Genomic DNA, 72,089 nt, shown 5'->3' with positions numbered 1-72,089 from the left:
GAGAAATTTGTTAACATCGAGTATAGATTTAAGTGTCAGGAAGTCATTTCTGAAAGTATTTGTATGGAGTGTAGCCATAGTTTTTATTTGTTCTCCATGGATTTTAATACCTACTCCAAATTTTTCTTTTGTTTCCTTTACTGCTTGCTCAATATACAGATTGAATAACATCGGGGAGAGGCTACAACCCTGTCTCACTCCTTTCCCAACCACTGCTTCCCTTTCATGCCCCTCGACTCTTATAACTGCCATCTGGTTTCTGTACAAACTGTAAATAGCCTTTCGCTCCCTGTATTTTACCCCTGCCACCTTCAGAATTTGAAAGAGAGTATTCCAGTTAACGTTGTCAAAAGCTTTCTCTAAGTCTACAAATGCTAGAAACGTAATACGTTACTTATATTCACGTAAAATGCAGGGACGTCAGTTCTGCTGACAGGAATGGCGCAGCAGCAGCGACTTGGAGGGTCACGGCGGCCGCTGCTTCGACGTTGAGAGGCCACTGAATGACTTGGCGGATTGTGTGCGTCTCGGCAGGGCAGACGCAAGTCCAGCTGTCATAACGGGTACTGCCTCAGCACTAGAAGACTACACAGGAATTCACCGAATAACTTACGAGTCAGTGTGCGGAAACCACGTCGATGACATAGACGGCAGGACTGCAGTCAGCTGGTGCGGAAAAAGCCAGTGGAGGGTTCCCTCCTAATCTTGCATTTTTATTCTTTTTTATTTCCGTGTCAGTTTAGCTGTTCGTTTATCTGACACTGACAAGTTCAAAGCTAGTGGGCTTGGGAGAAATGTAGTGACGATGACTTCGGGTCTCTGGCACGATTCTTGGACAGTGGAACCAGTGTATAGTCGACATTTGTTAAGAAACATTTGTGGGTCTCGTCACAGAATGATACTCAAGTGTGTGGAATCAAAACCAGATAGGACTCACAGGGGCTACAGAATGTATACAGAGAAGGGCAGAATGTCACGGAAGTGTTGAAGAAAATCAGTCGGCAGATGCCTGAAGAAAGACTCAAGCTGTCCCACAAAAGGCTGCTTATTGACGAACATTGGTCTAAACTGTTGCTGCATGCCAGCCTTGTACAAGGCAGAAAATAGTCAAAATATTGTAAGTGTCAGAGCGAAGCCATCTCGCTTACATTACGGCAATACGATGTGGATGCCAACAACAACACTTCACCGCCGACAATATCGGCACTTCTTGCAAGCCAGACAGCAGAGCTCAGCAGAAATGCAATGAGCAGCGCAATTAGAAAGTGTCACGTCACCTATGATATATGATGAATGCTGCTGCTAATGCAACAATGCACGCTAAGAGCTTTTACAGAGAAGCTCTGCAGTGTAACAAACTTGTGAAGCGAGCTCGGTGGAGTGAGAACCGTTGTCATCTTCGTAATAGCGAGTTCTATGCGTCCATGAGGCCAACGGCCTTGCCACAGTGGTAACGCCAGTTCCCGTCAGATCACCGAAGTTAAGAGCTGTCGGGCTGGGCTAGCACTTGGATGGGTGACCATCTGGTCTGCCGAGCGCTGTTGGCAAGGGGGGTGCACTCAGCCCTTGTGAGAAGAACTGAGGAGCTACTTGACTGAGAAGTAGTGGCTCCAGTCTCGTAAACTGACCTATGGCTGGGAGAGCAGTGCGCTGACCACATGCCCCACCATGTCCGCATCTAGTAATGCCTGTGGGATGAGGATGACATGGCGGCCGGTCGGTACCACTGGGCATTCCAAGGCCTGTTCGGACGTAGTTTAGTTTAGTATGTGGCCATGAAAAGTGACACCGCGTAAATAGCAGCCACTAGTTCACTCCATAAATACCCCAGCATTTTAGCTTGTAAGGCAAACAGTCAAATGGATTGGTGGTGTACATAAAGATCACATTCGATTCCCTCATAGCGGTAAAGTGACATACAAGTTTATTGTAGATGTCTTCCACGATACTGAGCAATGATAGCCCCCACTGGGAGAGACCGCTACCTTGCCATGACCAGTCACAGGGTTTAACGCCGCAATCTGCTGCTGTCGCAGATCGGTGGATATGGGTATCTTCCCTAACATCCTGGGTCAGGACACCAGTGGTCCTCATAGTTTGGCGCATGGGCCAGGGCCTACCTAATAGGCAGGTCAGGATCGTCGTGCTACAGGGCTACACGACAGCCGTCATTGCGGTTCAACAAATGAATAAGAACGACCGTGAGTGGGTGGGGACAGAGCACTTCCTATATCGGCATGTGTAAGTCCAGCACACGCAGTGCCTTCACTGACTGCCGCGGCGTCGCGGTACGGCGAGCGCTGAAGCCATAGCAGCAGCCGGTGAGGAACGGGTCTACGGCGTCAGTTACCTTGACCGGACTGAAGGCCGCATTCGATGCGATTCCTCGATGGATGTCGATAAGCAATGTCAACAGCGAGTCAAATTACTGCTTGTACACTATGTGATCAAATGTATCCGGACGCCTAGCTAAAAATGACTTACAAGTTCGCGTAGAACTCCATCGGTCATGCTGGAATTCTGTATGGTGTTGGCCCACTCTTAGCATTCATCACACCTTCCGCTCTCACAGGCATACGTTCAGTAAGGTGCTGGAAGGTTTCTTGGGGAATGGCAGCCCATTGTTCACGGAGTGCTGCACTGAGGAGAGGTATCGATGTCGGTCGGTGAGGCCTGGCACGAAGTCGGCGTTCCAAAACATCCCAAAGGTGTTCTATAGGATTCAGGTCAGGAATATGTGCAGGCCAGCCCATTACAGGGATGTTATTGTCGTGCAACCGCTCCGCCACGAGCCATGCATTATTAACAGGTGTTCAATCGTGTTGAAAGATGCAATCACCATCCCCGAGTTGCTCTTCAACAGTGGTAAGCAAGAACGTGCCTAAAAAATCAATGTAGGCTTGTGCTGTGATAGCGCCACACAAAACAATAGGGGGTGCAAGCCCCTTCCATGAAAACACTACCACACCATATAACCACCGCTTCCGAATTTTACTGTTGGTACTACACAAGCTGGCAGATGATGTTCATCGGGCATTCTCCATAGCCACACCCTGCCATCAGATCGCCACATTGGGTACCGTGATTCGACACTCTACACAACGTTTTTCCAGTGTTCAATCGTCCAATGTTTACGCTCCTTACACCAAGCGAGGTATCTTTCGGGTTTTACCACCGTGATGTGTGGTTTATGAGTAGGCCGTTTGACCATAAAATCCAAGTTTTGCCACCCCCCGCCTAACTGTCATAGTACTTGCAAAGGATCCTTACGCAGTTTGGAATTCTTGTGTGATGGTCTGGATAGATGTCTGATTATTACACATTACGACCCTCTTCAACTGTTGGCAGTCTCTGTCAGTCAACATATGAGGTCGGCCTGTATGCTTTTGTGCTGTACGTGTCCCTTCACATTTCCATTTCACTACCACATCGCAAACAGTGGACCTAGGGATGTTTAGGAGTGTGGAAATCACGCGTATAGACGTATGACACAAGTGACACGCAATCACCTGAGCACTTTCGAAGTCCGTGAATTCCGTGGAGCGCCCCATTCTGCTCTCTCACGATGTCTGATGACTACTGAGGTTGCTGATATGGAGTACCTGGCAGTAGATCGGTTGTACAAAAGATTCTCCTAGAATTCTAAGCACTCTCCTACAGACGAGAAAAATCACTGGAACTTTCGGGGAATTTTCGATGTCTTACAACAGCTGTTCTGGTGATGGTGTAACGCCACAATGACAGGTGGGGTACAGTGTCCCAGCTGTCCGAACCAGAGGAGGCTGCTCTGCTTGGACTTGTCTCTGAACACTCTAACAAATAAAATGTCACCTGACTCCCTGATAACACTGAACTTTACGTGGATGCCTTGTTCTGTTCCTGTCTTTGTTCGAAACGTTCTGTAGAGATACCTGTGGCTCTATGACGTCATGTAATGGCCTGTGATTGGAGTATCCTGATTAGTTCTTTTTGAATATACCCACCAAAATGGTGCTGTTTGTGTCGAAGCAATGTCCGCCATCTTGTACAGATGGAGAAATTTCGATAATTTCAGAAGACACCTATTGTTGTACAGATCGAAGAAAAACATACTGCAGTAATATTGCACAGACAGTAGAACCCTGCAAAAGTGGTCACCAGATCACGAAGTACAGGCACTATTTCCAAAGACACTTAGTCAATTACACTGTTTTGCTATTGTCGAGGATAGCTTGAAATTTTAGGAGTGAAACCGATCTCCAACCAGGCAATACCACTGCAAACGGTTGTATCACCATGCCTTATCAGTACGTCACTGTAGTAAACACATATCCTGCATCACACAAAGTAATCACTTCTACATATAGCTATCGACCGCCAGGCACTCCTACACATACCGCGAAGAGACATAGAACCCAAAATCAGAAGCACATGTGCCATATATAGACTGGAGCGTCAAAGAAACTACTATAGGCATGCGTATTCAAATACAGAGACATGTAAACAGGCAGAACGCGGCGCTGGGGTCGGCAACGCCAATAAAGACAACAGGTGTCCAGTGCAGTTGTTGGATCGGTTACTGCTGCTACAATGTCAGGTTATCAAGATTTAAACGAGTTTGAACGTGGTGTAATAGTCTACACACCAGCGATCTGCCACAACATCTCATAGACAGTGATGAAGCGGGGATTTTCCCGTACGACCATTTCACGAGCATACCACTAATATCAGGAATATCAGGAATCCGGTAAAACATCAAACCTCCGACATCGGAGGAAAATGATCCTGCATGAACGGGACCGATGACGATTGAAGAGACTCATTCAAAGTGACAGAAGTGCAACGATCCCGCTACATGCTGCAGTTTTCAGTGCTGGGCCATCAACAAGTGTCAGCGTGCGAACCGTTCAACGAAACATCATGGATAAAGACTTTCGGAGCCGAAGCCCCACTCGTGTACCCTTGATGACCACACGACACAAAGCTTTACACCTCGCCTAGGCCTGTGAGCGCCGTCATGGGACTGTTGATGATTGGAAACATGTTACCTGATCGGACGAATCTCGTTTAAAATTGAATCGAGCATATTTACGCGTATGGGTGTCGAGACACCCTCATGAATCGACAGACCCTGTATGTCAGCAGGGGACTGTTTATGTTGGTGGAGGCTCTGTAATGGTGTGCGGCAGCTGCAGTTGGAGTAATATGGGACCCCTGACCGTCTAGATATGGCTCTGGCAGGTGACACGTACTTAAGCATCCCGTCTGATCACGTGGATCCATTCATGTCCATTGTGCATTCTGACGCACTTGGGCAATTCCATCAGGACAATGCGACACCCCACACGTCCAGAATTACTACAGTGTGACTCCAGGAACACTATTCTGGGTTTAAATGCTTCCGCTGGACACAAAACTCCCCATACCTTGAACATTATTGAGCATATCTCGGATGCCTTGCAAAGCGCTGTTCAGAAGAGATCTCCATTCCTATTGTATTGTTGCGGATTTATGGACAGGCCTGATTCCTCCGGTATGAAGGCGTCTGCTAACATTATTGTTTCCGGCCAGGCCTGCTTGCTGCTATGGCTTCTGCACCGAGTTGCTACCGCCTCCAGACTCTGGGATTCCAAGAATATTTTCTTTCTGAGCGGTGTCGACGAGAATCACTTCGTCAATCGCGAATTTATTTACCTATATCAGCTGCAATATCCGATTTTATACGCCAGAAACAACAATATTTGCGACACTTTTATGCTGAAATTATCGAGTAGCGTATGAACATTTCCAGAATTTCATCTATTTTAACGTGGTTTGCCGGAATATCATACCATTTGTGCGAGTACTCACAATATCAATCGCATAGCAGTATGCTACCAATCGCCTGGTATAATTCTGAAGATAAAGAGTGGATATTATATCTTTAGAGAGGCGAAACTTCAGTTTGGACGTGGTGCAAACCCCTGAGTAACTAGAAACTTACGTCGTCTGTGAAGATTTTTACATGAAGCTTCGAAATTTAATACTAATAATCATTTATGTTTCTCACGTGTAGATAACCAGCAAATGTCTTTTCCACCGGTGTTTCACCATCTCGATGCGATCAACTCACAATCGATGGTAACCCAACCAAATAAAGGCGGGAAATGTGTAGAATGGCAGTATACCTCACTGTCGAACGAGTGGTTTCCGGAACTCTAGTACATGCCGGACAAGGAGAGAAAGAGAGAGAATTGTCCTTCGACCATAGATACTAGTAGGCTGGCCTTGCTGTGCAGAAGCTATAGGGCTCGTGTGGCTCCAACATAAACTACGTGACAGTTTGCAAAACGTGGCGGGATTTCAAATCAGCGGTCTGCTGTTCTATGTTTGTATTGTATTTTCCCCACATTTCTCAATTGACTGCCAAACGCTTCCAACAAAAATTACTTTTTATTTGTGAAAAATTATGCCAGAACTACATTTGACCTGGATTTGTTCACAGTACCATTTATAAAATCTAACAAATACATCGAACACCCCTCTGGTGGGCAGCGGGACGAAACTACTATAAACAATCGATTAAAGTAAAATGTCGTTAAAATCCTTTAAACAGTAAGAGTGGGCTCGTATCAAAACTTTAAACATTGGATTCGCCGCGTTTTGAGCTCTAGTCACTTATAAAAGAAAATGGGATATCGGAATTATATCAACTATAGGTGCCAAAATTGTCGACTTTAGGAGCAGGTCCATTTTAGAGGATCAATTTTAGGCGCACTTCAAAGGTTCAGTTCCCACTATCTTTACAAAAGTTTAAACTATCAGTTTAAAAAATGATATTTTAGATGAAAGGTGAGACTTTGAAGTTTCAGAAAATAATATTGGAGCCTACATTCATTTAATAGTATTAGAAGGTAGAAAAAATTCTCTTCATGTGTCGACTATTGGTGCTCTTACCTTATTATAATCTCAATTGTATATACAAATCCTTGGTACCTGTGGGCTTTTAAGTGCCTCAAAATGAATAATGCATATACCAAAGTCAATATTGTGCACCATAGTAAAAGATGTAATTATGACTCAAGAAACACCTATAAAATTTCAACTGAAACAGTCGTTACAGCTCTCAATTTAACCAGGGCAGGCCATAAAATAAAAGTTCCAAGAGACTATGCAATGATTTTAATTTTTTACGGGTATTTCTTCACAGTTGATGAAAACAATCTCATGGAAAACTCTTTTCAAGGTTAAAACACTGTTGTCAACTTCTGTCTCAAGATAGTCTTTCTGTGGGGAAACAAACTGCAAAACAAATCCCATAATGAACTGCGACAGTATATAATTTTTAAGAAAACTATGTAAGGAAAACTTTCCACTCCTAATATTGCAAAACTGTACCGATCCTCATCCAGATTAAGAGCTATTTTCCAGGGCACAAACAGGTTAGAGCTCATCTGCCAAAACAAAAACGGTCTGCTTACATTTGGCATTCTCTCAGTACAATAAGAATAGGGGCTCTTATTTTAGAAAAATAATTCCTGTACAGTGATCTGCTTTTGTTCTGACACTGTGGGATCATGAGGAAATTGTTCATTGCCTTTGCATAATAATAATGTGAGCATAAATCAAATAAAACTCCCCTTTCACTACATATTAATGTTTAGCATTGCAGTTTGTGAACAATCTGAATAGCTTACTACGAAAGCAGCAGAAGACAATTAGCCAACCTAGAGCTTAAAAACTCACTTTTTTAACAGAAATTTTAGGCTTACCTTAGGAGTAACCTTTAAAGATAGGAAAAGTTGTTCTTACACTGAAAAGTGAGGTCTGTTTTCTGCAGAGTTCATAAACTGCCAATGACATGCACAATGTCACATTTTCATGAAGTTTTGTACCAAATTTTGGAAACTGTTGAATATGAATGAAATATATATACCTGTACTTGCTTCACTCAAACAGCATTCTGAATTTCTTATTGCAAGATCATGCAGCAAATCCTTAGTAACTGGTGTCTGTAGTGGATGCATATTGCCAGAGGTGAACACTATCCATTGCAGCAACAACTGAGGTAATAGAAATACTTTTGTGCTTGACACTCCAATTATATTTACAAACATGCACTGCCAACACCATGCACAATCTCACATTTTCACTAAGTTCCATAGCAAATTTTGAAAGCTGTTGCATATGAATAAATATATGTACCTGTACATGCTTCACTCAGAGCCTACTGAATTTTGTATTACAATCTCATCTGACAAATCCTTACTACCTCATGGCTATTACGTATCTGTAGCAGGCACATTTTACTGAAGTGAACACAATCCATTGCACCAACTACAGTTGACTAAGAACCAAGAAACTGGTTTAAACTTTTACATGAAACACCTTTTGGGAGTTTGAGTTTACATATATAACATGAAAAGAAATACATGTTGATTCTTTCAAGTGCTTTTCTCATTTTAAATTTATTACACCTTTTTCTCAGTTGCTGCAAGTATTCATAGAAAACTAACATCTCTTGGGAAAAAATAGATATTCATAAAAAATTAACTCAATACTTTATTTCACAACATTATTTCGTACAAAATTTTATTTCACATTTTCTTTCTTATAACACAATTTTTTCCAACAGATTTATTTCTTAAGCCCATATTCTAAGGGGGCAGAACAATGTTTAACAGATAAAAAGATATAAAAGACACTGACAAGAGAATAAATCTAGTAAAAATATAAGGGCCCAAACAAATTAACAATACAACAAACAGACCTAGGAGGAGCAAAAAATAAAAAAAGACAGTACATAAATATATATTCTGTTAAGAGCAAAAGAATATCTAGGTTTACATAAAACAAATGAATCCAGTTGGTCTGAAAACAGAAGTAAAGTACAAACATATATTGAAAAAGGCTTTGTGGATGCAGTATGGGCACTTAGAAAGGCTAAGAACTCCAGATACCTCTGTCTGTACTTTGTGTAGACATCAAAGTTCAAACATTAATAATAATAAACAACATCACCTTGGCAATTATTAACTCTAATGTAATAGGGATCAGGCATAGAATATTTAATGTCCCTTAAACAACACAGTTTTTGTTTATAAACTCCTCACACAACCTTTCTGGAATGTTTCTGTCACAGTCTTTCCAAAGTGGTAATATCTAATTTTAAAATACTCAAATGAAATTGATTTAATTAGAGCATTTCTGTCATTTTCTGTGTGCTCAAAGTCCATAATATGTTCGTTGATGGATTGGAAAACACTACAATCAACATCTGCCATAGCATGTGAAACAAGAACAAGCATAATATGTTTCTTTTACAACATTCCCTTCGCCTGTTGCAACTGATAAGCTTGCTCTGCTGCTTTGCAAATTTTAATAACGTCAGCAGAAGGTGTAACTAAACCTCCCACATTCTTTCTTTTAATTAGTCCAATGTCACCGTCCACTGCCCCACATAAGGAATTTGCACATTCTACACAATGTACTGACTTAGTCATTTTACGCACAATGCAACAACATTCCATACGTAATTTGACAGCTGCTCAAATGAGACAGCAGGAATTCTGTATGAGTGATCATGAGAGACTAATGCAACATCGAGGCCTAACTTTTCTGAATTACAATTGATAACTGATGTAAATGGGTTAGATTGCGTCACATCCAGTCCACTGAGAATGGAACAATCTGCAGTATCCAAAGTAGATCCAAATTCTGCCCCTCTTACCTGCTGATGGATAAGCAATCGTTTGTAAGCTGCTTTGAATTGAGCTGCTCTGGGATTGTTGTTATCACCACCATGTCTTCTGACTGAGCTGAAAAATGTCTATGTGGTCCTGTAGCAATTTATATGTAAGCAAGAAATTTAGTTTTGGTTGAGAGCTGTCTATGAGGGAAACACATAATTTTCTTAGGCTCTGTATACATACAAGAAAGCCAAGGAAACCAGTCTTTCTGTTAGCATACAAAATAGGTGGCCCATTAGCCTCAACTCTCAGCTCCTGAATATACTTTTCCACTTCATCAAGAAATGGTAAAATATGGCCAGCTGTCTGCATTGACAGAGGTGATTTATACCCTTCGGACAGGAGATTCCTATTATTGAAAACAATCAAAAAGGTTGTTCATTGTCCTTGTAAATTTAACTGTATGTTCACAGCCTTTAAAGTCAGCTAGCTGCAAATCTTTGTCAAGGAATTCTAGAGCATTAACTAGACTACCACTAAATGCTTGCACAGCAATCCTTACACTCATTTTATGACGATACCACTCAACATGTTTTGTTCTTACTTTTGTAGCAGCCAGAAGTTTCTCCACTTTTTGCAGCTCATGTAATTTTGATACATAATCCCATTTTATTGGATTTCTGTTTCCATCAAAAATGACACTTTTACCAGCTAATGTATTGCGTATTAACTTGAACATGTGACATGGATCAAGGAATATGCAAGCATCATCCTTACATAGAGGGTGTTTAAAAAAAGATTTCATTCTGCATGCTGAAAGACAGGCCCCTAGCTTGTCTACCATTGCAGTGTTTACGTGAGCACAATCAAAAGTAACAGAAATTACTTCTACTCCAGCATCATATGTAAATTTCAATGCGTCCTTAAGTAGGTTTGATTTTTCAACAGCACCTAGGCCATTGACTAAAAAGTAGCCAATTGGAATTTTCCATGAACCATTAACAGCAGTCAACATAAAAGTTAATGCCTCATTTGCAACGGGCAGATTGTCATTGCCAAGATCTGTACCATAATCTATGTAACCAATAAACTTATTTCCACAAAATTCAACATGCTTCCTCATGGCAATCTCATCAAATGACATGGCACAAAGCAATTTCTTACCCCTGCTAATGAGTTCCTGACTCTTTATTCTAAGCGCTATTGCTGCTTCTTTACTGAAACCAGGATCCCCATCAACAACACTGTACCACTTTCTTAATGTTCGTGGATGTGGCAGTGATATTTTAAAATCTTTCCTTACATAGCTATATGCCTTGCTACTGTAAAAATTTAGTGTTGAGTAAAAGTCCGAAGAGCTGCTGGATACATATTTGCTTCTTTACCTTTACTAACACGTTGGAGCAACTCTGAAGTACCAGGTGGCAGCATCTGATAGCAAAAAGCATAAGTATTCCAACCTGCAATCAGTCATACATTTTAAAAATGACAGGCATTGTAAATATACTTGCCTTTAGTAAATTAGCCAGGGATTCATTCATAACACGATTATTTTCAAGATTATTTATCCAAGATTTCAAAGACAAGACTTTCATCTTCATCCCACGAGATGACCGCTGCAAGTTCTATAACTTTCTGGCTTTTATGCTAATCTGCCGTCTTGCCACATCTACCACTTTTTTCTGCTATGCCAGGAGTACACAAATCGCTATTCGAAAAGTCCCCAATATACCTGAAACTATTGGTTTTCGGGGTGTTCGTTTTCATATTGCATAACGTCACTGTAAACAAAACAAAAATGCATGTTTTGAGGTATAATTTGTGGGCAAAGCATGTTCAAAATGGCACTTAACATAATGTGCTACAGTTCTATTCTAATACAATATTTTACTAACTCGCAGTTATTACACACATTCTAACAACATTCAGACTTACAGGCATTGGAAGCACAGGTTTCAGAAGATGAGGCATCATCTAACGAACGCCTTCTACTGTGTGATTTACGGAGCTTAGGCCTCTTCGATTTCATATGCTCCGGAAAATAGAAAAGTGTCGGGATAGCATCACTATTTAGCCAGTTCCTTCCAGTCTTAGCCCTATAACAACATCAGGTTTAAAAATGACAGACACTGTAAATACAAATTATAAATATACATTGTAAATAATAACTAACCTATCAAAACATTTCTCCTCAAAGTGCTTCGAGAAAAGGCATGTATGTGCAGATGGCTTAAAGTTTATCCGTTTCAGGGCCTGTATCCAAAGCTGCCTTGGGTTTTCATCCTTAGGGAACCTATGAGTAGGAACGAGAAACAGTTATACTTACTTCTGTAACCGAATTATCACAGATACTTTCCAAAATGTAGTATGAGTCTGACTTTACAGGCACCACTTTCAACACTTTAACTTACGTGATACTCTATTTCAAGTGTAAACACATATAAAAGTCACTTCAGCAGATTTCAATAAACGCATCTGCACTATCATAGACACACTTACACGTGAAATGTAATGCCATTTCCCCCGACGAAACGCTGAGTACACCCATAAGGGCAACACAAAACAACCATGTCTTGCCAACATTCACATTACTTCAGCCCAGAGATGTTGGAGCCACGAAAATGACGTCAGGGCCAGTCTATTATATTTATGGTCGAAGGAACTGTCTCATTACAACCCCAGCAGTGTAACTTTGCTCATCACACCACCTCACAGTCGAACAAGGAACTTCTGTTTCTGTTCTCCAGAAATCGGTCACAGATGGACTCAGGAACATTATGCTTCCTGCAAACCATTAAACAAATTCCCCACAAAGGACCGAGTGAAGATGCGCTGTGGTTAACATTCTGGACTCGCATTCGAGAGGACGACCATTCAAAACCACGTCCAGTCTTTCTGATTTAGGTTATCTGTAATTTCCCTTAATCGCTTCAGGCAAACGCCGGGATGGTTCCTTTGAAAGGGCATCGACCATTTCCTTCCTTATCCTTCCCTTATATCTCAAATTAAAAACGCCTGATTACCTCTGCAATTCGCGAATCATATCCGTGCCCTCTGCCGTGCTCTGTCACGAAGTCCACAGTGTTACACTGTGCACTAAGAACACTCGCAGCTTGATTTAAGCAAATAACTTGCAGGGGGAGTGCTCTGTTATCCGGGACTGTAAAGTTCACGATTACAATTTGCTGCGGAAAATCTCACATTTACGTGCGTAATAGATTATTCAGTGATTTCAAAGTATTCTGACGTGAACAGAAATGTGTAAGGCTGCACTTTCTTTATGTGGGAATTTCATGTTTTTCGTTGATTTTTATCGCGAAAACTCAGTGACTTGCTGTATGAGACCATTTAGAAATTCTATGGACGGACTGAACTCAAGTATACTCCGTAAACATAGATGGAGTCTACGTTTCATGTGGCGAATTCGAAACGTATGAATGCTGTCAGGAATATTGTCTTCTTGAGTAACACAGAATCGACACTGCAATATGGTATTGGACAGCCGTCCCCATTTTTCAAGAACGGACAGTAAATCTCATAATTTTTCTGACTGGTGTACCCACAATACCGCTTTTCTGCCATGTTTCGACGTTCGACTTAGGAATCCTGTGGAAACGTCTGATGTCATTATACTTTATGCAGGGCTCATGGAACATGTCGAATATTGCGGTTGCTGTTGCCATTAACCTGGCCGCATTCCAGATGGAAGCACGTCAAACTGTCTGATTCTCACAACGGTAGTGTGGATTTATTTACAGCAGCGCAAGGCTTTCTCCGAACTGAGGGGGCATGCAGCAGGACGGCCAACTAGTCGCGCTGTTTGCAGCAGGGAGCACGGCTTCTGTCAGGCGAAAATGTTCGCTACTATTCTTGTAGATGAAAGTGGCAGTGAGACGCATCGCTGGCGCACTTTGCAGGGCACAAGTAGAATCATTTTACTGGTTCTAGCTCACTAGCTCAATATTCTGTATTTTATAAGTAATATAACAATTTTATTAAAATTCTGTATATTTAATTAACTTAATAGATTTTAAAACATTAACTAAACATATAATTTTTACATTAACTAAATTAATTATAATAACCAAATGATTTTTAACTTCATTATTTCATTAACAACACGATTGTAAAATAATAACATGTATTAGTAAACAAAAGTAAATTATTTTTAAAAAATCACATTGTAAATGTAAGTAAATTAATTAAAATATATTAGTTCACAAAGTACATTATTTTTTAAAAATATCCCATTGTGAAGGTAAGTAAATAAATAAAATGTATTAATTAACAAAGTGTATTATTTTTAAAAAATCACATAGTGAATGTAAGTAAATAATTACAATGTATTAGTGAACAAAGTACATTATTTGAAAAAATCACATTGTGAACATAAGTAAATTGATTAAAATGTATTAGTTAACAAAAGTAAGGTATATTAAAAATTTTACATTGTGAATGTAAGTAAATAAAAAAACATATTAGTTAACAAAAGTACTTTATAAAAATTTTACAATGTGATTGTAAGATAGTAAAATCTATTAGTAAAACCAAAAGTACTTAATTTTAAAAATTTTAGATTGTGAATTCTAAGTCATAATTACTTTATTTCTATTTTTAAGTTTCTTCATTCCTTTGTATTTCAATTTCATTTATCCTTTTTTAATTATTTCAAAATCATCAATTAATTTAGAAAATATATTTGGTAAAATAACTTTAAAATCATTATTGAGTTCTAGACAAAGTTTTTCTCGATATCTAGTATTTAAATATTCACAGATCGTAATATTATACAAAACATTTACCTATAGCTCATTTACTTATTTAATTTCTTTAAAAATACTTACATTGCTGGGCTTCTTGATTAAAGTAGTTTCCATTTATAGAGAAAAAATTTTTATTAGCTTTACAACAATAAATTTGTAGTTTGAATCAAACATACTTTTAAAAAACTGTAATTTTGATCTTATAGCTAAGTGATTCATTGAAAATTAATTTTTTTATTTTTTTAAAACTAATAAAAATTATTTCTTATAAATGGAGAACCTAAACGAAATGCAAACTTAACCAAAAGAAACTTATGAACTAATTGAGCATTCTGAAGATATTGATTATCCTATCCGTTTAAGTAATGAAAATAATAACCAGTTAGTCAAAACAAGCTGCAATCGTATTTTTCATAAGGAATGTATTGGTAGATGGTTAAAAGAAAAAGAAAATAGTCTATTTTGTATAACTATTATTAAAAATAAAGTACAAGAAAAAAATTGAAATAATTATTATTTATGCCAGGTAACCCCAAAGCCAATAATTGCACGGACTGAGGTCTGGAGACCTGGAGGCCAAGCACGACGAAAGTGGCGGCTGAGCACACGATCGTCACCAAACGATGCGTGAAAGAGATCTTTCATGCGTCTAGCAATATGGGGTGGAGCGCCATCCTGCATAAACATCGTACGTTCCAGCAGGTGTTCATCAGCCAGGCTGGGGATGATGCGATTCTGTAACATATCGGCGTACCTCTCACCTATCACGTTAGCAGTTACAAAACCAGAATCACGCAATTCCTCAAAGAAAAAAGGTCCGATAACGGTAGATGTGGTAAATCCAACCAATACCGTGGCTTTCTCGTCATGCAATGGAGTTTCCTCGACAGGTCTAGGATTTTCGGTTGCCCAAATTCTGCAGTTGTGGGTGCTGACAGACCCTCGCAGCGTGAAATGAGCTTCGTTGCTCCACAACACGTTACCCACCAATCGTCATCTTCCGCCATCTTCTGAAACGCCCACACCCCAAATGCCCTCCGCTACAATAAATCAACAGGTAACAGTTCACGATGCCGACAGATTTTGTACGGATAGCATCGGAGGGTACGCCTCAGTGCCAACAGGAGTGTATGGAATGCCGGTGCGACGTGTGACAGCAAGAGTACTGACTTCCCCGTGCACAGATTAGCCCGCTACAGTCTCCATTTCTTCCTGAACTGTCTCAGCAGCATTACGCCTTGTGCTCGGTCAGCCACTACACGGTCTATCATCCAAACAATCCATGGCTTCGAAATCATTGTCGCCACAGCTGCATTTGTCAACGGACCTTTACCCATTCGAATCCCCTTCCTATGGTGATAGGATCGTAACACTGAACTAGCACATTCCTCATTCTGATAATACAGCTTCACTAAGAGCCTTTTCAGGTAACGTCAACATGTTGCGACTGCTGGCACAACTGATTCTCTCTCTCATTACAGCCCCTTTTATACACGATTGTCATGCGCAGTCACTGACGTTTTGCTGTCCAGCGCCATCTGTCGGACATTTTGTGAATTTTTTTGTTGTTGTAATGAAATCCCATGTCATTCCAAACGTGTGTGTCAATTTTTACCTCTCAAGGCTACATTATTCCGTGGTTTATTAAGTTTTCAAATTTATACTGACTTGTTGATCACTCGGTACATCTCCGCCGTTTGAAATACACAGACAACCTCACTTGATGGCTCAATAAGTGAGGTCTCTGTAAAGGACTTTAGATGTAAAAGCATTTTCACAGACATACAATTTCTCTAGATTCAGTTGGGCCCTCCTCACAAAACTTTCAAAGTGCATGATGCTTCATATCTTGCCTAAAAGTGTTACTTCATAAATAGTGTAGAGACTCGTGCTCGTAATCACACACCATATTACAAAGTGGCTCATCAACTTTCTCAGCACATTTATCCTCATCTTCACTTACAGATTCCCCCACTAGTTCTGCCAGGAAACTACTGTCTTAATTTTCATTATCAGTCACAGTAGTAAAGAACTGAGGAAGAGTAATAACCCTCAGTGCTGATCTCAATTCTCGTGGTGTTGGTAGTGGATTTTTGAAGCAGACCACTGAAAACATATTTTCTAAGGCATCTCGAGTAAATCTACTTATTAGCAAAAATTTAAATTTCTTCTTGTTCAGGACTGTCTCCTGCAATTCCAAAATACCTGCAGTTGTCAAAACTACACCAGACTGAACTGGTTTCCTGGCACACTTCAGGCCAATTTCAATTCTTCAAATAGTCACAGTGCCCTCCTAATGACAGAGAACCTCACTGTATGTTTGTTCATCAGAATGACTCGGAGCCATAACTGGAGTTCTGGATGTCGTGAGGCAAGACCACTTATGAATGTGCTTTAGAAACCACGCTGTGGCTAAAACTTTTTTCTGGCATACTCAGTGGCTGCTGCAGTCTTTCAGTTAATTAGGGCAGCAGCTAAGCCAACTTTCATTTTATAACGGTTTGGCATCAAACATCCCTCACACAGTTGTAGTTCCAATTTAAAACGTAAACCGTTGCCTACTCATGCAACTGTTTTACACAATTTATATGTACCTGATTACAAGGTAGATCACGTTCCTCAACAACAGTTGGTGAAGGGGAGACTGACTGCCCATTTACTAAGTGGTTCCCCATATTTCTCAAAATGGTAGTGTATTTGCGATGAAAATTAGCACCCTCTTATCACAAGGATACTGGCAGCAATTGAATAATTCTGAAAACCAGCCACAACAATACCAAATTCTCACCATAGAACTCGATTTTGCCCTCCCATATCTGACACAACATATTGAACATTGATACCAAGTGCCTAGGACACTCTAATAATGCATATTATGATGTCTTAGGCATGAAAACTGGAAAAAGATGGCCCTGTGTAATGGTAACCTGTTGTTTGTTTCCATCTTGAGGTAATACCACCCAGCATAACAACTAATGCATGAGAAGCTATAGTTGTTGCAAGGGCAAGATTTGATGGAGGTGTTGTATCCTATAGTGCAGCCAATGCTTCAATTACATTCCAATGATGGAGTGATACTAACCTCATCCATCGTGAGAACACGTTTCTCCTCTGGTAACATGAGGTCAAGCTTGACTTTCAGGGAACTCACAAGCTCCCTAAGCACACCAGGTCTAAATTTTATGTTCTGTAGCGAACATATTGGGGTTCTGTCTGAAGGAAATGGTAATTTATTTTCCAGCAGGACTTTGTACCCCATACCACCACAAGCTAGTCTTATTTTTAGCCCTGGCTGCAGTGTTCCCACTGCATGTCCCCTTTGTTCTTACTGCAAACATATCTGCACTGAACAAACCATGCAGACTGGCAATTAGGTTGTCTTTTCCTAAATACACTCTCCTCTCCCTTTCTGAGAGGGGTTGAGATTTCTCTTTAAAGCTTCAATTCCAGTCTGAAGCTGTTGGACTAGGTTCTTCAGGGTGGTGACTTCATCTTCAGTTGTGCCCAAGTTCTCTGCAGGACTTATGTCACTGGTCACATTTGAAGGCTCTTCAACCTCTGGGAAACAAATTTGCAATATTACAATCTTCAAAAATAAAAAGCATTTAATACTGTAATATGTTTTTAAGTAGGCAGTAATTTTTTCTCAGTAGGCTGTGGTATGTGATTTAAAGTTACATAAGATGCCAAAATCTTAATTTCAAAGGACAAGCAAATCTACGACAATCTGAGTGGTAATATTCCAAGCATGCTCTTAACACTACGAAAATGGTAAAGTAATGCCATATCCTAAAGTGAAATTGTAGGTGAACAATTATATTTAATTCCCAACAAACACTACCATAGTGTTTCCAAAAATCTGTAATCTCTTTGCTAGGCACCACGGACATCTGATGGCAGTAGAATGTAAAAGAGCTTCACTTACAACACTTCAATATTTACGGAGCATGTGAGGCTTGAATACTTGAATTACAAGAGCTGTGAGGCCAGTGTTACTTCCTGATGTGGGTTGTAGTGGGATTACAGTTACGTGCAAGTAATTATTATTTACAATAAAAGATTAAATAATCAGAAACAAACGAAACCACAACATTAGACATCTTAGCACATGTTGTGTGACATATTGCCAACAAATGTAAAGCTATGTATAAAGAGTTTTAGAAACATATATGGTTTGGAAAAGCCACAGGCTTTGAAGTAAAATTTAGACAGCTGTGGTAACAAATCAAAGCATCGATTTCCTCACTTAGGTATAATGTTTAACTGTAAATTATAATACGGTATATACAGTGTCCAATGGAAAGCAGTAGAAACAATATAGCAGAAAGGCATTACTGTTTATTTCATCAAATAACAATACAAGTGGACTGTGTATGTAAGAGATGTGGTCACGTTCGCTAAATTACCTTGTGGCAAAGTATTTTGTTCCCACCAACAACAGACACAGGACACGTCAGTTTGAAAAATATACAGCTGTTATAAATGAAATGTTCGAGTCTGCTTCTGTACACAACTGAGTATTAGAATGAGAATACGAAATATAATTTCTAAAGAAGAAACACTAAGCTACATATTTACTACTACTTTTAAAAAGTATATGCTTATTTTACTCAGATGACAAACTATTTCCTGCAAGAAATACTATGATGGCAGGAAGACTACTGTACTGTCTGCAAGCACAATGCTGTGAAGGGATGTTTTGTGTGTCCTACTGATCAAAACAACAAATGTGAACTGTTAGCAGTCACACAAGATTTTCAGAATGTCATAATTAAGGACCAAGTGACAGCATAACGTATGTAAAAATACTGAAGCAGTGAACATTTATTTCCAGTTACCTGTATCCTCAGTATGTTTCTCTAGGAGGCCAACAGGTTTCCTCTCAGCATGAGCTTTGCATACCACTGGTGGCTTACAACCACCAAAAATGGTTGGCACAGCATTCGGTTTACGTTTTATTGCTCCACCAGTTTTGTTAGTTTCAAACTGGTCTGGTGTAAAGTTATTCTGGTAAACAGAAACAGTACTATCAGCCAATTTTGTTACAAACTTCGTTATTTAAGCGATATAAAAATTTCAAAACTATACATTATAACTGCATAATATAATATAAAATATATGAATCCGCAATATCAATAGAACTCAGCACATGCTACTCATAACTACATACAGTACAAGAAGCTCAGAGACCTATGAATTAGGTATAGTAGCTGTACATAAACAATGTAACACTCAGCTTCGACCTGCAAACTAACTGAAAAACAATTCATTTTACATAACTAACATCTTTTAGGTAATGTGCCTCCATTCAAGTTTAATTTTCATCAGGTTTAGGTTTCCTGTGTAACAACAAATATTGTATGATGCATGTAGTCTAGACCTACCTACACTGTGTGATCAGAAGTATCCGGACACCGCAAAAAATACATGTTTTTCATACAAGGTGAATTGTCCTGTCACCTACTGCCAGGTACTCCATGTCAGCGAACTCAGCAGTCATTAGACATCACGAGAGACCAGAATGGGGCGCTCTGCGCAACTCACGGACTTCAAACATGGTCAGGTGATTGGGTGTCACTTGTGTCATATGTCTGTACACGAGATTTCCACACGCCTAAGCATCCCTAGGTCCACTGTTTCGGATGTGATAGTGAAGTGGAAATGTGAAGGGACACGTACAGCACAAAAGAGAACAGGTTGACCTCTTCTGTTAACTGACAGACCACCGACAGTTGGTTGTGACGTGTAATAGGCAGACATCTATACAGACCATCACACAGGAATTCCAAACTGCATCATGATCCACTGCAAGAACTATGACAGGCGGGAGGTGAGAAAACTTGGATTTCGTGGTCGAGCCACTGTTCATAAACCACACATCACGCCGGTAAATGCCAAACGACGCCTCGCTTGGTGTAAGGAGCGTAAACATTGGTCTATTGAACAGTGGAAAAACGTTGTGTGAAGTGACGAATCACGGTACACAATGTGGCCATCCGATGGCAGGGTGTGGGTATGGCGAATGCCCGGTGAACGTCATCTGCCAGCGTGTGTAGTGCCAACAGTAAAATTCAGAGGCGGTGGTGTTATGCTGTGGTCGTGTTTGTCATGGAGGGGGCATCCACCCCTTGTTTTGCGTGGCACTATCACAGCACAGGCCTACATTGATGTTTTAAGCACCTTCTTGCTTCCAACTGTTGAAGAGCAATTTGGGGATGGCGACTGCATCTTTCAACTCCATCGAGCACCTTTTCATAATGCACAGCCTGTGGTGGAGCGGTTACTCAACAATAATATCCCTGTAATGGACTGGTCTGCACAGAGACCTGACCTGAATCCTACAGAACATCTTTGGCATGTTTTGGAATGCCGAATTCATGGTAGACCTCTTTTGAGTGCAGCACTCCATGAAGAATGGGCTGCCATTCCCCAAGAAACCTTCCAGCACCTGACTGAACGTGTGCCTGCGAGATTGGAAGCTGTCATCAAGGTTAAGGGTGGGCGAACACCACACTGAATTCGAGCATTACCGATGGAGGGCATCACGAACTTTTAGGTCATTTTCAGGCATGTGTATAAATATACTGTACTGTTACAACTGACGTTGCAATTCAACTATGCTATTCTTTTCATTTAATTCAATTTTTGGAGAAACGGTTTGCCCACACTATTAAATGCAAGTAATAGGTACTTTACAGAGGCACGTCATTAACACGCCAATTATTTTCACAATACTGACTGAAAACGACGCATTGTTAATTGATCTTTAAAGTACGGATAGCCACAATAGCGTATTTTTCAGAGGACACAACAACATATATTAAAACATCCTAATACTGCACTTTGTGTCTTCAACAGTTGGACTTACACACTAACTACGAAACGAAAAACAATTTTTACCTATTACATCTTTTGTGCTGCAAAACAATACGCCTTTATAGCAGTCAGTACATTACAGATTTACCAGAATTTCTTAGCTTTCATTATGGTTTGTCAAAAAACGCATACACCTTTTAAAAAACACTTCACCAGCTTGAGGACAACCACGAGTAAAGACGTACCAAATCTGATCACAAAGTGAGTCAAAATACAGCAAGTTTGTTACACAGCAAATCTTAAACCTGAAGGTGATTTGCACTAATGAATAAAAACTGTATTTTCCACACACAAGCGAGAGACTCTTGTGGGCTGCCAGTTGGCTCTGCTGATTTTCATCAGCCATATTTTCCTCCTTGTTGCATCTCTCCCTTCAGAAGGAATTCTGTACAGTTTTCCTCCCTTTCTGCCTCGAAACGAACAGCCGAAAGCACAGCACTGAGGCATTATTCTATTTAAAACTTCGAAACTACACAACAGTGCCCATGCTTCACACACAACACTTGGGCCCACAATGGCTGCTGATGTTACAAGATGTGATTTCAGCTAACTGTGGACAGTGGCACACGCAGCAGAATACGAATGGCCATACTTCCATTTATACAGAGCTGTACTGCCTTGGCAAACACGCCACAACTCCAACACCGCAAAGTTGAGTGCATCTCAACTTACACTGCTGCCAACTTCTGACTTTCTAGCAAAACGGCTTCCTCATGGAAGAACGAACAGGTGTGTTTTAATCCCTCAATTATGTAACTGGATAGATTGGCAAAGTTTCACAAGTGTGACAATAGTACGAGACGTGTAGGTGGAACAGATTCTGTAAGGATGCCACGTTCACCTTTGGCATTATGAACAACCCATATATAGTACTTGATTATATCCCATGTACAGTACTTGATTGTATATTCTACAGCAGTCTCAAAATAAATTCTCACACTTGTGCAATTAGGTGCTAATCATTTTCAACTGTTTGCACTGGCTGAATGCTACCATCAGAACTTGAATCTCAAAAAGAGCATTACTTATATCTAAATAGCAATACAGTTTAATTAATAGTTATTTAATGTAACTCCAGTTTATAAGTTACTATGTTTAACCTAATAAAACAGTTTTTGCCCTTGCATTTGTTTTGAGTTAATTGCATGAATGAACTCTTCAGTTATTTTTGTACCACACAGGTTGCGGATTCTTTGGAGCATTTGGAATTAAGTGTTTTGTGTGTAGTATGTGTCAAAATGCATTCTTGTACCCTGCTATTAGTGAGTGTATTTATACAGTAGGCTTGATGTGACACATAAATGAGATACTTCGTCATCTCAATTCAAGATGAGAGTGACATTACGCAAAAATATTGAGGATGGGACAGCACTTCATCCAGAAATCTCATCCAACCTTGCTATGTGAATCAGCACTTCCTGTGTCAACGTGAAAACTTCATATGACTCTTCACGTCTGCTGCCTGGGGGACTGCGTCAGCTTTCAAACAACACCACATACAAAGTTTGCCAAGGTAATCCCATTCCCGATGTCCAGGCGGAGCTTCAAGGAATCCTCAGAACCTTAGGCCCCCTACAAAACCTTTCACCTGACTCCAACCTCCTGACCCCACCAACACCCCGCACCCCTATCTTCTACCTTCTTCCTAAAATTCACAAACCCAATCATCCCGGCCGCCCCATTGTAGCTGGTTACCAAGCCCCCAGAGAATGTATCTCTGCCTACGTAGATCAACACCTTCAACCCATTACATGCAGTCTCCCATCCTTCATCAAAGACACCAACCACTTTCTCGAAAGCCTGGAATCCTTACCCAATCTGTTACCCCCGGAAACCATCCTTGTAACCATTGATGCCACTTCCTTATACACAAATATTCCGCACGTCCAGGGCCTCGCTGTGATGGAGCATTTCCTTTCACGCCGATCACCTGCCACCCTACCTAAAACCTCTTTCCTCATTACCTTAGCCAGCTTCATCCTGACCCACAACTTCTTCACTTTTGAAGGCCAGACATACCAACAATTAAAGGGAAAAGCCATGGGTACCAGGATGCCCCCCTCGTACGCCAACCTATTCATTGGTCGCTTAGAGGAAGCCTTCTTGGTTACCCAGGTCTGCCAACCCAAAGTTTGGTACAGATTTATTGATGACATCTTCATGATCTGGACTCACAGTGAAGAAGAACTCCAGAATTTCCTCTCCAACCTCAATTCCTTTGGTTCCATCAGATTCACTTGGTCCTACTCCAAATCCCATGTCACTTTCCTTGACGTTGATCTCCATCTGTCCAATGGCCAGCTTCACATGTCCGTCCACATCAAACCCACCAACAAGCAACAGTACCTCCATTATGACAGATGTCACCCATTCCACATCAAATGGTCCCTTCCCTACAGCCTAGGTCTTCATGGCAAACGAATCTGCTCCAGTCCGGAATGCCTGAACCATTACACCGACAACCTGAAAACAGCTTTCGCATCCCGCAACTACCCTCCCGACCTGGTACAGAAGCAAATAACCAGAGCCACTTCCTCATCCCCTCAAACCCAGAACCTCCCACAGAAGAAACACAAAAGTGCCCACTTGTGACAGGATACTTTCCGGGACTGGATCAGACTCTGAATGTGGCTCTCCAGCAGGGATACAACTTCCTGAAATCCTGCCATGAAATGAGATCCATCCTTCATGAAATCCTCCCCACTCCACCAAGAGTGTCTTTCCGCCGTCCACCTAACCTTCGTAACCTCTTAGTTCATCCCTATGAAATCCCCAAACCACCTTCCCTAACCTCTGGCTCCTACCCTTGTAACCACCCCCGGTGTAAAACCTGTCCAATGCATCCTCCCACCACCACCTACTCCAGTCCTGTAACCCGGAGGGTGTACACGATCAAAGGCAGAGCCACGTGTGAAAGCACCCACGTGATTTACCAACTGACCTGCCTACACTGTGACGCATTCTATGTGGGAATGACCAGCAACAAACTGTCCATTCGCATGAATGGACACAGGCAGACAGTGTTTGTTGGTAATGAGGATCACACTGCGGCTAAAGATGCCTTGGCGCACGGCCAGCACATCTTGGCACAGTGTTACACCGTCCGGGTTATCTGGATACTTCCCACTAACACCAACCTATCCGAACTCCGGAGATGGGAACTTGCCCTTCAGTATATCCTCTCTTCCCGTTACCCACCAGGCCTCAATCTCCGCTAATTTCAAGTTGCCGCCACTCGTACCTCACCTGTCTTTCAACAACATCTTTGCCTCTGTACTTCCGCCTCGACAGACATCTCTGCCCAAACTCTTTGCCTTTACAAATGTCTGCTTGTGTCTGTGTATGTGCGGATGGGTGTGTGTGTGTGTGTGTGTGTGTGTGTGTGTGTGTGTGTGTGTGTGTGTGTGTGTGTGTGTGTGTGTGTGTGTGTGTGTGTGTGTGCGCGCGCGCGCGCGAGTGTATACCTGTCCTTTTTTCCCCCTAAGGTAAGTCTTTCTGCTCCCGGGATTGGAATGACTACTTACCCTCTCCCTTAAAACCCACATCCTTTCGTCTTTCCCTCTCCTTCAATCTTTCCTGATGAAGCAACCGTTGGTTGCGAAAGCTTGAATTTTGTGTGTATGTTTGTGTTTGTTTGTGTGTCTATCGACCTGCCAGCGCTTTCGTATGGTAAGTCACATCATCTTTGTTTTTAGATATATTTTTCCCGCGTGGAATGTTTCCCTCTATTATATTCAGTAAGTTTTCATATTTACGTACGTCTCTTTGGGACCTATTAAGTGAAACAATCTTTAATTGATGGCAGTATGTGTCAGCAGTGATTTCAATAATTACTAGCAGCAGGAATGAACAGATTACACAATTCAACTAAACTTCTCCATATCTTCATTTATAGTTGTTTGAATATTTCAGGCTAAATATAATTTATAGAAATGTGCTTATTGCATTTGCTAGTACTACTGCTAAACCTACTGCTGCAGCTACAAGTTATAGAACCATAGATATCATAAATTTGTGTGTGCATTTATTGTGATGTGCAGATATTAAGTAATGATTTTTTTGCCTACACTGCCCACAACACCAAACAGGCTATTATATCTAAATCATACTGAATGAGGTGGAGCAGTGGATAGCACAATGGAATCGTATTCAGAAAGACAGTGGTTCACAGCTGTGTGCATGCATCCTGACTTAGATGTTCCATCATTTCCCTAAATCACTTAAGCTAAATATTGGGATGGTTCCTTTTACAGTGCATTACCTTATTTCCTTTGCCATTCTTTGCTATTCTAAGCTTGTGGTCCACCTCTAACGACTTCCTTATTTACGGGAAGTTAAACAGTGATCTCCTCCTCCTACGTCTAAATCATTATTTTGTACATTTGGAAGAGATGGAAGCTCATGACATGAAAGTGATGCCATAGCAGCTTCCACCAACAGTGCTGCAGAGCCTGCAGAAGGAAATGACGTGGAGCTTCCGTGTGACTCAGACTGAATAGTGGAGTAGCTATGGCCACCACAAACGACATGGAATCAGGAGGATGTGCTACACCCACATCTTCCACACCAACAAAATCTAAGGAGACCAAAGATTTCTATTTTCGTGCAGCGCAACTACTTGCGCAAATACCCTGAAACAAAATGAGAATGGTGATGTGGCCAGTTTCATAACATATATGACAACACTTTGTGAAAGCAATTAAAAGGAACAGAACAAGACCACTGTAGCACATCAATAAATTTAGTGTATGTTACGTGTATGCACACTATTTAAACAAAATTTGACATCTGTCTTGGAAATAAACTAAATCCTTATTACTTCCTCAGAGAACAATGTGTGTGTTTCCACATGTGTTCAAAGTGACTGCTGTCAGTGATTTTAATTGTGTAGCTCTGTACAACCATGGACCGTGCCATTGGTGGGAAGGTTCGTGTCACGCCGCGAAACAAATAGCCGTACCGTAGGTGCAGCCACAATCGAGTGGTATCTGATGGGAGGTCAGACAAACGTGTGGTTCCTGAAGAGGGGCAGCAGCCTTTTCAGTAGTTGCAGGGGCAACAGTCTGGATGATTGACTGATCTGGCCTTGTAACATCAAGCCAAATGGCCTTGCTGTGCTCGTACAGCAAACGGCTGAAAGTAAGGGAAACTACAGTCATAAGTTTTACTGAGAGCATATCACTTTGCTGTATCATTAAATGATGGCATCCTCTTGGGTAAAATATTACAGAAGTATAATATTTCCTCATTTGGATCTCCGGTCAGGGGCTCCTAAGGAGGACATTGTTATGAGAAACGAAACAGGGGGTGTTATGGATCGGAGAATTGAATGTCAGATAGGTTGGAAAATTTAAAAAGGGAAATGGATAGGTTAACGTTATAGTGGGAATTAGTTCAGTGGAAGGAGAAACTGGACTTCTGTTCAGGTGAATACAGGGTTATAAATACAAAATCAGATAGGGCTAATGCACGAGTAGGTTCAATAATGAATAAAAATTAGGAATGTGGATAAGCTACTATGAACAGTATGGTGAACACCTTGCACAGTAGTACAAGTTTATAAGCCAACTAGCTCTGCAGATGATGCATTGACCAAATGTATGATGAGATAAAAGAAATTATCCACATAGTTAAGGGAGAAAAAATTTAATATCCATTGGGGACTGGAATTCAGTAGTAGGAAAAAGGAAGAGAGGGAAAAGTAGTAGATGGATATGGAGGTTTAAGAATCATGAAAGAAGGTTGTATATGTGGAATAGACCAGGAAACACCAAAAGATTTCAGATTGATTATATAATGGTAAGACAGAGATTTGTGAACCAAGTTTTAAATTCTATGACTTTTCCAGGAGCAGATGTTGGCCCTGACCAACTTACTTGTTATGGACTATAGATTAAAACTAAAGAAATTGCAAAAAGGTAGGAATTTAAGGAGATCGGACCTGAATAAACTGAAAAAACCAGAGGTTGTAGAGAGTTTCACAGAGAGCATTACAGTAAAATTGACAAGAACAGGGGAAAGGAATACAGGAGAAGGAGATTGGGTAGCTTCGAGAGATGAAATAGCGTAGACAGCAGAGGATCAAGTAGGTAGAAAGAAGAGGACTAGCAAAAATCCTTGGTTAACAGGACAGATATTGAATTTAATTGATGAAAGGAGGAAACAAAAATGCAGCAGATGAAGCGGACAAAACGGAATACAAATGTCTCAAAAATGAGATCTACAGGAAGCACAAAATGGCTAAGCAAGGATGGCTAGACAGCAAATGGAAGGATGTAGAAGTATATATGACTAGGGATAAGATAGGAAATGTTTACAAGAAAATTAAAGAGACCTTTGGAGAAAAGAGAACCACCTGTACGAATATCAAGAGCTCAGATGGAAAACAAGTCCTACGCAACGAAGGAAAAGCAGGAAGGTAGAATGAATATATAGAGGGTCTGCACAAGGGCGATGTACTTGAGGACATTATGGAAATGGAAGAGGATATAGATGAAGAGGAGATATGACACTGCATGAAGAATTGGACAGGGCACTGAAACACCTAAGACGAAACAAGGCCCCGAGAGTAGACAACATTCTGTTAGAACTACTGATACCCCTTTGGAGAGTCAGCCATGACAGAACTCTACCATCTGGTGAGCAAGATGTATGAGACAGGTGAAATACCCTCAGCCTTCAAGAAAAATATAATAATTCCATACCCACAGAAAGCAGGTGCTGACAGGTGTGTGACCTACTAAACTATCATTTTAATAAGTCACCATTGCAAAACAGTCAAATGGAAAAACTGGTAGAAGATGACCTCAGGAAGATCAGTTTGGATTCTGTTCAAATGTAAGAACACGCAAGCCAATTCTGACCCTACCAGTTACCTTAGAAGCTAGGTTAAGGAAAGGGAAACCTACGTTTATAACATTTGTAGGCATAGAGAGCTTTTGACAATGTTGACTGGAAAAGCTCTTTCAAATTCTCAAGATAAATACAGGGAGTGAAAGGCTATTTACAACTTGTACAGAAACCAGATGGTGGTCATATGAGTTGAGGGGCGTGAAAGGGCAGCAGTGATTGAGAAGGGAGTGAGACAGGGCTGTATCTTATCTCCAATGTTATTCAACCTGTATATTGAGCAACAGTAACAGAAACAAAAGAAAAATTTGGAGTAGGAATTAAAAAGGTTTTTGACAGCACTGCAATTCTGTCCGAGACAGCAAAGGACCTGCAAAGGCAGTTGAACAGAATGGACAGTGTCTTGAAATGTGGATAAAAGATGAACATCAACAAAAGCAAAACAAGAACAATGGAATGTAGCCAAATTAAATCAGGTATGCAGAGGGAATTAGTTTAGGAATTGAGACACAAAGTAGAAGAGGAGTTTTCTATTTGGGCAGCAAAATAACTGATGATATAAAATTTAGACTGGCAAGGGCAAGGAAAGTGTTTCTGAAGAAGAGAAATTTGTTAAAATCAAGCAGAGATTTAAATGTCAGGAAGCATTTTTTGAGAGTATTTCTATGGAATGTAGCCATGTATGGAAGTGAAACATAAATGATAAACAGTTTAGACAAGAAGAGAATAGAAGCTTTTGAAACATGGTGCTACAGAAGAATGCTGAAGGTTAGATTGGTAGGTGGCATATCTAACGATGAGGGATTGAATACAATTGGGGAGGGGAGGAATTTGTGGCACAACTTGGCTAGAAGAGGTAAGTTGGTAGGATAATTGTGTGAGATCAACAGATCAGCTGTTTAGTACTGGCAGGAAGCAAGAGGGTAAAAATTGTAGAGGGAGACCAAGAGATGAATTCAGAAGTACGTTGGTTGCAGTAGTTACTCTGAGATGAAGAGGCCTGCACAGGATAGAGGAGCACGGAGAGTTGCATCAAACCAGTCTTTGGACCGAAGACAAAAAAACAACAACAACAGCTCTGTACTACCAAATGACAATACATGTGGCCCGTCTGAAGTCTGTGTGACATGGCATACATTTATGGGTACAACTACCAGGTCATACTCTCTTGTATTAGTCCGTGGTGAAGTGCTATATGCTACACTTGTGTCCAGAAATGCTATATTATTTGTAAATTTGAGTCACTCTATGGGAACCAGATTTTATAAGTGCACAAGTGAAATAAAACACAGCCGTGTGATTTATATGTTGATGCTCCACTGCTCTGACTTGCAGTGCAGATTTTGAAAGGCAGTTCAGTTAATTTCTTAGTTGCCACTTGACTCTTAGAGGGATGTGTGGCTGGTACACATTTCACAGCCACATTCTTATTACAGCTGCACATAATGTGGTTTGAATTGATTGGTGATTACTGTAGAGCTCAAAACCAATCTTCTACATTCAGAAAAATGTGTTATACACTAGCAACATCATTACACAGAGTTACTGTATAAAATTCAGATGTCATCTCTGTAGCCACTAGCAACGAACTGTTGTTACTGTTAATGCAACTAGTGTTACTATTGGCAAGTGTAACAGCAAATAAATGAGAATGCTGTGTGTACAAAAATTATGACTGATAAGCACTAGTATTTTCAATACAAAAAGATTGTAAAAATCTGTTTTGGCTTTCAACAGGCTTAAAACTAAGTCTAAAAGTACCTTTGTAATGGACACAGAGAATAAAAATTTTGTCATACTATTTGTGTGATGTACTATCATTATTATCAGAAAATAAGCTGTTTTCAAGAAAAGTTACTCCTGTTTTGTCTATAACTGCTGAGTTAAGTGGTAATTTATTAGGTGAGGATGCTTACTCGGGAAAAGATCGAGAAGTGGGATTGGGAATATGTAATAGTGGCATATATGTGAAATACAGAATGAACTGCCAATGTGACCTCAAGGAGGGCATGTGGTTTCTCCTTCGGCAGTAGAAGTAGGAAGTAGCGAGTTGTTTGGGTGGAGTGGTGTGTCAGTATGGCAGACTGGAATGGTCAGGTCAGCACACATGTAGGAGTTACTGGAGTGGGACTGGTTACGGGTGTTGCAGATGGATGGGAACTAAGGATTGGAACAGTGCTGGTACAGGTGGCTAGCTCTGCAGTGGGTGCAGGTAGGAGGGTTTTTGCAGTTGGGAGTTAAATGATCATTGTAGAGGAGTACATATGTGGCAATGGTAGTTCCTGACCAGGGATCAGGAAGGCTCTACTTTGTGTTCCAGTGACAGATGAACACTGCATTCTGAAGGTGGTGATCTATGGTTGAGGTGTCTTCAGAAAGGATGCAAATGAACAGTGTCAGGCCAGAATGTTGGTGAATTCAAAGAGCTTTTTGGATCTGTGTGTCAGGATTAGGACTTAGCTTCTACACAACTTCCCCCCCCGTGATCTCTGTGTCCTCCCGCATCAATCGAAACAATAGAAGTCAGCAGGAGGTGGGGTGTTGGGGTCATTTGGGTCATAGTGGACTGGTTTTGAGGAGACATGTGGACCAAAGATGGTGGCAGGTAGGCATTGCAGTAGGGGGGTTTGGAAATCAGAATCAGAGGATTTTATGATTTTTTTTTTTTTTTTTTTTTTTTTTTTGAGGTAAAGTGTTTTAGCAGTGGGGAATCTGAAATCAGAATGTGAGAGGATTAAGGAATGTGATGTAGGAGATGTGTGGGCTGGGATGGGATTTGACTGCATAGGTTTGGATGTGTGGGGCTAATGTGGGGGTGTCACAGATATGTTGGGTACCTGTCTTAGGTGGGTTACTGGGATCATTTCAGGATGGGGTTTCAGACGATATTGACTGTGGAGTGGGACAAGATTTTGAATGCCTTTTCGTATTTTTCTTACCTTTAGCAGGTGGGTTGAGGCCAATGCAGATGTAGCCAGTGTGGTAACAACTATGGCACAGGTTGTAGGTGTTGGTTTGTTGTTGCTGGAGTATGTGGGGATGCTGGGAAGCTGATTCCGAATCCAGATGTAGTGATGATGATGGTGGAAATGGAGCAGCATTGAGGATTTAAGGCACAGTTGGCTGGTGCAAATGTGAGAACAGTTGGCATGGTTGGCGGTGTTGGCAGCACTGGCAATGGAGCTGTAGTCCACGCTGGACTGATGTCATATGCAAATGAGCAGTCAGTTACATGTGGGAATGCAGAGAGAGAGAGAGAGTGTGTGTGTGTGTGTGTGTGTGTGTGTGTGTGTGTGTGTGTGTGTGTGTGAAGGCAGGTGGAGTCATCTGAGTACTATGTAGGAGGGAAAATCAGTTCAGGGCCAAACTGTCTTTTGGAATAAACAACAATAACAAATTCCACTTTTATGTCAGTTGAGCTCCGTGGCAGTATTTCAGTGGCCTCCTGCCTTGTCACTGCTTTTGTGACTTCAACAGCCTTCAGCCCGAGATATGAATATTGCAGTTCTGTGACGCACACACATAACATTTTAATGCTTACTTTCACATGCTTTGCACTAGCATATGTTACAAAGGTACTTCTCACTGTCTTTCCTTCCTTTGAGTTCCACTTACAGTGTGCATCACTGTACTTCTCTGAAGTCTCGTTTCCGTCACTGGGGATCATTCATAGTGAAATCAATCTACACTACTTGACAGAAATAGAACAGTTTATATACATTTTAGCAGCATTTGTGTGAAGTGCGGCACATTTACCCATCATGTTTTGGCTAGAGTGAGAGGAAAATTAGCTGATGTGGGGTATAAAACCCAAGACTTTCAGACAATAGTTTAGAAGTGCAAAAATTTTCTTGCACTGGTGTCAAATGCATGCCCTGTGCTCACAAGGATGATACACCAACTTTGTATATTATTTATATGTGTGAGTTGAGGTGGTTGAGAATTTTATTATTTATGAATTGAGTAAAACTGGCCAGTCAAGAGTTTCTTTTTCTTTTTTTTTTATTAAGCCAAGACAACTCTGTGTTTCGAAATGTAGCCTCGAAATTTACTGCAAACAGTTGGCATCCTTAAGGATATGTTTGCAATTCAGATATATTAGCATGTGATATTTGTAGTTATAGGTACATGACATACTTATGGTTAATATAAATAGCAATTTCAGAACATTTCATCTATCATTATCCATTGCATTGTATAAAGAATTGATGAGTTGTTATGTGTGACACATCATGTGTGGAGACACAGAAAAACAGAGTTTACAATTTGTAGCCACAAATACTTAAACAATATAAACATTTCAGTGAATTTTCTGTAAGTGAGTCATAATAAATAAAATTTCTTCCCAGACAGTTAAAGAAACAAATTTTTGCCTCTCTTGGCATATTTGTACAAATGAGTGAGGTCTTTATACTAGTTGTAAGCATCCTATTGTTGAGCAGGTGCAGTTGTGAGTAGCACGAGAAGAATCTAACTTAAATAATAGTAAAATGAGCAATGTGTGTGCTGCTGATTAACATTTCAGTCTGTACTGTAGGCACTTCACATTATCATCATTTCTTCTGAATTCTCTCAACTTAAGTGAGCACAAAAGATGTTTCCAATCTCTGATATCGAGAGCTTTTACGTGTACTTTTTCTGCACTATTGGATATAAGAGTACAGCTTAAATATATAGAAGAGTAAAAATGTATCAGGGAGCAGACTGGCAGGGTGGACATAATTACAAATGTAATGGGAACGTATCGGAGGCGGGCAGGACATGTAGCCGAGGGAATTAATGGTTGACTGAACAAGGAAGGTTTTCTTGCATTCAAAGACACATGGTGAAAATATGGACGTGAAGACTTATTGTGGGACTTCTATTCAAAAACAAATACCTCTTCATGGGTTATCCAATCTACACATCTGATCTAGAGCATTCTCCTGTACCACCACATTTATACAACTACCGTTCTCCTCCTGCATATGCTATTTGTTGTCCATATCCGGTTACACTCCAGACAAATACTTTCAAAAACAGACTTTCCAGTATTCAAATTTATAATTATGCTATGTAAACATCTCCCTTTTTTTCAGAAAAGCTTTTTACTATACTGCTGCACTGCAGTTTTCATCCTCTCTAGTTTGGCCATTGTCAGATATGTTGCTGCTAAAACAGCAAAATTCATCCAATACTAGTAGTGTGCCATTTCCCACTCTTAATTTCTTGTGCATTATCTGCTGTAATTCGACTACATCCCTTTACCTTGTTTTACATTTTCCAGTGGTTTCTGTTTACTTGCATCCAGAGTCCTACAGGGCATGCTGAGTGATTCAGCTAAACCCTCCACCTCAGTACTTCTGAAGCCACTATCCATAACTACATTAATTCAAATGATGCAATGTGTTTACTGTTACCTGTCACTGTTTGATTTATTTCCTTCATGTGTTTCAAAGATTTAAACAACCATTATCAGGTGGATTATATGCATTAATATGATGTGCATATTGTGTTACTGTCTATAGGGAAAGAAAGCACTATTTGGAACATGGCTCTGTGGAGATCTCTGACTAATACCTGAATGTAAATATAAATGTACAAATAAAACAGTTACAACAGAATACCTCTGGTCCCCACAGGCTAGTTTCTGTATCATAATACATGATAATAAACTGACATACTTTGTAAACAAATATGATGTTTGGAAACTGATAGATACAAAGAACATACAGCAGAAACACTATTTCAAAATACTAAGCATATACAGTAAAACAGACCATTATGTCTGAGTAAGTCTTGAAGTATTGTGCATATCTGTGGTTGAGCACATGAATAGGTATTTAGTATTTAAAATGGTACAGTACATGACTCTTCTTTTAAGTATACATAACTCATACTTTGTATTCATTTGAGAGTTCAGTTGACCTGTCGAAAACATGAAACATTATAATTATATCGCTAAAAGTGGTATAATTATACATAAATAACAATTTGGTTTGGGATTCAGAGATAGAGGATGAAAGAAGTGACAGAAAAAGAGCGGAATATTGGTTATCCCAGAGCTATGGGTTTGCTAGGTTCCATCTGTAGCATGTTATAAAAAATTAGGTTGACAAGGATCCAAACTGTATTGTCATTTTAAGTTGATCTAATGAGTACTGGGAGTATGCTAGTCAAACTTGCATTTGGAAAATATTAATGAAACACAAATTATGAAATTTATGGTAAATATGAAGCAGAGAAAAAGGTAATGTATGTGTGTATGAGAGAGAGAGAGAGAGAGAGAGAGAGAGAGAGAGGACATGTGCATTTCAAATCTAATGGTGCAGGCTGGTGTTAAAACCAGAGGTGACAAACGTATGTTGTCAATTAGGATGGACTCAGCCGGTTTTCTTTGATATTTGTATATCTGCAGTGGTTCAAGGATGCCTAATTTTCTTCCCAATTGTGTTGTGTGTGACAAAATATATTTTATTGCCTTTACGTATCACAATATTGGCAATCTGATATGAAATACTATCCACAAATGGTACTGTACGGAAGATCTTATTTTATGTTTGTTTTGTGGGCTGTAATTCTTTTGCAACCATTTGAGTTTTTGAGGGAGTATACTATGGAGGTGTTCTTTTATCATTTCAATTTGTTGTTTACATTTATCTTCAGAGTGTTGTAGTTGGGTTGCTGTTCCTGTTGACAACATACCAGAATGGTTCCATTTTTGGGCTGTGGGATGACAAAAGAAGTTGTGGATGGCAGAGTTGTTGTAGACTTCCAATAAATTTCAATATCAAGTCTATTACTCCTTATTCTAATGGCCAGGTTTAATAAGTTTACAATGTCGCCTACTTGGTTCTCAACTGTGAACTTTATACTTTTATTTGGAAAGCTGAACAATTAGGTAACTCAGTGCTAGTTAATTGTGATGTATATGATACAGATTGAAGGTATTACATTTTAGTTATTTTATTTACATATTTGGATTTATGTTCAGGTCTTAGTCAGTGACCTCTGCACAGCCATGTACTAAATAGTGATTTGTTTCTTTCCACACAATGCCTCAAGCTACCCTAAAATCTTAACATAACACACACCTTTTAATGTAAATAAATCCACGTGATGACAAATATTTGTCTGGACTGTAGCCTTATATGCAAGTGAATCATGAACAATAAACAGTATAGACAACAGGAGAATAGAAGCTGTTTAAATGTAGCACTGCAGAAGAATGCTAAAGATCAGATGAGCCGACTGAACCAGCAATTAAGAGGAATTGTTTTTGAACTATGTCCCACGTGTACACTCTATCGTTTTATTTTACCACTTTCCTGTCTGTGATTAGTTTTGCGAACTGCGACCAACAGCGATGCCTCATTCCACATCAATAATGCGGCGGATCCCAAAATTAATCACAAAGACTGGAATATCAACTAATAAAATAAAAACATTGTAGTATGGCCATGGCACTTCTATGCTGTCAAACAGCTTATCACTTGCTGACCCTCAAAGTTCTCCAATGAAAATAATGGAGAAGATCATGATCGATAAAGAGGTATATATTCTGGGAGGATAGAAATTTACAGCACCCCCTGCCTAAAAGTACAGTAACGTTAACAGGAAACATCATGAGGTTTAAAGTAACAGTTAATTGGGCACTGGAGGGATGTGTTGGCAGTAAAAATCTTTGAGAGAGACAAAGCCTTCAGTACTGTAGGTAGATTCAAATGGATGTAGGTTGCGGTAGTTATTTGGAGACGATGAAGCATGACTGACTAGATTGGAGATATGTATGAAATCAGTCTTGAGTGATGACCACAACAATATTTAAGCAGCAGTAATGTTCGTACGAAAAGCAATCAAACTGATCAAAGGCGAGAAACACTCGCATGCTGGCTGACCCTCTGTTATTTTCCATTTCTCAACATCAGTGAAGATTCCAACTGCAGCCTTTGGTCCACCAAATTTGTGTATGTCTATTCTGCCTGAAAATTTCAACAACTGTTACATTCCTTCAAATAATAAGAAATTATACAGAATTCATAAACGCATAAAGCCACTGAGAAAGTAACAGAGTCTAGAATGAGTTTTGTATTTGTTTAGCTTAAATAGTTTTGTCAAGTTACAGCAGAGTATGGGAGCTGATCTGGAGAAAATAAAGGCAGTAACAGCACACTCTAATGTGGAAGTTTGATGCACCACGACCGGCCATGAGGTAACACAGCTGTCAGCCATGTAATCAGGGTGCCATGAGAACTGCTTTTGATTGGAACAATGTCTCACATGTATGCCGTTCCTGTCACTCCAATTTGCAGATGTGGATAGGCTGATTATCACCTGCATCTGAATAGTGTGGGTAGGGAGAGATACTAGATGAGCACCTTCCAGGAAGTGTAAGGCAGCATCTTTTGGTTAGAGTCAGACTACAGACAGAAAGCTTTGATACGAATCAGAACTGCACAGAACCATAAAATATGGAATATTTTCCACAAAATTTAAATTAGTTTGTTTCGTCAGAACATTAGGATGTTGAATGAAGAGGTAGATGAGCTTCTTTTATGTCAGGAAAGTATGTGAAATTCTAATGTGCGTTTTGTGCCTCTCAGCACCATGTACTCTGAGTGATGGAGAAATACGATATAAGGGATTACAGGCTAGCTAGCGTCATGTATGTCTACAGGGAAATACAGAAGCGTCCGATTCCACCCGTCTGCTTTGACCCATAGTGTCACAAATATGGCGGAAACGACCATACACTACGACTCCAATATGGCGCCTATGACGTCATTACGCAAACGTGAGCACAAACACAAAAATATATTGAAAAACCAACACACACACATTCCACAAAAAACCTAATGAAACTAACGTGACAAGCATGGGAAATTGGGGGGTTTCTGGGTGGGGACAAGGTAAATATAAACAAATTTAGACACACACCACCATACCAAACCAAACAAAACGACGAATAAAACCGAAAACACGAAACTCCCCAAATTCCACTAAACAATATCCTCCTGGAATCGGACACTTCCCTTTACCTATATAGCTCAACAGCAACTCCCGATAGTGGAACTCCCACAGCCACAACCACACATTGGAATCGAACACTTCCCTTAACCTATATAGGTGAACAGACACTACCGATACCAAATCATAAAACCCAAAACTACAACCACGTCCACAATCATCACTGCCTCAAAAACAACAACAACAAACCAACAAAATTGGAATCAAACACTTCCCTTGATCTGTTATCCTTATGAAACCACATACAGCCTTCCCTGGTCCAAGATGCAGGTACTTTGGTAAGCCTCAGTTCTTGACGACATACTGAACACTTCACAACTTCATCCAAAAATCCGACAAAATTCTATTAGAGACAGCGCACTGTCCCCCTTCGTCGCCGACAACCAAAAACTGTTGACCTTGTCAGTCATATCCATACCTACCGAAGACATAAAAAAAGCAATTTACCAAAATTCACACACAACGAACAGAAAATAACTACAATAATGTCAAAATAACAAAACTAAAATCGTTAACTCAAAGAAAAATATTCCACTGAAAGCACAGTCCTGATACCACACACGAGCAATGCTATCACGCAAATGAACCCCATAAGCCACGTAACACGCTACCCACAAACACACCACCATAGAGAACCGCCGACCACAACAATATGCCAGCTATAAACACGCCAAACTAAACCAAAAACATCACCAAACCCACCACCAGGGAGCACCACCGATCACATCAAAACGACACCTACACACATGCCACTCTCACAAACTAAATTCCACGCCATTGTGACGTCACACACCACAACAGCCTTATGTCACAGGTCAAAGCCAATGGGTGGGATTGGATGTTTCGCTCGACCCGTCTACAGTTTACTTGGAAAAAGGAGGAGTTTTAACACAAAAGCAAAAATATAGAAGCAAGAAGTTTTTGTGTAGATCACAATGTAAAAGCATATGCTTTTCAGTTGTTACTACAGAATCACTTCTAATTATAACACGCCTCAGGGGTCTAGGAGACTTAAGTGGTTTAGGAGAAATCTAGAGGAATTATTGAGCTTTCTGTCAAGAAAGGTGAATCAGTCATTAGTTTGCGAGTATTTTAATGCGCCTTTCTTAGAAGATTCTGGCAGGTAAAAAGTGCTAGAACCATTATTTGGGTGTTTGAACCTGATTTTGGTAGTGTAGTTTGCAACTTGTGACCAGGGAGACAGTAGGACCCCAAATCGAAACATTTACTGACACAGCTCAGGCTGAACAAGTGATGTGCAACAAATTGTTAATGGAAAAGGGAAATTATTTGAAGCCCTTGATAGTATAAGTTATTATTCAACAGAACTACTGGGTTTTAATGAGAGTCTAAAATATCCTGACAAATTAATAATGCAGACATCTTTAGCGTGTTTCGGCAGACTAATGCATTATGGAATGACTGCATGCTTAAGAATATAGCAAAGAGGTGAACAATTCATGCATCAATTAGCTACTGAATTTACACCACGTTTCTCATTTTTTTTAAGTATTGCAAACATTTCTATAGCTGTCAAAGTTTCACAATCAGTAATTTTCACGGTTATCCGTATGGGGCTGGATGAAATTATTTTATACTTTTTGCCCCATTTAAAAAATACAGTACAATGAAAATTCATCTTTATTTAAATAGTTAGTGAAGCTAGTTTTCACGCCACGGCATACACCAGCTTCTTTTACTGGAATACTCAAGTATCTTTTAATGGTCAATTTATGATCACCAGGCTGGTTCTCCAGAACATTTAACATCCTATTATATAAACCATAAAATCGTAAGTACAGTATTCCTATAGTATTTCAGGCAGTTGTGATTGAGCAGCAAATGATAGTATGAATACAATGTGCAAGATACTGAAGATACAGCACAAATTTTTCCACGCTACCGTCTCCTACGGGCGTACTTGAAAACATCTTCCTCTCAGCAATGGCCTTGTGTACCATTAGAGGTTTACAATGGCAGAAACAGGTTCCTGCAGTGCTGGTTTAAGTATCAAAAACCCATTAGTTCCTTTGGTTTAAAATGGCTCTGGAATAAAACGATTTGATTAATCAGTGAAACTATAATTGGCTGATTTCATTATGTCTGCTGTGTATTAAAGGTGAAGAAAATTCGTAACTGTCCATTACAGTTATATTTGGAAAAGGACAAGATATCCATCTGCAAAACTTCAGAAATATTACTGTTAATGACAACACAGAAAGTGCACATACTGGAGCAATACACATGACACCTCATCTGTGGCGTTCCACTTACTGAATTGCTCTAAAGCAATTTAATTTTTATTTTAAATACTTAACATCTCTTATTAACATCCGTTCTTTGGTGTGTGATTTCCATTAAGTTTAATGCATAGCAATATTTTACACACAAGTTAAAGCTCTATTTGAACTTGACATCATTTACAACAACAGCATCTCACACAAACAGTTGTAAAATAACGAGAAATTAAGAACTCAACTATACTCTTCAGATTATATTTGCTTTCCTTTTAAATTTGACTCGTTTCATTTTAATTCGTCACTTCCCGTGGTGTTACACCGAACAGAAATAAACAAATGACAAAGGCATGCTTCAGGAATGGCACACTACAAGTTGAAACGAGATTCTGTTTTGTTGTCTCCGTTACTTGTGACATTGTTTCCTATGTTTCCAACAAGTATGCACCAGTAAAAGCACCTACACTGTACGTTAAGAATTTAACCTCAACATTCAGCAGCTAGTTACGTCACAAGCTGTACAAGTTAAAATACTGCAAGTCTTTCCTACATGATACAGTAGGCAGGGAAACTAACATTTTCTAATCTACGTTTAAGTGTGAAAACTGCACTTACTCAACACAATGCTGTTTGCTCTGCAGATGTTCATCAGCCATATTCTTCTTATTGCTGCTTCCCTCTCTTCTTGGCTTCGAAAGTACACCTAAAAGCACAGCATTGTTGATTTATTCAAGACAAAAATACACAGTATTTTCTATTTTAAACGAACATGTCACGAACTGAAGTCAGATGTAAGCTGTGTGGATTCAATGACAGCCAGGCAATATGCAAGCGTCTGATTCCACCCGTCTGCTTTGACTCATGACGTCACCAATATGGTGGAAACTACCATTCACAACAACTCCCATATCGTGCATATGACATCATTATGTAAACATGACAACAAACATGAAAATAGATCGAAAAACCATCACACACATCTTCCTCCAAAAATATAATTAACTAACAGGACAAGCGTGGGAAATTGGGGTGTTTCTGAGTGGGAGCAAACTAAATATAAACACACAGTACTGTACCACATGACACAAAACAACAAAATAAAATGAGCCCGCAACCTTCCCAAATTCCACTAGACACTATATCCTCTGCAATCCATCACTTCGCTTGACCTATATAGCTCAACAGCAACTCACGATACCAAATCACCAATACCAACAACCAACTCACAAATACCCCATCAACAAAACCACCGAAAAGAAAAACAACTTACCACAAAAAAGTTCTGGCACTGCACTCTAGGTCAGACACCACAATCACACCCAGCCCCACGCCCCTCCCCCCCCCCTCCCCCGCAACACACAAACAAACAAACACAACCAAAAAAAATCCAAACCCACCCACAACTCCCCCCCCCCAAAAAAAATCAAAGACCTATAAACAGATAAAAACTAAAAAAATCTCAATCACACACTACGACTCAACAAGTGCAACAAAAGAGATCCTCCACAAGAAAGTCACAAAACACAAAACAACCCCCCCCCACCCACCTACCTCCCTCCAAAAAACCTTGCCAACAACCAACCCCCCCGATCCGCAGCCACCACCCACCACACACCACCACCCTAACTAACAACCTTTGGCCTATGCATCCTACTAACTGCCCTTAAAAAAAAACCTAAAAATACAATAGCCCTCAGGGAAGCTCTTCCACCAACAGTACTCATCTAAATGAGACCGAAGGTTAAAAGAGAGCCTCTTCTCCCTCCCAATAACTGACTTAATGCCCCCCCCCCCCCCAAAATCCCTCTATGGTACTTGCACAGGCCCCGGTCTCATAATTTTTAATCTCAAGCCTATGATTGCCTACTGAATGATTGTATCCCCACTCACCCAACCTCTACCACCACCCCAGGCCCACCCAACTTACCCCTGTACTTAACATACCCCGAACACACTTCACGACAAAATGAAAACCAATCAATCACAGTCCTCTCACCCACACCAATCCAATGCACACAGAAACTGTGAGAGGATCAATAACAAAAATAATAAGTCATTAACACAATTTCTCGCATGCCCAACCTAGACTTATTGAACCAGGAATCTCACCTTGTAGAGCACCATAGGTTATCGCTACGGCACCTCCACATGTAGCTATCCATGGTCCAAAACACCGGAACTTTCATCAATCGCATTTCCTCCCGACAGACCCTTCACCCCTTCAGTCAACAGCCAAAAGCTGGAGACACTTGAGGGACAAGGCACTGTCTCCCATCTGCGCACACAAACATGTACTGTTCAATTTGTCAGTGATACGCATACCTAACAAAGGCATTAACAAAGTAATTAAAAAAAATTCACACACGACGAACAGCACACAACACTACAATAACTTAGACACAACAAAAACTAAATTGTTAACTCACTGAAAACTATTCCTGTAAACGCACGGTCAACAGCAATACAGAACGCATCGAGGACTAACACGCAACTGAACCCAACACACCACATCAAAACACCACCTATAAACACACTAAACTCCGCACCGTCCTGACGTCACACACCACAACAGGGTGGAATCTGACACTTACGTTGACCCGTTAAATATAAGTTTGTTCTGTCAAAACATTAGGATGCTGAATAAAGAAGTAGATGTGCTTTTACATGTCTAGGAGTGTGAGATTCTGATGTGTGATGCTTTGTGCCTCTCACAACACCATGTGCTCACAGTGAACGAGACGTTAAATATAATGGATTACATACATTGTGTACGTGTACAGTTAACTTTAAAACAGGAGGAGTTGCAATACAAAAGCAAAAGTATAGAAACATGCAATTTTTGTGTAGACTGCAATGTAAAAGCATGTGCTTGTCAGTTATTACTGCAGAAAAAACACATCTAATTATAACACTCTTCAGAGGTCTACGAGACTCTCCGTGATTTAGAAGAAATCTAGATGCATCACTGAGCTCTCTGTCAAATAAGATGAATCAGTTGGTAGTTCATGAGGATTTGAATGCACATTTCTTAGATGACAATGAGAGGTAAAAAGTACTAGAATCAATTAAGTCCATGATATTTCCAGAAATATGCATATTGTGATGAATTAATAATGCAGATATATTTTACGTATATCTGCACAGTAACGTATTATGGAAAAATTGCATTTTAAACTTTAATAGCAATGAGGTGAACCATTCGTGCATCAATTGTCTACTGAATGTGCACCATGTTTCTTGTTTTAAGTTTTACAAGCATTCCTGTAGCTATTAAGGATTGACCATCAGTCATTATTGTGGCTATCTGTATGGGGATGGGTGAAAATACTTTTATTACTTTTATACCTTATGTCCCATTTAAAAATTACAGTACAATAAGAACGGATTTTTGTTTAAATAGTCACTGAAGCTAGACCTGCCACCCCCCACCCACCCCCCAGCCCTAGTATATGACAGGTAATGCAGCTCACATCTCTGGTTACAATACCCGGCTGGTGGGTCAGTACGTTTAACATCTATCAATTAAACCATAAAATCGTAATTGTTCATATAGTATTTTGGGCAGTTGACATTCAGCAGCAAAATATAATATGAACAGGATGTGAAAGTTAATGAAGCTATAAGACTAATTTTTCTATGCTACCTCCCTCCTAGAGGCATATTTCAAAAACATCTTCCTCTCTGCAATGACCTTGCGTACCAGTAGCTGTTCACATTGATAAAAAGAGGTTGACGCAGTGGTTTAGGTATCACAAATCCATCTGTTCCTTAGTTTCAAATGGCTTTGCAATGAAACTATTAGATTTATCAGTGAAATTGTAATTGGCTGATCTCATTACGTCTGCCGTGTATTAAAGGTGCAAAAAATTTCGTAACATCCATTACAATTATCTTTAGAAATGAAAAAGATGTTCGTCTGCAAAACAACAAAACTTTAGAAATATTACTGATAATAACAACACACCATCTCCACACGTTCGAGTAATACACAATGATACATTCTTATCTCTGGCATTCCACGTACAGAATTTCTCGAAAGCAATTTAATTTTTAATTTAAAAACTTAGTAACTCCTCTTAAGTAACTTTCATTCATTCCTTGGTAGGACCTAGGTAATTTGCGTTATGTTTAATGTGTAGCAATATTTTACACACATATTTAAGCTCTATTTGCACTCTAGATCGTTTACAGCAGTAATCTCTTACACAAATAGTTGTAAAATAACGATTAAGTAAGAAATCAATATGCTCTTATTCCGTTTGCTTTCTATTTACGTTTGTCTTGTTTCGTTTCAATTCGTCGCTTCCCGTGATGATGCACTCAACACAAGTAAAAAAATTAGAAAAAGATGCTTCAGGATTTGCACACCACAAATTGAAATGAGACTCTGTCTTGGGTCTCGGTTAATTGTGACATTTTTCTGTATGTTTCCAACATCTGTGAAAGCACCGATACTGTGTGTCTGAACTTAACCTCAACATTTTGCTACTAGTTACGTCATGAACTTTAACAAGTTAAAATACTGCAGGTCTCTGCTACGTGATGTACTCGACGGGAATTCTTAAATTTTCTAATCTACGTCAATGCGTGAAAATTGCACTTACTTCACGCAATGCAGCTGCCTTTGTGTTCTGCTAGTTTGCTCTGCAGATGTTCATCAGCCATATACTTCTTCTTACTGCATCCTTCTCTTCTTGACTTCGAAAGTACAGCTAAACGCACAGCATTGTTGGTTTATTCAGCACGAAAACACACAATACTGACTACTTTAAACGAATATGTCACTAATTGCACTCACATGCAAGCGGTGCGGATGGAATTACCATACTTCAACGTGCATTGCAGTGACTCGACCTGCCATAGTGCCATCTGTCTGCGGCGTTTGGTAATGCCGCTGGCAGCTGCTGCCCTCTCGCACCACTCCGTTACACCACAGTCTAATATAACAGTCGCGACACTCACTGCTGTATCCAACTCAAGATGTACGCCACCTACTCCAACAACCAGGCCCATTTCACCTTCTCCCGCCTCGACACCCTCGTCTAAATCCCTATCATGGCGCGACAGCAACGTATCCTTTTCAACAACATCCGCTCCCTGCCCGCCAACAGGAACCTCTTCCTGCACACCCTTGTCACCCACCGCGTGGATGCCTTCCTCCTTAATGAAACCTTCCTCCAACCCCACCACACCATTCACACTTCGCCCTACCTCCTCCACCGCTCCGATAATCCCCTCCCAATTGCGCGTGGCGGAGTTGCCATTGGTCACCACCGCCAGATCCCCGTTCAGCTCCAACCTCTCCTTCCCGACCCCACCGAACACCTGATCCTTAGTCTCTTCTTCCCCGGCCTTACCGTTACCTGCGCCACCATCTATGTCCGCCCCAACGCTCCTATTCCCTTCGACTTCCTCTCCCACGTCGATCATACCTTTTCCTCCTACGTGATCGCCGCCGACCTCAACATCCATAGTCGTTCCGCTGCCCAGTTACGGCGATGGCATCGGTTCCTCTCCACCCTTCACGGTGACCTCGTCCCCATCCCCCGGCATACCCGTCCTGAATCCAACTCCACTCCTGATGTTATCCTCTCCTCCCCCAACCTCCTTGGCCGCATAACGGTGGATGTCCTGGAGCCTATTGGTAGCGACCATCTCCCTGTCCTCCTCACCGTTTCAGACGGTCGTCGCCCTCACCCCGACCCTCGTACTGACCCTCCCCCTAAGTATGTCCACGACTATTCCCGAGCCGACTGGAATGCCTACCGGGATACCCTTTCCACCCAGGTCGATAGCCACCCTCTCACCTACCGCCACCCTGACGATGTCACCCATGCCGCCTCCTTTCTCCAGCAGACCTTGTCTGAGGCCGTGGAGGCCCACGTTCCTACTGTCGCCATCCACCCCCACCGTCCTACCTTACCCCCACAGGCCGTTCTCCTCCTCCGTGAATCCCGTCGTCTCTACCGTGCCTTCCTCCGCACGCGTGACCCGGACATACTACGACGCCACCGGCAACTCCAGCGACACGTTCGTAATTTGCTCGCGGCTAAGAAACGCCGGGACTGGCGACAGACATGCACCCGTTTAAATGCAACCCTACCAATCAACTCGTCCAAGTTCTGGACGGCCTTCTGTCGCCTTACCGGAACTAAACCCTCCCCCTACTATCCTCTTCTCCACGATGATCACCCCTTCCCTGACACCCTTAGTAAGGCCAATCACTTTGCCTCCTACCTCTCCGATGTCTTCTCCATCCCCGACGATCCCCAGTTCGATTACTCCCTCTTCCCGGATATCTGCGATCGAACTGACACCTCTGTCCCTCCCCTCGCTCCTGGTTTCCAGTACTTGGACAACATTACACACACGGAACTCAATGCCCCTATCACTACACAGGATCTCATTGTTACCCTCGCACCAAACGCAACACCGCTCCTGGTCACGATCGTGTCACCTACCATCACCTTCGTGAAGCTCCTGTCTCTTTCCTCTCCACCCTGGCCAGGCTCTACAATGTAGTCCTGTCCACCGGTTACTACCCCAACCTGTGGAAAACCTCCCGTATCCTCATGTTCCTTAAACCTGGCAAACCGCTGTCCGCCGTCTCCTCCTACCGTCCCATCAGCCTTACCTCGGTCTTCAGCAAGGTCCTGGAATCTATCCTCACCCGTCGCATCCACCAGCATCTCCGCCAGCACCGCCTCCTTCCCGTCACCCAGTGTGGCTTTCGGCCGTCCTTCTCTTCCGACGACCTTCTCCTTCACCTCATTCATCTCCTTTCCGAACAGCTTAATTCCCGCCGCTCCGCAATCTTCCTCTCCCTGGACCTCGAACGTGCATATGACCGCGTATGGCATTCCGGTCTCCTCTTCAAGCTCCAAACCTTCGCCCTTCCCATTAACTACGTCCGTCTGATCGGCTCCTTTCTCTCCCGCCGTCCTTCCTATGTCACCATCCATAACACCGATTCCTACACCTTTTTCCCCTCCGCCGGTGTGCCCCAAGGCGCCGTACTCTCCCCCCTTCTGTACCTGTTGTACACGGCGGACATGCCGCCGCCGTCACCCCCCGTCCACCTTCTCCAGTTTGCCGATGACACCGCCTTCCTTGCCCTTGCCCCCACCCTACAGCGCTCCCAACGCCTTCTCCAATCCCATCTTGACCGGTTCACCGCTTGGTGCAACCAGTGGTTGCTCAAGGTCAATCCTTCCAAAACCCAGGCGATCATTGTAGGCAAAACCACCCCTTCCTTCCGCCTCCTTGATTTCTATCTCACCGTCTATGGCCATCCCATCGCCCTCACTCCCACCCTTAAATACCTTGGCGTCACCCTCGATCGTCGCCTCTCCTGGACTCCCCATCTCCAGACAATCCAAGCCAAGGCACGTTCCCACCTCCGTCTCCTCAAGCTCCTTTCCGGCCGTACGTGGGGTCTGGACCCCTCCACCATCCTCCACACCTATAAATCCCTCATCCGCCCTATCCTTTGTTATGCCCATCCAGCATGGATCTCCGCTCCCCCTACCTTTTATAAATCCCTCCAAATCCTTGAACGCCATGCTCTCCGCCTCGCCTATCGCATCCGTCTCCCCTCCCCCATGCGGATCCTGTATGATCTCATCCCCTTCCCCCACCTCCTCCTTTTCCTTGAAAGGATACGGATCCTGTACACCTCCCGCAAACTCGATCCTCCTCACCCGCTCGTCTCCCCGATCCTCTCCCACCCCCGCCCGCTGCCGCGCCTGTATTCGCACGTCCCACCCGGTCTCCACCTCTCCACCCTCCTTACCCTCTCCCAAGGTGGCTTCCGCCAGCTCCCCCTCCCTGGTGATGCCCTCCTCCCTTCCATCTACCCCTCCTACCAACTTTGATCCTCCCGCCCTCCTCCTGTACTTATTCCTCCGTGCACCCTCCCTCCCTCCTCTCCCTTTTCCCTCCCTCCTCCTTTTCTCCCCCCCTCCTCCCCCGGGCCTCCCCTCCCCTGTTCCTCTTCTCCTGCCCCCGACTCCTCAGCCATTGGCATCCTTTTTCTCCCCTCTCCCCCACCTCCCCCTTCTACCCCTCTTGGCAGGTCCCGGACTCGCACACGTTACGTGGACATTTGCGCGCCGGAGGTCGCCGCCATCAGTGTTTTGTGTGTTTAGTGTTTAGTGTTTAGTGTTCACCGTCCCCTCCTTCGTTCACCAGTGCCATCACCATCTTCAGTGGTTGTGCGTCTCATCAGCTAGCAGTGTGGATTATCGACGAGTGTGAACGGCTCCGTGATTGTCTCTATGTGTCTCCTGTTTTATTGCTCACCGCTCTGTGACTTATGTGTCTTCTCACTGTTTTTGCTGCTTGTGTCTTCTATGGCTGAAGAGCAGCGTAGTGTGCTGCTGACAGCCTGCCTGTTGTACAGGTTTTAAAATAACAATAAAGTAAAAAAAAAAAAAAATCACTGCTGTAAAAGTTGTTGCCGTTTAACAGGTGGAGCGACACTAGTGCTCCAAGCGGCAGGTAAGGTGAACGTCAGATGCGTCGTAAGCATAATGTTTGTTTGCATCCATTTCCTACGTTATTTCCGAATTATTCGAGTTAGTTTCTTGCCTCCAAGAGTTTGTGTAGTATCAGAAGGCATATATGTTTCTAAAAATGATTCTAAAATAAGCGCAAGTATGGACAAAAACCATGAATATAGTGGCAAGCTACAACACATTCGTGAAGAAACACTTGTGACATTGGACAGAATTGCAGCTTACCACGTCGATATCAAAAGAATATAAACACACAGAATCACATGTAAGAAGCACAGACATGTACCTCTACATGCAAAAGCGATGGACAGCTCGTTTATCGTTCTGTAGGCCTACTGTGTTTGTCATTGTCGCCTGTTGCCACAAGTACGATCTTCATCTTTATATTATTCTAAGTGGGACAAGCAACTGCCAAATAGTGGGAGAAATATGCTGAAAACATTATAATGAGCTGATTATATTACATTTCACGCAAAACCAAATATTTGAATAATTTTCAAACAATCTGTCTGTAGGCACTTTCCTTGTCCCATGATAGTTTCACTCGAAGTCTAGCGATCTGCACATTCTGACACTACACACGCTTTTGTAAGACACGAACAGCTGCACTTAATCTAACCACTTCATCATCAAAGCAGGTCTGTGTTGATGATTCTCACGAATCTGCCACTAATACATGGAGAGTTGAACTGGCTGCTTCTGTGTCATAGGACTGTTTTACAGCTTTAGATTGACTGTCGAACCTTTGTGGCAGTTTCCTCTTCATCGTCAGTTGAGGTGGCTTATTTGGAATGTCAAACAGTGTGAGTACTGCATTCCACACGAGTTTGTTATTGTCTGCGTTCATGAACTGGTTTTGTTCGAAATGTAGCGAACAAAACCTAATATTATTATACAGGTAAACCGGGTCTTTCTTCATAAGATCTTCTCGTCTGCTATTAACTAGCCATTTTTTGCTCCTAAAACGAAACATTCATCATTTATACACATAGAGTTTGCAAGTGAATCCTGACGATACACTTTAGTAACATGATGGTATATACCTCTCAGGATCCTTAGAAAACCTGAAAAAGACAGCTGTGGTGTCTTCTCCCTATTGCTGCTGCAATTTATTGCGCTACAAATGCTCCCGATGGTAAAAACCATTGTGTAAATCAAAATAAACAGTCACTATTCGATTTCACGATCGCGCCAGACTCACAGTTCAACCTACCGGCCGCTTGGGGCGCTGCTGGCGCTGAAGGCAACAAAATCTAGGCGAAGTGTCGCGACTGTTATGTTAGACTGTGGTTACACTACGTGTGGGTTCTGCGCCATTATACCTCGTGTCGTCTTCTCTATCCCTGGTCCTCCACAGCTTAATGCAACGTACCAATTTCGGGAGATTCATTTATCAACGGACCAGATAAAGATCTGGATTCTTGGAACTGTTTCCCGAATCAATTACATATCAAAATATGCTTCAGATTCAAATAGAGTAACACCACAGTGACGCACAAGCAACAAACAGATAAAACTTATAAACCAAGAACGAGTTTTTTCATTTTTGGGAATTGAAGACAATGATTGTCGACTGGATGGGCAGGGAAGAAAATAGTAGGGGAGTAAAAATGATCTGGGCTGCTCGGCAGTGTTTCCAATTCCAAGCGAGTATTCTTAATCTCCGATTTGTCCGAAAAAGGAAGTTTGGAAGCACTACGATTACCAGTTATGACTTTTAGTAACGAGATATGCCGGTGTACTTTATATGCGAAAACTGTTCAGGAACTGAAAGTTAGTCTCACAGAAATGTGGAGCTGCACACTGTGAGCTGGTGTGATGAGACAGGGACCTACAGGAATGATACAGTGCGGCACATTCAAAGCTGGACGGGAAGTCAACGAATCGAATAAGGAAGATCTTTCGTTCATTCACAGACGGTGGGAAGCACATTCGAGTTACACTGTGAGCACTCGAATATACATCTTCGAATCCCTCAAAAATTTTTCTTCTTCTGTATATCTTACAACACCAGCTGTCACTTTTCTTTCTCTTTATTGTATTTCAGTGCCCCATATGGGGCGGGCTGGCAGCAGCATAGGCGTCGCTCTTCGGCCAAGAGACAGTGCATAACAGGGAGACATTTAAAACAACATTAAGGGGGAAATACGGCGAAGCAGACATATTAAAAGGGAAATGTGATGGGAGATAGCGTAAAAAGGGGTGACGGTAAAAATAGTGATAAAAATCTGAAAACTGTACTCAAATAAACACACACTGTGACGGTTAAAAGAACCACAAGACGAAGGACGGCCGGAGCATTAAAGTTGCGATGGGTGGCGTAGCACAGAACAACCACTGACTGGAACTCTATGTACAGGTCCAGCACACGATTAAAATCAGCTCTTGACGTCACGAGAGAATAGCACCCGGGGAACGAGATGAGGGGATGTGCCACGGTGCAGCGGCGGGGGTACACCGCCCTCCCTCCTTTCTTGCAGTCCATGCCACCAGCTTCTACCCCGATCTGTGGAAAATTAGAGAATGATGCAACAATCAGAAACAGTTCTCGACTGTTTGAACATGTAACAAACGCCGAGTAACAAATGAACTTTTGTAAATCCGTGCGACGTACTTTTCTGACAACTAGTGGTGGGCAGGAAATCGCGTATCTGTTAGAAATCACAGTGCTTGAGAAGTCACAGATATCACAGTAGCAACTTTACAGAATCTAACTGCGATTTCAGTCGCAGTTAGCAGTCGCAAGTAGTATTTCATATTCAAAGACGTGAGCCATCTATTGGTCGAATTTAGCACTGCTTTCTGCGATTTCAGTGACAAGTCGCAACTAAGAGTCGCAAGTAGCAACTAAAAAGCGCGGTTAACAGTGGCATCTGTTGGCCAAAGTTCGTACTACGTCCATCTCTGCGATACGGTATCGAATCTAACTGCGATTTCCGTGACAAGTCGCAACTAAGAGTCGCAAGTAGCGACTAAAAAGCGCAGTTAGCACTCCCATCTGTTGAGCAAAGTTCATACTACGCTATTCGCTACCGAGTCAAACTGCGATTTCTGTGACAAATCGCAACTAAGAGTCGCAAGCAGCAACTAAAATGCGCAGTTAACATACTTTTCCTAGTGTCATCTGTTGACCGACATACATACTTCGTTATGAGAGCCTTGTGCCTCAGGAGATCGATGTGCTGTGTGTGCATATGAAGGGCTTATTTCAATAGTGGTACAAGTCCATTTTTGTTCATTTTGAGATACAGAGTCGTAAAGTTAAATGAGCGCTGACAAATCTGCATTTGAGATACCAGAAATATTCAAGCATATGGCTTCTTGCTAGAGATGAACCTTTATTTATGTTTGTTTGGGTCATTAATTTCAGAAGCATTATAGACAGAAAAGTGGAGGTAATGGACTTGTACCACTATTGAAATAAGCCCTTCATATTATATGACGACATGCACATTCAGCATCAGTTATGGTTGGTCAAATACTGCTGTGACTCTGAATGTATTATATTAATAAGAAGCAACATTGCCTTTTTCTCGTGAAAATATCAAGTAACGCAACAAATGTGTTTGATTCTGCTTCCAATATGACAGTTTTGGTTAATACTCCACATGCCTACAGGACTTTGCAATGTTAACACAGCAGAACTCTGACATCTGTGTAAGTGTAGAGAAATGAAAACAGTCATATGAATGCCTCACTTTTGTTCCGACACAGTTCAAGACTCGGGAGAAAAGTTTTACACCTGGTGTTCTACATGGCAACTTCACACACAAGAACTTTTTGCCGACACTACTACCACCTACATAAGTAAGCTTTTCCTGTGTTACTTTCAAGTAATGCACTTAAGCTATTCCTGATTTAACTGGAAGATCTGTACTTCCCACTTTCATATCAACAGCCTCAAAATGCATATTGTAGACTTCGGGATATGTTACAGGTCAGTGTCACACCAAGATTGTGGAGAAAGGGGGGGGGGGGGGGGGGCGGCAAGTCACTCTCCAACAAGTGTTTACCAATAAGTAAGTGGCGGAAAATTATGGGTATAGGATGGCTTAAACATGTGGAAAATGAGATTTTTATTATTCACTCACTGTATTTGACATTTATTATTCCTTTAAAATCGCACAACAACTTCAATAAAACACAGTTTAATCATTCACACACTTATTTCACAATTATTTCACTTTTAAACTGCAAATCCTCTAAGAGCTGTCTTGAATCTTCACGAGTCTCTCTCAAAAACAGCCTTGATGTGGATAGATACGTACAGCAACCAGTAATCAGAATCAGAACTGTGTCTGCAAAAACACAAGGATTATTAAACAATTTTTGCTGTCATTAATTACTAGCAATGTAATTGACAGAGTAGATTGCTAATATTTGCTATAATAAATATCACATTTGCAAGAACGATCTCACTGAAGTAATTAAGTCCATCGAAACGCTTAGAAACTAATCTCTCATCTGACGAAAACGGTCTAAAGACGCAGTGGCAATTTCTTCAGATCTGTTGACAATGATATTTTGAGTTATCACTTTACTGAGTGAATGAAATGTAGTTCAGGTACCTGTGAACATAACAATATGTTAGAATACATTTTCTAAGTACGAACTATTACGGTACTGTACGACTACTTACATATTAATTACACTATTAATATTTTCATAGTTGTTTCTTTAATACAAAATTAAAGCCAACGGAAGAAAAATCGTAAAACACACTTGCCAATGACAGGTTTGTTGAGATGCAATTTTCTGTGTTGACAGATGTAACTTTTTCATACGGTGGTAAGTCGCAGAAATCGCAGGAATCACAGAAATCGCGGAAGTAGCAGAAATAGCAGTGGCGGAGGGATACACGACCTATGTTCCTTAACTGCGACTCTGAACTGCGACCAATCACAGTTAAGAATAACAGATACTGAAAAGTAGCATTCACAGAGATCACTGATATCGGAAAATCGCAGTTTGGCCCATCACTACCGACAACACATGTGCGTTATTACTGTAACGCAGCGTTACTAATACGTGTCAACAGGAATTCTCATTTACAGCTCCAGCGTATAGAGTGGTTTAATCAACCACATCTTTCAAAAATTCAACAGCATAATAAACATTTTTGATAAGCTTGCACCAACACATTTCCTTAGTTGGCCAAATATCTAAAATATATTACCAAACTTGTAGCTGGGTATAAAAAAGTTCTTGCCGCAAACACTGTACAGACATGGGCGCGTACAGCAAATTTATTAGTATAAAACAATAAGCAAAAATTTGGTTTCACGAACCAAGTGTTTATTACCTTTCAGAATTTCCTGTGACAGTTCTAAATCAGAAATGAGGTGATATACGCGTGATGCTGCCGAACGGACTGTTGCTTATCGTCGTCAATAGATGGCACACCGACTTGCTGCCTTGGTTAACACGCCACAACAGCAGCGCCGCAAAGCGGAGACCAACTCAACTCACTGTGCTGGCAACATGGCTGCCTCGTGGAAAACGAATTTTTAACTCTAAGCTTTGCAACCCGTAGGATCGGCAACAGAGTTTAATAACATCGAAATACAGTGTTAACAGTGGTGGCGAAACAGATTGAATGTCCATTAAAAATGGCGCCAAGTGAGAGTTTAGATTGTGTTAGCTCTGAATTAAGTTAGGAACAACGATAAAGACTGATCAATATGTGCAAAATTTAATGGTAAGTGTGATAGGAAGTGTTTTCCCTTTAACATTACAAAGAAACAGTGGAGGAAGTATGCATAAAAAAGATAAATAATGGTAGAGAAACCAATATAGTAAAATGAACCGAAAGATATGTTCATAAAATTAACAGTGGTGTTAGAAATACCAAACACTAGGAAAAAGATGTTTCAAATAGCCCTACCGTACAAAACTGATAACTGTAATAATGGTCAATATATGTTAACGGAGTTGCCTTGCTATTCAGACACACATAATGCTCTTCTAGAACTTCCAGTTTCAGAAAATAGAATAAAGCTGGCTTGCTCTTCTAGAACTTCTACTTTCAGAAAATAGAATGTTATATATATCAAGAATCAGGAATTTTATTCACCATAGATCATTTTACAATGACACTGGCTTCGTCATACAGGATGTACTGGTACATACAGAATAATAAATAAACAAGTGTCAGTATATTACAGAATACATTTCAAGCATGGCAGTGTACCAAATTATATCAGGATAGCTTCTAAAAGTTAATGAAATAAGCTATACTATAATCTAATATAATATACTATTGCATCGTTTATTGTATACACTACGTAATCACACATGATTAACCACAGCACACAATAACATGTTTAACTACAGACAACTTTTAAATGCTAACATCCTGCTCAGGCATCTCAAAGAATTCTTTAATGTCATAGAATGTATGATCTGAAAGCCAGCTGTACCACTTAATTTAAAAAAAAAATTATGTCCGTAAACTGAAAATGAATTGGCAGTTTATTGAACATTTTGAGTGGGTTAACTTTGAGGCAATTTCCTGTTCTAATCTGTGGCGCAGTATGTCTAAATTACCCTTCGCCCAGGTGTTGTGTTCATGCATTTCCCCTCGGGCCGTAAATTCTTAAATATTATTTTTAATATAAAGTACAGACACATAGATGTACAAATCTATAAGTGTGAGTATTCTGAGTCTGAAAAAAAGAGGACGACGGTGCTCCCTACGACCTCTTCTGCATATTATGCGTAAGACTTTCTTTTTGTAATTTCAAGATGCTCTTGATGTGAGGGGAGTGCCCCCATATAATCAGACCATATGAAATATTTGACTGGAATAGTCCAAAGTATGTCACCCTAAGGTACTCTAAGCTCACTACCTCCCTTAGTTTCAAGATGAGGTATGCCACCCAAAATATTTTTTCACATACATGATTGACATATTCCTCCCAATAGAGTTTAGAGTCAATGTGAATACCTAAGAGTTTTACCAACTTATTGCCTACTTTATTTGATGTTCCCATTAAAAGTTGTTGGGCTTTATCACGATTGCACAAGAACTTATTGGCTGCAAACCATTCTAGGGCCTTATCAAGTGTTTCTTTTGTTAGTTTATTCAGATCTGAAATATTCTGATGTGTGGTAAGTAGTGTTATATCGTCAGCATAACACACGACAGGGTGGGCCACGTTTTTAGGTAAATTATTAATAGCTGCAATGAAGATGAATGGTCCAAGATTAGACCCTTGTGGTACACCTGTGCTGATTTCCATTACGCAAAGAAGTTACATTTCTGGCTGAAACGAATTGATTTCGGTTACTTAAATATGAATTTACCACAGCTAAAGTGCTCCCTCTTGCCCCATAAAACACAGTAGTACGTCAACAGGAATGCAATCGAAAGGTTTGCTTAGGTCACATAATACCAGTGATCCCATGTTATTGTTTTCAAAAGCTTGCATGGGGGCTTAATTATTATTAATGAAAATTCTTTTTATTTTTCGTAGCTGTATGCCCGATTACGTTGTGGCTCGTAAACGGTTGGCCCTGACTAGTATTATTACGCTATCTGACTGCAAAGAACAACAACAAAGAATGAAATGAAAATTTTCGTTAACACAATTAATTAATTAAGTCCCCAGCAACTATGAAACCTACGAAACCAAAGCACAAGTATAACTGTTCTGTATGTGGAAGTATGACTCAACGCACATCTGGCACGGTTCTTCTTCAACAATTACCAGATGCCAAGTTTGTTTTGTTTGCTGATGATACAAACATTGCAATAAATAGCAAATCAAGTGTAGTCTTAGAAAGATCAGCCAATAAAATATTTGTAGACATTAATCACTGGTTCCTAGCCAATTCTTTGTCACTAAACTTTGAAAAAACACACTACATGCAGTTCAGAACTTGTAAGGGGTGTCCCAAGAGTATATGTCTAACATATGATGACAAGAAGATAGAAGAAGTGGACGGTGTTAAATTCTTGGGATTACAGCTTGATAATAAATTCAACTGGGAGGAGCACACCGCAGAACTGCTGAAGCGTCTTAACAAATCTCTGTTTGCAATGCGAATTTTGTCAGACATAGGGGATATAAAAATGAAAAAGCTGGCATACTATGCTTACTTTCATTCCATAATGTCATATGGGATTATTTTCTGGGGTAATTCATCAAGCCAAGCTAAAGTTTTCCGGGCACAAAAACGTGCAGTAAGAATTATATGTGGTGTGAACTCAAGAACATCCTGCAGAAGCCTGTTTAGGGAACTAGGGATACTAACTACAGCTTCCCAATATATTTATTCCTTAATGAAATTTGTCATTAAAAATATATCACTTTTTCAAACCAACAGCTCAATTCATGGAATCAATACTAGAAATAAGAATAATCTTCACAAGGATTTAAAGTCACTTAGTCTTGTACAAAAAGGTGTGCATTATTCAGGAACACACATTTTCAATAACTTGCCAGCAGCCATAAAAAGCTTAACAACCAATGAAATTCAGTTTAAGAGAAGCCTAAAGGATTTATTGGTGGCCAACTCCTTCTACTCCATTGATGAATTTCTGAGGAAAACCAACTGATTTGTATATAAGTACAACATAACTTCTGCACAATTTCAGTGCAGTAATGTGTTCACTGAAAATTTGTGTGTGTGTGTGTGTGTGTGTGTGTGTGTGTGTGTGTGTGTGTGTGTGTGTGTAAGTATAATCTAACTTCTGCACCATTTCAGTGCAGTAATGTGTTCATTGTAAATAAGTATTACAGTAGTTGTATTACATGTTTCTTACCTTATAAATAAATATAAAACTTTTTTATTTTAAATTCAGTGCAATAGTATTTGTAAAATGACTCTTAGTGTTCATTAAAAAATGACGATCATTCCACTTGGGACCTGTGGAATGGTAAATTAGCTTATTTGTTTTAGTTTAAATATTTGTCATGTATTGTTGTTTTTCTGACATGTTCCACATCCTGGAGGACCTCCTCACTTCGGATCAATTGGAATGAAAGTAAATCTAATCTAATCTAATCTAATCAAGACAAGAATTTTTAAATATCATTTATACTGAAGTAATTAAAAAATAGAAATACCCTAATTGCGTAAGAAAACCAGAATTACACTCTAATACAAGAACACAAGCCAGATGCTTTGTTGACTGAACCTGTAATGACGCATTATTCAGGACATTGAAATAATGAGAAAAAAAGAAACGGAGTTTGTTACCTCATTTATATTGATGAAAATCACTCTAATCCTTACAATATATCTCCACACTCACTCTCTACTACCACATCTCAACAAGACTCTTCAGTATCACATCTCAGCAAGCACTGCCTGCTAGCACATCTCAACAAACACTCCTCACTACGACATCTGAGCACAGACTACTACGAGTCCTCGACAGGCACTGACTGCTACGAGTTCTTAACAGGCACCGACTACCACGAGCTCTCCCCAAGCACTGTGTAGGCGGCTTAATAATACTCTTTGGCACAATCTATGGCGCAGTGGCTCAGTGTAGCCACCTTTCAAGCTGCTAAGGTTTGGTCAATGATTTCCAAGATGGCCCCTGTTGTGTTTTTCTCTTTGCAAAAAACAAACTCATTGCTACATAGGATATTGTGTTTTTCAAAGAAGCTGCTCATTTCTGTGTGTATCAGTGCCTCAAATACCTTTGAGAAAATTGGAACAATGGAGACTGGTCTGTAGCTTTGAGGAAGATGTTTGTCCTCTATTTTAAAAACTGGGACAGCTTTTGATACCGTAAGTGCATCTGGAAAAACTCAAAATTCTTCACATTATTAAAAATAAAAGCTAATGGTTTGGCGATTCAGTGTATTGTTTTTTTTAATTATGTTATTTGATTGCCAATAACAGTCCATACTTTTATAACCTGAAAATTTGGATACAGCTTTTATAACATCAGCAGGTGTGACAGCCCTCCATTGAAATACCAGGTTAACAAACAGTGGTGTGCCAACAAGGTCCATTGCAGATGAATTTGTTGCTTTAATACTGTTACTTATTTCTTTAACTGAGTTTAAAAAGTACTGATTTAATTCATCAGGTTCAAGCAGAGCTGTTTCTGTACATTTGGTGTGTTCTCTTGTTTTATTATCTGCCATGCTGCCTTGCATTTATTGGGAGCCCTTTCTATATAGCTTTCCACTGCTTGCTTTTTTGCCAGAAGAAGTTTAGCTTTGTAGTAGTTTTTGCATTCCAGATACGACCTATGAATGTTCTCACTCTGTTCTGCTCCTTGGTTAGCGGCTTTCTTATGCATCTGGTACAGCATATGCATGTTTCCTTTAATTTCTGCTAGCTCTTCTGTAAACCAGTTTAGACTTTTCTTTTTCATTTCACTTGAATATCTCTTTTTTTTTTTTTTTTTTTCGCTGTTGAACAAGAATACCGTGAATCTGTGTACTTTTTAAAGAAGATATGAAAGTTAATTTCAGCTTCTCTTTTCCCTGATTGTCAATTATATATAAAGTCCCAATCTGCACTTCCTAATCTATCAACAAAATTCTTCCTTTTGTCCTCATACCATTACTACTTTAGGTTCTTCCGTTTTAACTGGCTGCCTCTTACAGAGTGTGAGGAGTAGTGGCTCATGATCTGCAAGTCCACTTCATGCAAGTCTGACTGTAAAATCTTCCCTGTGGAAATTCACAACAATATTGTCTATGTAGGCATTCTTACATGTGGCACAGTTATTTGTACAATAGAGGTCTAATGATCTTAGCATATTCAAAAATGTCCTAGCAACTGGCCTCTGTGTGTTTACCATTTCTATATTGAAATCACCACATATACCAATTCTTGTTTTACTCTTCAATATCTTTGTAACTATTGATTCACATTTTTCAATAAACGAATTTACATCACCATCTGGCGACCTATTTTGACTAACTACCACTATATTTTCATTCAATAGTTTTACACAACTAAACTCCCCATCTAGTTCTGAGGAGTACATAGGTACATCAATTCTGGAAAACTTTATTCATTCTTCGACAAAAATTCCAGCACCACCATTCTTTCTCTGTTTTCTACATATAATGTCTCCCACAACATACCCTTGGGGAACAAACATATTTACTTGTTCTTGTGTTAACCAGTGCTCAGATACACATATAAATCTACATTCTCAGTGTTACATAAATGTTATAATTCTAAAATATTATTTCTAATACAATGGATGTTAACTTGTAGGAAAGTAAGTAGTTTGTCTCTATCTGTACTCCTCTGAGAGCAATTTGACTCTATACATAAAGTTGTAGGTTCAGTTAATGTCTTTAATCTTGATGCACTGTGATCATCTGTGTTATGATAGTAACATACCTGTTCATCCACTTGATGACTCACTTTGTTAACTACTTTCTTCTGTGAAACCACTACTGATCCCACCAAAAATCCTGGTCCCTTGGTTGTGGTTTCTTTCTTCGGGTTGACTTCTGTATTCCACCTGTTGATATTCTCATTCCTTGAGCTTGAGCTGCTATTCTTCTTTTAGCAAGTAGTTCTCTCTTCTTAAATGGTGTCTTCTTTCCTGCCACATGATTTGCTGCTTCTTCTGACTTTTGCACTGATCTCTTGGGTATATTTATTTCTTGAGTAATTGTCCTCTCCACACATACAGAATTCACTTTTAAGGATTCTGCTGTTATTTGTGCTGGACTTGTTTCAGTAACAATTCTCACTGATTCTTCATCTGAGACTGCAGTATCCTTCCATTTAAGTTCTATTGCTGTTTTGTACACTTCCCCATTTTTTTCCACTGATTCATAAATCCTTGTGGTGATTAGTCCTTTACCAGTTGCATTTAGGTGCTGTCCATGTGCTGTATATAGCTCCTTATTACTAGGAGTATTAACAAAACAAGTGTTATGGAAGCCTTTCACTATTTTTCTGTTTGTGGATTGAATTTCTTGGCTTACACAAGACCATTCAGGTAGGTCATGCCTGTGTGGCACACCAACTACAATTACATTTGTCTTTTGTAATTCTGACAAGTCCTTATGTAGTGAACGAATTGCCAAGTTTGCTTCATTCTTCGCTACGTCATTATCCCCTGCCCAAGTAACTGCAAAATCTTCATTTGTCAGCTTATGCAGGTCATTGCATTTTTTAAGTATTACACAAGTGGGGGGACCTGGTATCACCTTCCCTTAAAATGTTTCTTGCACGGTCTCTATCATAGGCAACGAATATTTTGTGTCTCCTACTCACTGACTCCCTCTCAGGAGCCAAGTCTTGCTGCATCCTTAGATTGCTTTCCTTTTTTAGCAGCGTTCTGTGTTGTGGTATGGATGCAGTGTTGTGAATCGTGTTTTATGTTGGATGCCTCAAGTCTGTCGCTTTTACACATTTCTTTCTTGGCTGATTCTTGCTTCTGTAGTTCACTTGTTAGTACACGTATAATTGTTTTCGAATACTTAAGTTCCTTTCTTATAATTGTGAGTTCATTCTTTAACTTTTCGCACACACACGTTTTTAACAGGTCTGTTTTGATTTCGTCCATATCGTCACATTCAGAACGAAAACAATCAGTACATTTCCAGCTTTTCACACTATTCGTTGCATTTACACACGAGTAATGGAATTTCCTCTTACACTTTGCAAAACTCACGCCTTTCCTTGTTGTTGTTACAGGAACATGGTTTATTCCACGCTTCCTCATTTATTTCGTAAATAGTATTCATATTTTCGGCCATTGCACACGAGTTAGTAACAAAACACAATATGTCACACTATTCTTTCAACATATCACCGTATCTTCAGTTACAGTACTCGCATAGAACATTTACCAATCCACATGTACACACCATAATATGTTTAACTTAATCTCGTTAAACTATCAAAGTAACTTATTTTACGCACAACATTATCAGTACACTGCCATTCCAAAGACTATATATATAGGATAAACATAATAAATTCATGACATAAACTCACATATACACAGTTTTATCACTGCCTTACATAAGGCGATAAAGCCTGCTTCGAACAAGAGAAACCAGTCATAATGCTGCCCTGCTGAGAAAGCTTGGTTCTGTACTGCATGTAGAAAATTAAAAACTGACATGTTGCTTACAAGCATACTCCATCCTCTTTGTCTACTTTCTAATTGGTCAGCCTGGTTATTTATATCCAATAATCTTATGTTGCATGAACTCTTTACTCAAATAAGAATAATTTATTGGTAAGTAATCTTTAAAACATATTTTAACTTTTTAGAAATCCTCTACATTTTTTATTTCTTTTGGCAGTTTGTTATATATCTTGACTCCTTGGTAAAGCATGGCGGTTTGATATTTACCCTATTCATTCTAGCCAGGTACAAGGAATCGTTGCATCTGGTTCAATGATCATGTATGGAGCTGTTTGCTGCGTTTGCCCCACTATTTATTTTCTATAAAATCGGCAGTTTGGGAATCTGAAGTTTGAAGACATTTTATGCATTCTGTGGATTTCCAACACAGAATATTATGCTATAACTGATGGTAGAACGTATAAGTGCATAATTGTTGCTTTTAGGCATAAGCTAATACACACTGTGGTTAATATTCATAAGATGTAGTATGCTGTGCTAATTCTTTGTCCAAGTATACTGATATGTTCATACCTTTTTAATTATTGATCGACATACATAGGTAAAAATTCAGTGCCAGCTACACACTCTAGGGTTCACTACGTCATTTAAGTTTTGTTATATTATGTTTTTTATTTATGTAGCAGTTCACATCATTGTCATTTTTACATTGTGAGTTACATTATTCTTATTGGACTAGTTGCAGACCACCATAACTGTTATACAGTTTTTACTTCCAATATTTCTGGTGTCTGTCTGTAATTATTATATTACTGTCATCAACAAGTGACAGAGTTTCTCCTTGTGTGATCCATTCCAAGTAGCTTTCATTAATTGTTTTAGTTGCCTTAATGTCTTACCATTTTGGTTTCGTTTTGCTTCATGCAGCTATTTTCTGCATCTCCTTTTGTATATGAGAAAGAACTGTATGAAAGTTGGATGATTGTTATTTTCTTTAATGGAACTGAGATATTTCAGAGTTTTGTTTCTCGAAATAGATGTCCTGCATGTACAAGGTGTACAACTCTGCTTCCGCCGGTTTTTCCCCAACATTTGAGGTTTTAATGAAATAAATTGGTCACACATGTATCATTTAAAATATTTTCCATCTCTGGCTGCTACTTTCTCCCATCTTTCAGGCAGTGTGCCGGCCGGAGTGGCCGTGCGGTTCTGGGCGCTACAGTCTGGAGCCGGCGACCGCTACGGTCGCAGGTTCGAATCCTGCCTCGGGCATGGATGTGTGTGATGTCCTTAGGTTAGTTAGGTTTAATTAGTTCTAAGTTCTAGGCGTCTGATGACCTCAGAAGTTAAGTCGCATAGTGCTCAGAGCCATTTGATCCATTTTTCCAGGCAGTTTACGAATCCTGCCTTGAAGAAATTGTTCATCTTTTGAAGCGATCCAAAGATTTATCCAATTTGTGACTTCTTCATGAGATCAGAAGTGTTGGTCAACCAGACCATGCTCCATTGATCTAAAGAGGTGATAGTGAGAGGCAGCAATGTCTGGAGAATACGGCGGATGGGGTAGGACTTCCCATTTTAACGTTTCCAAGTACGTTTTGACCTCTTTCGTAACGTGGAGCCGAGTGTTGTCGTACTGAAAAATCACTTTATCGTGCCTTTCGCTGTATTGCGGCCGTGATTGTTTCACGTGGTTTTAACACCTCATACTATACAATGCCGAGCTGGTCCCACCAAAAGCAGAGCATGATCTTGAAGCCGTAAATATTCGGTTTGGCCGTCGACGTGAAAGCATGGCCAGGATATCCCCATGATTTTTTGCGTTTAGGGTTATCGAAATTAACCTATTTTTCGTCCCCAGTAACAATGCGATGCAGAAATCCCTTTTGTTTTTGCCTCTGAAGCAAGTGTTAAATACACAAACGCCGTTCAACGTCTCTGAGTTTCAGCTTCTGAATCACGCCCATAGCCTTGAGACGTTTTTAAATGGCATGCTATGTCACTCCCACTAATCGATGCAATTCTTCTTGAGTTTGACGCGAGTCTTCACTCAGCAATGCCTCCTATTCTGCACCTTCTAAGACATTCTCTGTCCCACCACTATGCCGGGCTACGACGTTAAAATCACCGTTCTTGAAGCGTTGAAACCATTAATAACGTCCTTACCATAAGTACGTGAGTGCATTCGATGAGACTCAGCCGCTGTTTTCTTCATATTAAATCGAACAGTAACACATCTCGTAAATGACCGGAATTAGGCGCATAAACTGACATTTTCAGTCAGGAACAACTTTATGATGCAGACACAAATCAACTAATGTTTGCATGAGGTTATGTTGACCGAGGTCCAAGCTAACTTTCTGACGTCTGCGATCTGTTTCTTTCGACCGATACATACCGTTGTCGCCACATATCGGCAAATGGCGGAAGCAAAGTTGTAGTTAATGTCGAATTGCATTCAACAGCGTTGTATACAACAGTTGAATAATTTTGTGATTCTAGTTGAAGTTGACAGTGTCATTAAGTGCTGTACTTACGATGGGAACATAACTTCATTCAGAAATTTCATCCAGCCTTGCTATGTGACTCAGTACTTATTGTGCCAAAACGAAAACTTCTACATCCACATCTACATACATACACCGCAATCCACCTTACGACGCGTGGCGGAGGGTGCCTCGTACCACAACTAGCATCTTCTCTCCCTGTTCCACTCCCAAACAGAACGAGGGAAAAATAACTGCCTATATGCCTCTGTACGAGCCCTAATCTCTCTTATCTTATCTTTGTGGCCTTTCCACGAAATGTAAGTTGGAGGCAGTAAAATTGTACTGCAGTCGGGATCAAATGCTGGTTCTCTAAATTTCCTCAGTAGCGATTCACGAAAAGAATGCCTCCTTTCCTGTAGAGACTCCCACCCAAGTTCCTGAATCATTTCCGTAACACTCACGAGATGATCAAACCGACCAGTAACACATCTAGCAGCCCACCTCTGAATTGCTTCTATGTCCTCCCTCAATGCGACATGATAGGGATCCCAAACGCTCGAGCAGTACTCAAGAATAGGTCGTATTAGTGTTTTATAAGCGGTCTCCTATACAGATGAACCACATCTTCCCAAAATTCTACCAATGAACCGAAGACGACTATCCGCCTTCCTCACAACTGCCATTACATGCTTGTCCCACTTCATATCGCTCTGCAAAGTTACGCCCAAATATTTAATTGACGTGACTGTGTCAAGCGCTATGCTGCTAATGGCGTATTCAAACATTACGGGATTCTTTTTCCTCTTCATCTGCATTAATTTACATTTACCTGTATTTAAAGTTAGCTGTCATTCTTTGCACCAATCACAAATCCTGTCCAAGTCATCTTGTATCCTCCTACAGTCACTCAACGGCGACACCTTCCTGTACACCACAGCATCATCAGCAAACAGCCGCACATTGCTATCCACCCTATCCAAAAGACCATGTATGTAGATAGAAAACAACAGCGGACCTACCACACTTCCCTGGGGCACTCCAGATGATAGCATCAGCTCCGATGAACACCCACCATCGAGGGCAACGTACTGGGTTCTATTACTTAAGAAGTATGTGCCTCTTCACTTCTGCTGCCCCAGTTTCTGTATTTCCCAGATAAGTTTTCATATTTGTGTAGATCTCTTTCTGACCAGTTAAGTGAAATAATTGTTAATTGATTCCAGTACATCTGAGCAGTGACTTTAATAATCACCAGCAGCAGGAGTGTACAGATTACTCGATTCAGCTAACAGTCTCCGTGTCTTAATTTGCTGCTGTTGGGTATTTCTGGCTAAATGCAACTGACATTAATGCAGTTTTTACATCTGATAGTACTACTACTAAATCTACCACTCTAATTACAACTTACAGAACCATTGATATCAAAACTTGACGCGTGCGTTTATTGTGACACATATATACTAAATATATATAAATTGCTTGTGCATTTCAGACAGACATGCAGCAGCTTCCACCAGTAGTGCAGCAGTGGTTACAGAAGGAAACGACGAGGAGCTCCCTAGTGAGTGGCACTTTGTAGTGGAACAGCCACCAGCACCACAATTGAAATGAGGTTCAGCAGGACGTGCTGCACCCAGGTCTTCCACACCGAGAAAATGGAAGGACCGAGAGGGAAGCTATTTCAGCGAACGGCAGTTAATAGCAAATAATCTAAAATAAAATGATAATGCTGACAAAGATTGTTCAGTCAAAAATCTGGCAACAGAAGTGAAAGCATTTGAAAGTTTTGAAGCGGAACTGACTTAAAAAGAAAAAAAACCTTAAAAATTATTTATGCCACTTTAGTAGAGCAAGAAATTTTGTGTAAATCACATGTCTGAGTTTTTTAATGTGAGCGCTGTCATGTAAATAAACTGAATATTTATTACCGCCTGAGTGAACTGAACGAGAGTGTACTCATACAGTGCTTGGCTCTGATCAAGTTGACTACTGCCAGCGATTGTAATTATAAACCTCTATGCTAGCAGATTGCGTTAAATCCGGCCAGTCTGAAGATTGTGTGATATTGCGTGGGTAGTGATGTCATATTTTGATTGACGTTCGTGGGCACAGCTGTATGAGGTCACATTCTGTAGTGCTGTAGTGCGTTTCTGAAGAAGAGAATTTTTTTTTAACATTGAGTATAGATTTAAGTGTCAGGAAGTCGTTTCTGAAAGTATTTGTATGGAGCGTAGCCATGCATGGAAGTGAAATGTGGACGATAAATAGTTTAGACAAGAAGAGAATAGAAGATTTCGAAATATGGTGCTACAGAAGAATGCTGAAGATTAGATGGGTAGATCACGTAACTAATGAGGAGGTATTGAATAGAATTGGAGAGAAGAGAAATTTGTGGCACAACTTGACTAGAAGAAGGGATCGGTTTGCAGGGCATATTCTGAGGCATCAAGGGATCACCAATTTAGTATTGGAGGGCAGCGTGGGGCGTAAAAATCGTAGAGGGAGACCAAGAGATGAATACACTAAACAGATTCGGAAGGATGTAGGTTGCAATATGTTCTGGGAGATGAAGAAGCATGAACAGGATACAGTAGCATGGAGAGCTGCATCAAACCAGTCTCTGGACTGAAGACCACAGCAACAACATCAGAGAGCACTTGACATACAGTGAATACCTTCGCTAGAAGTATCCCTTGTGTTTCTCCTTTCTCATTTGTGTTTTCCATTTTCTCTTAGTTTCTTACCTGATACACTTAATTCAATCTTTGTTTATATTTTACAACTAATACTGACTTTTTTTTAGAAATGTTACTAAAAGCTCTCGGTGAATAACTTGTCATATATTTCAGTTGTGTTTACTTCTGTTCCTGAAGGACTTCAGTCATGTGAAATATTGACCAGTTATTCACAATTACACTTTTTCTCTTCTTATGTTGTTGTAATGATGTTATGTTCGATAAATAAATTTAAAAAAAACACCCGTCCATCATACACTACTGAAAACTTTTCCTGTTACAATAATCTTTCCACCATGTAAATCTTTCTTTCAGCTAGCTCTTTCTCTCCACCTTGGTCTGCCCCTTCAGTCCACTCCCTAGTTCTCATAAATATTCTTCTCTTCCTCCCTTTGCTTCATTGTACTATAACTAATTATTATCGAGCGATAGTGTGGCTCCTAGGAAGACTCGGTCTAGATTACTTCGTTTGCTCGTTTGTGCCACATTAAAGAGCGCAATTTCTGGTCTCCTGGGAAGTAAGTATCGAGATAATACTTGTCAGACAGATCTCACAACAAGAGGGTTACCCCTAGGGCAGTGATGCCCCATTGTGTGTACAAACTAAATAGAGATTGGACTGATTGACTGTCCCATTGGTTCTTGGTACAATATTTTATACATTATGAATGAAAACACACACAAAGAATTCCTGCGTATAATCACATATGCTTCACTTTCCTACTTAATCTCACTAGTATATCTTATCAGTTTGTAATTTACGACTGCTTAAAAACAAGTTTATTTTGTTTAGCCACACCTTTGGCATAGCTCAGCAAAGTTTATTGCCCAGTTCATTTCCTTATATGAACAGCTGTTGTAATTTGTATATACTTCATTAGTTAATGTAACATATTTTGTTTTAGTTAAAATTGAAGGTGCAACATGGTTTACTAAGTTTTGTAGCAACTGCAACTCAGCAGCTTGGTTAATCTCTTCGATGACTGGTAACCAGCTTTGACCCGCCCACCCTTGAAGTCAAACTAACCGTTTAACATACTTTTACGAACGAGGTGGTGATGACGGGGATGCAGGGAAAGAGATTTGGTTATTATTCAGTTTCCTTACACATTTAGCAATAGGGAAGCATTGCCTGGTTCGCTACTTCTATGTGAATACAAAGTGCACTGTGTAACCACAACGAATCAAGAAATGGCTTGAAGCACTACAGGATTTAACATCTGAGGTCATCAACGACGACAACGAGTCAGGACTTGGGTGGGAGAGGGGGGCCTACAAGCGTTTCTCTCCGACACAGTATGCTCTTTCTGGCCTATAATGCAGTTTACAGTGACTTGGTCGATGTATGCTACGATATTTGTGTGTACTGAAAGTGATAATTTACCCGGCACAGCGGTCTGCGGAAAACATTGAAGGCCGCCGATCTCCTACAAGGAGTGTACGCGCTGCCATCTACCGGTGACGTGAAAGAATAGATTAGTGGTTAACTTAATTGCCGCCAGATGTCCACGTTAGTTACCGTGCTTTACTTCCGTTCCGTATACGTTTGTCAATCAAACTCACAGGTATGACAGATTGTTACACAATTCAAACAAAAATACATCTTTGTATAACATACGACTTATGGCAGGTTAAAAAGACATGGTTTCTTAAGGAATTTAGGAAAGATATGGCTGTTCTCATAATGTAAACGACTAATAACATTTTTAAGTGTAACGCTGACTCATTTCAATGTTTCATCTAGAGGGTTGGATCCCCTCCTTCGAAAGCGTCAGATTGCAAAGCCTGGGCTACTCTCAGGGTGGAATCTCCGTCTTCGAAGATAGTGTGTGTCTGTCTGTCTGCTCGCTGCTGTCGCTGTTCGTTCGTTCGTTCGTTCGTCCGTCCGTCCGTCCGCCTGCTGGCTGTCCATCGCCGTCGTCGTAACCGCTGCCGCTGCCGCTGCCGCTGCCGCCGCCGCCGCCTGCTGTTCGTCCGCCTGTTCGCCGCCGACGCCGACGCCGACGCCGCCTGCTGTTCGCCGCTGCCCATCGCCGACGCCGACGCCGACGCCGCCTGCTGCACGTCCGTCTGTCCGTCGCCGTTCGTCTGCAATGAGTACTCCCACCTCCACCGTCATCTACACCTCCCCCTCCCCCTCTCCCACAGTCACTTCCTGGAGTGCCGCCTCTGGCCTCCCTCCTTCCACCTCCCCTTCCCTTCCTCCACTTACCCACCCCCCTATCTCCTCCCCTGCTGTATACCCACACCTCTACACCCTTCCTCCAGCCTCCACACCCTCAACAGCTCCCACTACTACCCCCGCCCTCACGTACGCCTCTGTTGCCGCCTCTGCTGCCGCCCCTCAGGTGGTTGGCTTCCCCTCTCTCACCGACCCCGTCGCTTCGTCTTCTGCATCTCCCGCACGCATCACGTTGCGCCGAGCCACCATCGCCACCACTGAACCAGCTGCTTCTCCCGGTGCCTCCACTACGCCACAGGGATCTGCCACCCGCCACCTCCCTCTCCTCCCCGTCCCTCTCCCCTCCTCCCAGCCTCCAGTCTCCAAAAAACCCCAAAAGCGCGTCCTTACCGACTCTGCTCCCGCCACTTCCCACAAAAAATCAACGCCACCTCCCCCTCCCCCTCCCCCTGCCGTCACCATGGACACCACCCCTCCTCCTGCCACCCCTCCCTTGGCCCCCACCCTCCACACCTTTGTCCTGTCCACTCCCGATCCTAAGTTCCTCGACGCTCGTACCCTCACCAAGGAAATACGAAAGTACTTACCTGGTGCTCCCATCTCCCAACTCATTCCCCGCAGGGACTCAGTCCTTATCAAGTCCCCATCCCCATCATTTCACACAGACCTCCTGCGAAAACTCCCACGAGTTATGTTTGGCCCCCACGCCTCTCTGACACCCTTCCTTTCCGCTTCCACTCCTCGTCAGCCCCAGCCTCCCCGTCGCCCCCCCACCTACACCGCTGTGATCACCAAGCTCAGCCCGGTGATCACAGAGGATGAAGTGTTGGTAGAATTGAACTCCCACCCGGACTTGGAAATCCGCTCTGCTCGCCGTATCCACAATGCCTCTGGTCCCACCTACCTCATGCGGGTATTCTCAGAGTCCGCCCCGTCCATAGACCATCTCCTCACCCAGGGTGCCCTGATATACCACCGTCGCCACCCTGTTGAATCCTCCAAATCCCCTCCCCAATCCTACCGTTGCCAACGGTGCCTGATGTACAATGACCACCTGACTCCCAACTGCAAAAACCCCCCCACCTGTCCCCATTGCAAGGCCTCCCACTTTCTCAAGAACTGCCCCAACCTCGCTGCTCCTCCTTCCTGTAATACCTGCAATGGCCCCCATCCCACATACTCCTACAAGTGTAAAGCTAAACCCCCTCCAGCCACCCCTGAACTTACAGTCCCAGTTCGTCCCGTCGATCCTCCTGTCCATCCTAACAATTCCCTCCGTCCACCCCCCACGGCCGAGGACATCATCCGGTTCATTACCGTTGTACTCCAAAACATTCACCCTTTTCAGCGCCCGCACACCTTCCAACAAATATCCCTTGCTGCTCGCTCTGTGTTCCACCTGAACACCTTCGCCACTTACTCCCACAACCAAGCCCACTTCACCTTCACCCGCCTCGACACCCTAGTTTAAGTCTCTTCCCTTCCCTCTCTTCCCCCCCTCCTTCCCGTCATGGCGCGGCACGAGTCTCGCATCCTCTTCCAGAACATTCGCTCCTTCCGCTCCAACAAATACCTCCTCATGCACACCCTCTCCCACCACCAGGTCGACACCTTCCTCCTGAATGAAACCTTTCTCCAGCCCCACCATTCTGTCCGCTCCTCCCCCTATATCCTCCACCGCACTGATGCTCCTGGTCCTCGTGCGCAGGGTGGAGTCGCGATTGGCCACCTTAAGCATATCCCCGTCCGGCCACAACCTCTCCTCAATGACCCCACTGAACACCTTATCCTTAGCGTCTTCTTCCCCTCCCTCACCATTACCTGTGCCACCATCTATGTCCGCTCCACTGCTCCTCTTCCTTATGACTTCATCTCACACATTGATCACACCTTCTCCACGTATGTGATTGCCGCCGACCTCAACGTCCATAGCCGCACTCCTGCTGCCCTTCGGCGGTGGCATCAGTTCCTCTCCACAATCCAGGGTGACCTTGTTCCCATTCCCCAGCACACCCGACCCGAAAGTAACACCACCCCCGATGTTGTCATTGCCTCCGCCAACCTCCTTGGGCGTATCACTGTCGCCGTCCTTGACCCCACAGGTAGCGATCACCTCCCTGTCCTTCTCACCATAACGTCTGCAAACCGCCCCCCTCCAGCTCCGCAACCTGCACCCCCTCCCAAGGTCGTTCATGACTATCGCCGTGCCAACTGGGCTGCCTACCGGGACTCCATCTCCACCCAGGTCGAAAGCCACCCTCTTACCTATCGCCATCCTGACGACATCATCCGCGCCTCGTCCTTCCTTCAGACGGTAATTACTGACGCCGTGGAGGCCCATGTTCCTACTAAAACCATCCACCCACACCGTCCCACTCTCCCTCCGCGGGCTGTCCTCCTCCTCCGTGAATCCCGCCGCCTCTATCGCTCCTTCCTCCGCACTCGTGACAGGGATACACTCCAACGCCACCGGCAAATACAGCGACACGTACGGAACCTTATTACAGCAACGAAACGCCGGGACTGGCGCCAGTCCTGCACACGACTCAATGCCACCCTCCCTATCAACTCCTCCAAGTACTGGTCTGCCTTCCATCGTCTTACTGGTTCCCTTTCCGCTCCCCACTACCCCCTTCTCCATAACGATCGCCCCCTTCCAGACAACCTCAGTAAGGCCAACCACTTCGCTTCCCACCTTTCCGAGGTCTTCTCCATCCCCGATGATCCCCACTTTGATTATTCTCTTTTCCCCACCGTCATGGAACGTGCTGATACCTCAGTCGCTCCACTTGCTCCTAGTCTCCAGTACTTGGGGCAGTTGCCCCCCTCGGACATCAACACTCCCATCACAGCTCAAGACATTAAACTTCTCCTCCAGTCCAAACGCAACACGGCCCCTGGTCACGACTGTGTCACCTACCGTCACCTTCGAGAAAGCCCCTATTCCTTCCTAACTGTCCTCGCCCATCTCTATAATGTCATCCTCTCTACTGGCTTCTACCCTGACCTGTGGAAGACCTCCCGCGTCCTCCTCTTCCTCAAACCCAACAAACCCCCTTCTGCCGCCTCTTCCTATCGTCCCATCTGCCTCACCTCCGTCTTCAGTAAGGTCCTTGAATCCATCCTCTCCCACCGTATCCATCGGCACCTTGCTCAACACCACCTCCTCCCCCTTACCCAGTGTGGCTTCCGACCCTCCTTCTCTGCTGATGACCAACTCCTCAACCTTGTTCACCTTCTGTCCCTCCAGCTCAACTCCCGTCGCTCCGCCATTTTTGTTTCCCTTGACCTCCAAAATGCCTATGACCGTGTATGGCATCCCGGTCTCCTCTTTAAACTCCAAACCTACGCCCTGCCTATCAATTTTGTCCGTCTGGTCGCTTCCTTCCTCTCGCACCGTCCTTCCTATGTCGCCCTCCACAACACCAACTCCTGTATCTTTTATCCCACGGCTGGCGTCCCCCAGGGTTCTGTCCTCTCCCCTCTCCTTTATCTCTTGTATACAGCTGATATGCCCAAGCCACCCCCACCAGTTCACCTTCTCCAATATGCTGATGACACCGCCTTCCTGGCTCTCTATCCTACCCTTCAAAGGTCTCAACGTACCCTCCAAACCCACCTTAACCAGTTCACCACTTGGTGTAACCAGTGGCTCCTCCGTCTCAACCCCTCCAAAACCCAGGCAATCATCATAGGCCGTACCACTCGCTCCTTCCGCCTCCAAGATTTCTACCTCACCCTTTATGGTCGTCC

At 41.6% G+C, this 72,089-nt stretch overlaps 1 long non-coding RNA gene and 1 pseudogene across 1 annotated transcript; one reads left to right on the top strand and one right to left on the bottom strand.

The window, feature by feature from the left end:
- The first annotated feature begins 1,429 nt into the window (after window positions 1-1,429).
- Window positions 1,430-1,547, top strand: LOC124720604 (annotated as a pseudogene).
- Window positions 1,548-15,959: 14,412 nt separating this feature from the next.
- LOC124720094 lies at window positions 15,960-44,192 on the bottom strand. Its single transcript, XR_007006061.1, has 6 exons — window positions 43,983-44,192; window positions 41,488-41,653; window positions 39,994-40,081; window positions 25,548-25,917; window positions 19,249-19,417; window positions 15,960-17,968 (listed from the first exon to the last, which is right to left on the bottom strand). It is a non-coding gene; the product is annotated as an uncharacterized LOC124720094 (long non-coding RNA).
- Window positions 44,193-72,089: the final 27,897 nt, after the last annotated feature.

This window comes from Schistocerca piceifrons, chromosome 11 (assembly GCF_021461385.2).
Source record: "Schistocerca piceifrons isolate TAMUIC-IGC-003096 chromosome 11, iqSchPice1.1, whole genome shotgun sequence".
Taxonomy (NCBI): domain Eukaryota; kingdom Metazoa; phylum Arthropoda; class Insecta; order Orthoptera; family Acrididae; genus Schistocerca; species Schistocerca piceifrons.
Note: the sequence above shows the minus strand (reverse complement) of the source record. Positions and strands in the feature narration are given on the sequence as shown.